This window comes from Zosterops lateralis (genome assembly GCF_965231275.1).
Source record: "Zosterops lateralis genome assembly, chromosome: 11".
Lineage (NCBI taxonomy): Eukaryota > Metazoa > Chordata > Aves > Passeriformes > Zosteropidae > Zosterops > Zosterops lateralis.
Window position 1 is genome coordinate 6,102,979 of NC_139771.1, and position 71,636 is coordinate 6,174,614.

Genomic DNA, 71,636 nt, shown 5'->3' on the forward strand with positions numbered 1-71,636 from the left:
CCATGAAACTCCTTTTAATACAAACTAAAATTCCTAAGGAAATTATCCCAGTCTGATCCTGAACCCTGCTTTTACAAGAAATTGGGATTTTTTTTCCCTCCCGTCTTTCTGAAGTAAAGCAGACAAAACTCAAACTGCAAACTCTTTTTCCCAGAGAGATTTACTGAGTGTTTTCAGCACTTCACAGCAGTGGGTGAAGTTTATAGGGACACTTTTCACCTGAAATATGACTTGTAAGGCACTCTGGAAGGCAAAGGGCACCACCAATAAACCAGTTTGTTACTCTGAGTTCTGTGATAAAGCTCAGGGAATCACTTTGCGGATGGTTGCTTCAGTTTGGGGTTTTTTTCCTGGCTGGAAAGAAGTAAAGACTCATCTGGAGACTCTTTTTTTTTTTTTTTCCTGGATGAGTGGAGGCTTATCTGCCAACCGCCAAGGTGCCCAAAGAGAAAATCCTCTCTTCTGCCAAGGTGCTGTTGGTATTTAACTCCGCCCTAAATTCCAGCCCCCTCTGCCTCCCGCAGGCCTGTTTGCCCAGAGGACCTGGGATGGAGGGAGGCAGCTGGTTAAAAACAAGGATCCCAGGAATAAAACCCAGCCTCCAGTGGTGGCCACAACAAGAGGGGCACTGTTTGGTGTTCTTCTCCTCCTCAGCTGTTTTTTAAAGGCCAGCAGAAGCCTAAGGAGACACTCAGACAGTCACAGCAGCACAAATCCCCATTATTGCACTGCTGCAGCCCGGCCTGGCTGCTGGAAATTTTGCATTCTGCATCTTTGTTGCCTTCTGTAAACGCTACAAATAGCAGGAAGGGCTGGATAAAACGACACAGATGCTTTAATTATGATTTGATTACAGAGCAACCAGAGGAGTCTATTCTGAGGAATATGCAATTAGAGAAAATTCTGAGGACTATCTAACCTTCCGAAATTAAAATTAACTGGGATTATTTGAGCGGGGTTTGAACATCTCTGAAAAAAGGATATCATTCCTCAAGGATCCTGCTGCTCTTGTGTGCTAGATCCTCTCTGGCTTAGCAGATGGGCTTCAGGGTAACACAATGTCATCTTCCTCAGCTGCATGGGCTGCTTCCTTCACCTCCCAATCCCATTTTATTCTCATTTTATTCCCATTTTATTTCCATTTTAGCATCCCTTGCTGGTCTTGTACAGGAGGGTGACAAGGAGCCTGGAAGTCACCAGCCACCCCTGGGCTGGAGCACACAAAAAGGGAAAGCAGTTTAAGCAAAAAGAGCAGTTTAAGCATTCCTGGGTCATCAGCAGAGTTTCTCCACCCCACGAGCAGGAGAAAAGGAGCCGTGCACGCTTTGTGATGCACGTTCCAAAGGGGAAAGTGTGGATGGAAAATTCCATGCCTTTTTCCTCTGGCAAATTATTCAATGGAAGGGAGCTGTATGATTAAATATGTTAAGCTTCTCTGTGGGCTTAAATGGTACAAATGGCCCGAATTTAATTCCATTGATTTCGCTGGCTGCTGAACATGAGCAAAATTCCAAACCTGTCCCAGGCTGAATTTTCCTTACCAAAATGGTGCTAAGTTTGATAAAACCAGAGTGTGTTTACTCTATGATATCTTCTCAAATGCCATTTTTCTGAAAAGTCTATTGACTTTGAGGGGATAAATACCAAAGTCATGTGAAAGACAGGGAACCTGGTGCTGCCGTTCCATGGAAAACCATCCAAATCACCAAATCCTCATCTTCCACTGAGCCCTCAGGTGACCCCTCCTGGCTGAACTCCTGTGACCCTGAGAGCTGCTGCTGATTGCTGGGCTGTGGTGAACAACATTCTGCAATTCCACCTGTCCACTACACTGAAACTGGGATTATAAAGCAGCGTGCCTTCAGCTCCAGTGCAAAACCACAGAGATCTGATGGCAGCTCCATACTGGCATGGGGATGATGGCTCTGTTTGCTGCCCTGAGCTGAGCCCAGCCAGCTCGACAGGCAGCACTGCCCTGGGGCTGGGCAGGCAGTGGGGCAGCCTGGCTGTAGCCCTGGTTCTGTGCCTGAGATGTTTTGGTTTTCTGAAATTCTTTTCCCAAGAAATTTTCTGTGAACAAGAGACATGTTTTTGTAGACTGTACTTTGTTTTCATTCCTTTTCCTGGGAGGGACTTCTTCTTGATGTCCCTCTGGTCTGACCAATGTGAGTGAAAAAGTTAATCTTTGTTTCACCAATTGAATTAGTCTGTGTAAAATAGTATAAAAGAGAGACACATCTCAAAAACAAAGACGTTATTTCAGCCTTCTGAAGCTCAGAGTCTGTGTCATTGTGGTGTAAAACATCACCTGGCCTCCAGCAGGGCATCGGGCTCTGAGGTTGTGCCCTGCACCAGACACGACCCCTGGCAGCAGCTGCAAACCACTTGTGTTGTGCTTTCCCTCAGTGCTTGACATATTCACCAGCCAGTGGTAAAAGGTTTTTTTTGGTTGGTTTTTTTTTTTTTTTTTTTTTTTTTTTTTTTTTTTTTTTGTTGTTGTTGTTTTTTTTTGTTGTTTTTGTTTTTTTTGTTTTTGGTTTTGGTTTTGGGTTTTTTTTGTGTGTGTGTTTTTTGTTTTGTTTTGTTTTGTTTTGTTTTTGTTTTGTTTGTTTGGGGTTTTTTGGGGTTTTTTTGGTTTTTTTTTGTTTTTTTGTTTTTGTTTTGGTTTGGTTTGGTTTTGTGGGGGGGAAGTTAGGTCTTGTTTTCTGGAGAAGTTTTCAGTGTTTATTGTTTCTGCTTGAAAATTGTGTTTGGAGCTCCTGGAGGAGCAGGACCTACCAGGACCCCTCCTGGGCTCTGCTGGGGGTAGAATGTTTGCTATTGGGGCTGGAGAGGAGGATGGCCCCCAGATCAGCCAGCCCTGTCCCTGCGCTGTTTGAATCTATGAGAAGGCAGGAGATGGGGCTTTGGTGCTGCCAGGATGCTCTGGGGAGGGATGGGGGTGGTGAGAGGGGCACAGCTGCTTCCCTCCACCTCCCTGCTCCCAGCGGGGATGGCTGAGCTTGGCTTTGACCTTGCTCCTCTCCAGGAGAGCCCAGAGCTGCCCTGACAAGGAATGTGGCTCCCAGAGATGCCGCTCAGCACACTCAGAGAATTCCTGCTCTTCCCAACAGGTGCTGAGCATGTTTAAGCTCAGCTTAATCCAGCAGCCTGTCAGTCTCCTTTGTCACTTGTAAGGACATTTGCTGGCGTAGTGCCTCATTTATTTATTTCAACAACTCTTTCTAGCTCTCCAACTCTTTCAAACCCTCCAACTTCAAAGCATTTCTGTGTGTTCCTACTGACCCATGTGTATTTCCCAGGGATAAACCCCGGGCTGGCAACTTAGGGATGATTTGTCAAGGGTCGCTTTAATAATTGAGGTTATTTATTCTCTGCCTGAAATTCCCTGGTTGGTGACTAAGAGAAACTTTGTATTAAGCATAATGAGGTTTGCTGTACTGCTTTGATGTGGAAATGCCTAAATGCCAAAAAAAAAAAAAAAAAAAGAAATTATGTTATTGATGGAGCTTGCTTAAGGTATCTGGGGAGAGTTTATATCAAGCAAATATAGATTATACTATAAAGATTATAGAATTTTATAATAGCCCTTTAAAACTTTAATAGCAGACATCATGGAAAGGTCGAAATCAAATTGTTTTCCTGGAACATGGTACTGGTGCTTACAAGCTGAGCACTTTTTCAAAATAAAGACCAGTGTGATATCAATTATAGAGGCATTACTGTTACAATAGATGTGCAGGGAGATTTTTATTTCCTCACGCCTTTTCCAAAGCCGTTCCTGCTGAACAAAGTGCCTGAGCAGGCTGTTAAATTCGTGGAATTAAAAGGCTGGAGTGGATTTGCAGCACGTTAGTCTCGCCTGCTGAAGGTGGTTACATAAGAGTCCCTTCCCCTTAGCTGCTGGAACTGTCCTTCCCATGCCACTTCTTCCTTCCCATGTTGCTGATAGATTAAGAAAAAAAACCCAGACTTTGCTGCATTTTCTTCTTTTATTTCTTGTCTCTGTTCTCGAGGCTGATTAGCACAAAGTAGCTCTGAGCCATGGCTTGGGCACCAGAGATTCTGAGAGCCTCAAACAGCCGAAATAATGGAGTTGAATGAAGGATGCTGGTTGCCATGGGAACGGTGCATGTGCCACACAAGATAATGTGAGTGCTGTGGTGCAGGGATCTGTGCTGAATATTGATGGGAGATTTCCTGGATTCCTTGGAAGCGCTGGGCTTTGTGCCGGGTGTTCCACCTGGCAAGGCAAGAGCAGCTCCTCAGCTGGGCTGGGGCCAGGCAGTTTCCTCCTCTGAGCAGAGCTGCCTTTCTGCACGGGATGGGAGAAGAAGGGGCAGGAATTCCTGGGGGGAGTTATCAAGGTCACAGCTTTTCCTTGTGGAGCTCACAGAGTCCTGGGTGTTGGACTGGAGTTAATGAAGGGTTGGAACTGAGGTGCTCCAGGGGAGTGCCCTGATTTAAAGTGACAATAAAACACCCCAGGAAGCTGAACTTTCACCTGTGTAATGTTTCTTGTGGTGGTTGTCACCTGGACACCTGCAGAGTGTCACAATTCCCCTCCATGTCCCTTCATTGCTCCTCTTGGCAGCACTGAAAAGTTCATTTTTGTCTCAGCTTGTCAAGGACGAGTCTAATGAGTGGCAGAACTGTGCAAAATAGTGGGATTAAGAACATCAACTCATTGGTAGCTAAATATTATTAAGATGGCAGTGTTGGCCCTTTCCCCAAACTGGGGGAAGGTAAAGCATGAATGTTTTCATCTGGGGCAAGGTAAAATGTGAAAGTTTTAACTTGGGGGAAAGTAGAACATGAAGGTTTTCATTTGGGGGAAAGTAGAACATGAAGGGTTTAACTTGGGAGAAAGTAAAACATGAAGGTTTTAACTTGGGGGAAAGTAGAACATGAAGGTTTTCATTTGGGGAAAATAGAACATGAAGGTTTTAGTTTGGGGAAAGGTAAAACATGAAGGTTTTAACTTGGAGGAAAGTAAAACATGAAGGTTTTAACTTGGGGGAAAGTAGAACATGAAGGTTTTAGTTTGGGGCAAGGTAAAACATGAAGGTTTTAACTTGGAGGAGTTCTCTGTGAGCAGGATCACAATTGGTCCTGTTTTTAGGTGACATTGGGATTCTTCCATGAAAATGAACAAAGCAGGACTGGTTCTACTGTAATTTTGCAGCCTGAAGTTCTGGCTCCTGGAATGACAAAGAAATTCTAATTATTGCTCCTCTAGCCCAGATCCTCAGTGACAAAAACAGCACAACTTTCTCAGTGCTTTATCTACTTGCCAAGAGGCAGTTGGGGCCACTGTGGCTCGGGAGGATTGTGCAGATGAGGTAATGCAAATTAAATTCCTGTTCTTCTCATGTTTCCCCCCTGGGAAGGGTGATGCCACAAACTCTTGCTTGCCTTCAGCAGGATTGCTGGCAATTGGCCACTTGTTAGACAAAATGTTGTGTAATTATTGACCTTAGCAGGTTTGGGGGAATTATCTGTATTCTGTCATACCTGCCTTGTGCTGTTTGGACCTCCTGGTGTCTTCTGGATCAGCTTTAAAAGTACTGGACCTTCAGGAAATGTGAATTAGAGAGGTTTTCTGTGGCAGCTCTAATAAGTTGCTTTTCTTGAGGCAGAGATGGCGAACTTAAAAAGTATCTGAGGTGTTATTTGTCCGAAATGTGTCTGGGAGGACAGATTTAGAAATTCTGGGCTGTTGTGCCCTCTGGGCACGATTTGCAGGTTTGTGTGACTTTGTTCTTCAGCACAGGTCGTGTCCAATGTGGTGCTCTGAGAGCCATTCAGTTTATTCTCTCCTGCTGGTTTTGTGTTTAAATCCTGCCCCCACATCCCAGCAGAGCTCCCGGTTTTATTGCCAATTCCAAAACCTGATTGCACAGGATCAAATCCTCTGAACTTGTGGGGGTTTTGTACAGCCAGGACAAACTGAGATATCATTTAAGACATCTTTTTATAACCAGGTCACCTGCCCTGTAAATGTACAGGAAATTGTATTTTAGAGCACCTAAACACACCAGTGGACTTTGGTATGTTTAATTAAAGCCATTGGAAGAGTTTTTTGATTGGTTGGGATTTGGTTTGTTTTTTTTTTTGTAATCCTTTAATGTAATAATGTAATCCTTTTTTTGAGTTTATGTAATAATTTTGCGGGTGGAAATCTTAGTCTTTTTTAGAAACAAAACATTTTTTGGATCTAGGAAGTGAACTAATTCATGAACTTGGACATTGGGCATGGCTTTAGATATCAGTGAGACTTCTCTGCTGAGTGAAGCCTGGCTGGTGGTGGAGCAGTGCCTCACACGTCTGGTGATCCATCCCTCCCGCCGTGTGCAGCTGCTGTGCACAGCACGATTGGGATTTCTGCCAGCTGGCAGGGATCAGGGATTTGGACATTTGTAAATGAACAAATCCACACCCCACCACCGTTTGTGTGTGTGAAAACGTGTGCACTCCACATCCCCCCTTTTCCTGTGGCAGGGAGGCTCCTGCCCTCACCTGGCAGTGTTTGAGGTGATTTCTGGAGTGGTGAAGTTCTGCAGTTCAGGTTGAAGTGAACAGACTGAATGACAGCTGGGGTTTTTGCTCTGGCCTGTGCTGTGCACCCAGCTGGGAGTGGTTTGTCACCATAACGAGGTGACAGTGTCGTTCTGAGCCAACCTGCAGCAGTGGCACAGCCATCGACTGTCACTCCTTTGTCCTCGGGCCAGTCCTGGGCTGGCAGCATCTTAAAGAAGGCTCAGCTTTAAGTATGGGGACAAGCAGGAATGCCTATAACCACACACGGCAGCCTGGCTGTGTTCCTGTGGGGGTTTATGAGGTTTTATGGGGTTTTATGGTGTTGATGTCTATCAGCCTATACCTCTGCACCCAGGAATTTTTCATACCAAAATGGTGCTAAATTTGATAAAACCAGAGAGTGTGTTTATGATATCTTCTCAAATGCCATTTTTCTGAAAAAATAGACTTTGAGGGGATAAATACCAAAGCCAAAATACCAAATACCAAAACCAAAGCTATGTGAAAGACAAGGAAGCTGGTGCTGCCATTCCTTGGAAAACCATCCAAGCCACCAATTGCTCACTTTCCACCTGAGCCTTCAGGTGACCCCTCCTGGCTGAACTCCTGTGACCCTGAGAGCTGCTGCTGATTGCTGGGCTGTGGTGAACAACATTCTGCAATTCCACCTGTCCACTGCACTGAAACTGGGATTATAAACTAAATTATCTCCCTGTGGCTGGCTGAGTTTTAGGAGGGCAGGTGTGAGAATAAAACGTGGCTGCTGCCTCCCTCCCCGAACACACAAAAGCTCTGCTTGCTGGCTTGAACACAACGTTGTCCCAGTGATCAGCCCGTGGTGCTGAGAGGGGAATAAGAAGGAATATTTCTGGAGGGAATAAGAAGGAACATTTCTGGAGAAAACAGCAGGGAAAGGAGCCAAGTGTGTGTACCTTGGAAAGGGCAGGGGCTTGAATAGATCCACAGGAGTTTGTGAATGTGGCCCTGGCACCTTGGGCCCTCCCCTGAGGAGCACAGGGAGGGTTTGGCTGCATCTCAAACACCAGCAAAGGGGGCTGGCTGTGGATTATCACTCAGAATTCCCTTTGAAAGTGCTCACAGCAGCCTTCCAGAGGAGGCAGCTTTGCCTGCCAGTGCAGGGGCACATGGCGGGGTTTCATCTTCATGGCTGGCTGGAAGAGGAGATGATGGATGGCTGTTCTCCCCAGCCACCCTGGCAAGGCCCTGGGGAAGATCGTTCTCCCACATTTGCATTCAGCCACTCCGAGGATATCAATTTCCACTGAGCACAAGGATGATTTTGCTTCCACACCACGAAAGTTTTCCAAGGAGGCACTGGAGTGAAAAAAGCTGTTGCCAGGGGTCTCCAAGGCACTTGACAGGTTTATAGAGTGATGATAAACTGCTGGGGTAGTCCCAGTGGGAATTGGGTTTGATGGAAATAATAAAGAACTGGAGGTGCTCAAGGACATGGTTCAAAAGCAATTTGGAGAGGCTGTGGAAGATTTGGATTTGTCTCCGTGTGATTCCTCCCACAGAAGGGAGTTGAATGGTGACTGGTGGAATTTATTACAGCTTTAGACCTTTACATACTGGAAATTGAGCTTCAGCACCATAGCCTGCTCCTGTCTTTATGCAGATGGCATAAAAATAAATGAGTAGCTGATGGAGGTAATATCTTGGGGACTGGGAAGGTTCAAATGAAAATTCTCCAAGAATGGCTTTTATTTTACAGGAGCTTGTATATCTTAGCCAAAGTGGTTTAGCAATGGACAAATATGTACCTGGAAAATGCTTAGATGGGCCTTTAAATATATCCCCAAAATTTCCTAGATAGTTTTTTTAAGTCTATTTTTAAAAAGCCACACTCTCTATTATGTGCAGCTCACATCTGTGCCAGCACTGACAGTGGTAGAAAAGCAAATCCATTTAGTTTCTTTTGTTCTTTATAGAAGGACTTGCTGCCTTGTCAACACAAAAGCTGTTTTATTTCCAAGGAACACACACTTTCTGAGCAAACCCTTCAAGAGATTGTTTTTCCTGTCATGTAGGCCACTAAATTTCCCTTCGGCCATTATTTTTGAAGTTCTAGAAAACCTAAACAGAATTGCATTGGAAGGACAGAGCTGCTTGTGTTGGGATTTGCTTCAAGAGGTTAAAAAAAGGATTGCTGAGAGGTGCCTGAGGTGTGGCAGGTAAAAATGTGAGTACAAAAGAATGGTGGTTAAACCTGGTTTTAACCTGGTGGTTAAAATCCCGGTGTGTTGTGGCCACAGATGAATTATTTTCATTTATAGATGTGCTGATGTTAGAGGTGAGATGGAGAGGCAGAAATCTGCCTTTTTACAGGCAGTACAGATGTGAAACTCTTTCTGTTGAAATTGAAATTCTTTCTATTCAGGCTCCCTCCAAAGCTTGTGTGGCTTAATTTTGGCCACAACCTATTGTGAGGATTAATTGAGTTCATGTCAAAATGAGCTGCTTCCTCCATCCATGCAGACAATCTAAAAACCACATTGGTGATAATAAACAGACAGTAAAGCAAGCAGAATAAAAGTGGGCAGGTTTCTAGGCAGGCTTCCCCCTGGGGGTGACCCAGAGCTGAGGGAAAATTGCTGTGAGTGCCCAGAGAGGTGTCAGTGGGGACAGGAACACACAGAAATAATTAACTCTGCAAAGGAATGGCCGCAATGAGGGGAGTTCAGCATTATCCTCCTTGGGAAGCAGATGGGAACCATCAAGGCCACCCTCCCTGCCTGCCTTGGCTGACCACAGGAGGATTTGGCAGCCGTGGGAACAGCAGTGCAGAAATATTTGCTGCTTGGTCCTGAAGGAGTTGGGATGGTTTCTATATAGAGGGAAGGCAGCCTGTGGATTTGCCACATCCCCTTGTCTTTTCTGCTGGGTTGGGCTGGTTAAGATCACACTGCTTTGTCTGTCTGGTTTTTGGGGGTTTTTTTTAAGGCATTTGCTGTGTTTGTGTATGAGTTGATCACCAGGGGCTGTTCTGAGCTTTATTCTGAGCTGGAATGTTTGTTGTACAGCAGTTTTTTCTCCATGGTATTCCTGCTTTCAAGATGGAGGGTTTGCAAACAGCTGCTGGAAACGAGAGGAAGCTCTTGGAGGGGAATTTGGGCAGCTGGAAGAGAGAGAAATGGGGTCTTTGCAGAAAGCCATAGCTCCAGTGGCCTGGATACTCTTCCAGCAGTGGACAATGCAGTTCTGTGCTTTTAGATGGTGATGGGGAGCATAAAATGTGGACTGGGTGGCAGCTGGGCTGCTGTGACTTTTTGTGTGGGAGGGTCCTTATTTTCCCCAGGGAAGCTGAATTGGTTATTGTTCTCTCTGGAAGCTGGGAATCACAAAAGAATGCTGCTTCCATTTATTCTCCTTACAGTTTTAATTCAGTTCCAGCTCCTTAATGTCACCGCTGCTTCCATCAAATGTTTCCAGTTCTGGAGCAGCAAATTAAAATAACCTCCATCTAATTTAAAACAAGGCTCTATATTTTGTTTGTGTGAGGTGGCAGCTTCCTTAAAACCAGAGTGAAATCCCATCGCTGGAACCACTCAGAAATACCCAGAATGATTTGTGTGTGAGGGTGTCTAAGCTGCCTGGCAAATAAATGTCTCCAGCAGCACCACGGTTTATTTGTAGGAGCTTTGCTTAGCAGGAGCAGGAGTTCTCAGTGCCATGTAGCAGCCAGGATTCACAGCTTTCCTGCCAGCTCTACTACTCCAGCAATAAAGAGCTCCTTTGTTTACAGGAGAACAGGGGGGAGAGGCACCCTCCAGGCTGTTGTTTCTATCTCCTGCCATGTGATAGAACACGAGCGTGCTCTGCTCCTGGGAGCTGGGATTGGCATCTTCACAGGGGAGGGGGATCTTCAAGGGGAGCTGGGAGATGACACTTTGTCATCTCCGTGCTGTGATGAGCCCTAAAAAGAGCTGCTGAAAGCGCTGGAGGATGGATAATAGGGATGGAGTGCCAGGAGAGTTTGTATTCAGAGCTGAATTATGTGGAGCTCTGTCTTGTGGGAAGCATTGCAGGTAACAGGAATTTCTTGGCTAATAAAAGGTTTCAAGCTCTGGTCCGATGGATCTTCAAAAGGGTGTTGCTCTTTGTGGATGTGATGGCAGCTGTAACCCCTCTCCTGCCCCCATCCACATCTTTCCCTCCCTGGTCTGAGCCAGCCATTAGACCAAATCATAATTAAACCTGGTGTTCTGACCCAATCTGGCACCAATCAGTCAGCATGGGTTTTTTTAAATTTTTCTTAGGAGTCCAAGGAAGACAGACACCTCAATCCCACTGAAATGCTCACGTGTGTATTTTTGAAACATTCAGCCACGCTATTTAATATCATCCAATGGTGACCTTTTATCAACACATCCTGAATTACATATAAATATTTGCTATGTAATATTCCCATTGCCCATATAATGTTTCAAAATAATAATGCTCCCGCAGGGTTTTTTTTTTCTATTCAATTTTACCACTTAATGGTATTTGATTTTGATTGATCTCTTTATTATTTGATTGATATCTTTGATTGATATTTGATTTGATTTGATATCTCTCTATTTGATTTAATCACTATGACCCACAAGTGCTTCCATGGCTCAAGAGAACCCAACTTTCCTCAGCTTCCTCCTTGTCTCTCATTGAGGCAGGCAGTGAATTGCTGTGGATTGCACAAGTTTTCTTACCCTGAACAAACCTGAAGGACCAGGACACTGTAAAAATGTGCAAATAGCACTGGCTTTGCTGAAGTGTGACGAGGTTTTGCCTTCTTAAGCAACGTGTCAACTTTGCCTTGGGTGTTGTTCTCCCTTCAGGATTATTGGGAGAGTTTGATGTTTGTGTTGGTAACACAACATAAAAGGTCCTGTGGTTTGAAGATGAGAATGATGGAAGTGCAAAATTGGAAATATCTGAGTGCAGCCTCTCCTGGTGGGAGACACTTCAGCCAATGTTTACACCAGGAAGAAACAGTATATGGAGCCTATTTGTTCTATTAATAAATAAACAAATGAATAAATAAGTAAAGGTAGGAGGATTTATTCTGCCTTCCCTGATGGAAATCTTCATCCACAGCAGCTGCCTCCATGGGTCTGGCTTCCCCCAGGATCTCTGGACCACCTTTAGAGGTGATGGACATCTCCAAAACTCATGTCGCACCTCACAGGAAATTTGGAAAGAGCCTCTGGAGGTCATCAGGCCTATCCAGAAGCACTGTGTGAGCTGGGTTTGGCTGTTTGTCTGCATTTGACTGGCTTATAGACAAATGGCAATAAATCAACAAATTATGTGCTTCCTCTGCTTCTTCCAAGCACCCAAATATTTGTAGGGAGATGGAGGGGAGATGAAGATTGCTCTCCTTACTGTAATAATTTTATAACATTGTGTGCTGTGTGTTTGTTTAGGTTAAAATTCACTCCCTTTAGTGAAATTCCTTTTTCCTTCAAAGGGCCACGGGCTCCCAGTGGAGGCTGAGGATATTCAGTGCTTTCCAGAGCCAAGGCCCCTGTTTGCACAGTCCTTGCAGTCTGGCAGGATGTTTGGAGTAGCTCCATTGCTGCTTTAGACTGGCTTAGAGCTCAACCGCAGGGGAGAACTCTTCCCTCAATCTGTGCCATGCAGATAAGAACCGAGATTTTTCTGTGGAGAAATCCAACTTGTTTTGTTATTTTATTGCGCTCAGAGGGTATGGGATTAACTATAACGTGCATTATCCTTGAGGAGTCCCCATTGCCTGGTTAGTACCTGGAAGATGAAGCTCCAGAGGATCTGGGATGTGTTGTTCAAAGTCAATATTGTGCAATACAGAAAGATTTCTGTTCTTCTGGAGAGCCAAGGAATTGCTTATTGTCCAATGGGCAGAAACACATTTTTATTTTGATTTCTTTGGGGAAAATGCATTTTGGAAAGGAGGCAATTAGTAAAGAATAAAGAAATGTGGAGTAGTATTAAAGATAGTGTTATTATTTCAATCCAGGTTTTGTGGCGTTGGGCTCTGGTTAAAAAAAACCCCAACTTTGTGCCTTGGTATGAACAGGTGCAGCAATTGCTTTTGAAATGAGTCCAAGCAAGTAACATTAAGTGCTCATTTTACACCTCAGTGAATGCTGTGCAAAGAGCAGAACTTCCCAGCAGCATGAGCAGATATAATCCCATTGATGGCTTTGGCGCCAGGCCTGTTCACTTAAAGCAGCGGAGTAGTATCTGCTCACGCCTCAGCAAACAAAACCTGTTATATTATATAGGTCAGGATTTGTTTTGGGACAGTCCTCGGCCTTTTGGAACACTTCCCTGTCCAAGGTTAACGCTGGGTTCCCAAAAGGAGCTCCTGTTCCCCCAGCCGCGGCCCTGGAGGAACCACCGGCGGGTCGGCGCGGTCTCCCCTCGCCGGGACACTGTGAGGCCCCGAACAATGGCAGCAGTATTTGCCTTCCAACCCCTCGGAACTTCCCTCCCAGAGGGACGAGGGAAGGGCTCCCGGGATGGATGGGTGAATGCACTCCTGGGACCGGAGCCTGAGGAACACTTTCAGCTCCTTTAGAAAACACGGGACGGCTCCGTCAGGCCACCGTGTTCCCAGCCTGAAACCCAGGGACAAAAAGGGTCAGGGAACCTTCCAGAGCCGAGCACTGCTGAGGGAAACAGCTCTGCTGCTGCCTGGGAAGTGCACGAGCCCCTGGAGAATCGTCTTTAATTGGGGAATAGAGAGAGAATTTTGGAAAGGAGCCAGTGCAGGGGACTCGTGGTTGATGGGGCAGGGAGGTGGTTAGGTCTCAAAGTTGTGACAGACTCTTGTGAATGAGGAGTGCCTTGGGATTCTCTGTGCCAGGTAAGAAATACATCTACTTTATCTAATATATCTACTAGATCTACTATATCTACTACAGCTAATATAGTAGATATATATAATATATAATAATATTATATATAATAATACATAATATATACATATATACATAATAAAATAGTGTCCATTATATATATTATGTTATATATAAAAATAATCTATAGAATATATATGTGTGTGTATATATATATATATATATATAAAATTCTGCCTGCTCCCTACTTCTCTCCTTCCTCCTCTTCTCAACCAAGAGCCAGAGATAGTGGAGAGAGTGGAAGAGATTCTTCTCTATTCCCTGTTCCTGTAGCCCTCCTCCAGGAGATCTGCATGAGCAGGGCAATGCTGCTCAGTGGTCTCGGCACTTTTGTCAGAAATGTTGGTACTGAATATTATCTTTTTTGTTTTATTTTAAAAGTTCATCCAAGCAAGGTTGTATTTTGAATATTTCTCTCAGTGTTCCCAGTCACAGGACCCAGAGAAGTTCAGTGCTCACTGGGGTTCTCTCAGTTTCTGTAAAACCTTGAACCAGCTGGGAACATCTCAGCTTTTTTTATGTTTTGCTTTTTTTTAATGGAAGCATTTGTAGTTAGGCAAATAAAAAAGACATTTCCAACAATGGAACCATCTCCTCCCTGGCAGGTTTCTCATGGAATCATGGCTCAAAGTTTTCCTCCTGCTATTCTGTTGTGTTAAACTTCTGGGGTGTTAACTTAATTTCAAGCATCAGTCTCATGGGTTTAAAGCAAAACTGATCCATTTTAGTATAAAGAAAAAAAGGCACAGAGCTACATTTTAAAAAGGAAAGCACGTAATTCTCATCAAGTGTTGATTAAAGTCTTGAATAAAACACATTTTTCCTGTGCCATCACTGCTGTGGATTGTTAATAAAAAGCAAAGTCAAGCTCAGCTGTGCTCTCCTGGAGCTGGAGGAGGCAGCAGTTATTTGCTTCCCCTTAGGAAGGTGACATTCCCAGATAGATGGCCTAGAAAACGGCTTCCGGAGAGTGAGAAAAATTAGTTCAGGAGGGTTACTGAGCATCCACCTCTCTGCTTTGCAGCAAACTGCTGGGTACCTGGCAGCACATGGCACTGTGACAAGTGCTCAGCCTGGGGGGTGGTGGCAGGAGAGGAGATGCTCCAAACACCTTTTCTTTTTCACATTCTGGCTGAGCTGGCAGAGCTGGCCTGCAGAATTCCCATGTTTGGGGCTTTTTGTGGACTTTAATGAGCTCAGCAAGGATGTTCCATTGGTGGACAATAAATATGGTGCCTCATCATAACGCTGGGCTTGGGTTTCTGGTGGTTTTTTAAGTGCTTTTGATATGTGTTGTGCTCATTTTCAAATTTTATGAATGAAATAGACCCTAACACACAGGATGGAAAGATATTTGGTATTTGTGGGGATTTCTGTGGCTGCTTTCATGCATGGTGGGATTTTTTTCTTACCTAGAAGAAGCTGTTGTGCAATTGGCTTTTTGCAAATCAAAAAATTTTTTTGGTTTACTTTTGCCTCTAAATATGACAGCGCACCTTATAAAACCAAATAAATCTGAATTCATTATCCCAAAACACATTTCCCTCCCCTTCAGATCTGTTTGTCAGTATTTGGCACTGTCACCCATGTGGCTGTGGGACTCTCCCCCTTCAGCCAAGGCTTGGAAAGTTTTAAATGGGAAGTAACTGAACACTCCCAAGCTGCTGCTGCAGGGAGTGAGGGAAATGAGGTTTCGTGTGCCATTTGTATTCCCCCTGGGCTTCTGACCAGCATTTCAAAGAGAAAGTGAGGGAAGAGATTTCCTCCTGTGATTCCTATTGAGCCCAGCTATTGTGAAGGGATTGTGGGAGCTGAAAAGGAGCATAAAAATACCTGTAAGGACAGACCTAGGAGAAAAATAAGGCTTATAATTATGGTGCTCATTAGGAAGTTTGTTCTCTGATTTAACAGCTGAACCTGGGACTGACTCCCAGTCACATCTGGGGTGGGATTCATCAGCTGTTTGCTAGGAGAGAGCTACTACAGGCCCACAGAATGCAATTACAAAGCTGCCACTTTGCCAGGGCTCTGGATTTACTTTTCAGAGGGTGCCAAGACATCTTTCACAGTCACAGATCACGACTCCCACCTTTTGGATGGGACACGAGGCCGGTTTCATTGGGAAAATATGGTTGCAGAAATAATTTGCCTGGTGTATAAATAGCATCTGCATGTGGTTGTGTTCCTCAGGAGAAGAAGGAGAGCCAGCTGAGCTGCCAAGCAGCCCAGATAAATTGTATCTGGAAAAGAAAAGGATTGGTTGCAGGAGGACAGAGGTAATTGGGACCATATGTTGTTCCAAGCTTTTCCTCAACTGAGCAGTCATGTATTACAGGGCAAACAGCTGAATCTGTTCCACACTCATCTCTGAGTTATTTCGTAGGTTCAGTGATGGCCTTGAGTTCTTTGGGGCTGTGAAAATCCAAAAATCTTGGTTGTTCCCTCAGCAGGAGCCAGTGGCTGAGGTGGAGAAACCAGAGCCAGAGGTGAACTTGGCTGGTGAGGCACCAGGGAGCCAACAGTGCCTTGGGAATTGACATCAAATAGCTGGATAAGATTCAGGAGTGATGGAAAAAAGACATTTCCTTCAGTTCTATGGCAAGGAATGCTGTTCCTAGACCTCTGCAAAGGGGTAGTGTGGAATGGGAGTAGAGGCAGAAAACAGGAATGTGCCAGAGGTGGCACAGGAGTGTGTGTGCATGGAGGGACTCTCCAGCTGTGCTGCAGACAACACATTTGTTCCAGAGAGTTACTCGAGAAGGTTTTTAGCAGGAAGCAAGGGAATGTTCAAATATGAGCAAATATTCAGATTATTCCATGTAAATTTGACCTCTGGCTTCCTGAAGGCCAATGGAGCAGGACTTTGCAAGGCCCAGGAGGCACATTAGCAGTGAGCAGCATCCAAATGACATTTCAGACACTAAATACAGCAACTCCCTCTCCTCTTATATCCCATCCGTCATTGTTCTGTCTGGCTGGCTAATTTACTGGAGTCTTGTCATCTGACAGTTTATTTATCCTCATCACAGGCTTATTTCATGTCTCTAAGGTTTCCAGTTTGGCTGAGGAAAGGGACATTGCTGCAGTGCAAATTCTCCACTTGCCTGAGAGATAAGCTACCAAAATGTCCATGTGCTCCCCTGGAGCAGTGTGGTAGTACCCCAAATCAGCTCTTGACCCTGTGCCTTATCATCAAAAGCCACAAATCATCTGCCTTCCTGATTTGGGAACTGGGAGTCTGCTGCAGTGGAGGGTCAGTGTTGTCAGTGCTGCACCTGTCCTGATAAAATGTTGTTCTATAATGGTAATTGCACATGTGGTGCAAATTTACTTTTGCTCCCTTTCCTTACTTCTTTGTTGCTGCTGCTGTTGTCTCATCACTGCTTCTTGTACATTTTTCCTGCTTGGCTTCATAAAATGAGATTTACAAGGGGCTGGAATGATCCTTCCAGCCTGGAGAGCATGGCCAGGCTGGGAGCTGGCTGGGGAGAAGGAGCTGTTTGTGCTGCATTATCCACTTGGCAAAAAATGCAACAGATGCTGCTCCTCTTTGTCTGGAGATCTTCCCAAATCCAGCAAGAAACAGGGACAAGGCAGCACCTTTGGGGCAGAACCAGCAGGTGAATAATTCTCTTCAGGACTGGAAATCCATAATCCAAGAGATTTCCCACACCACAAAACACAAACTCTTAGTCCAGCATAAAGCCACCCCTGGCTGTGCTATCCCAGCACAAAGGAGATGTCTCTGGATGTGTCTCTGCTCCCCTTTTTCCATCATTTTCATTCTCCAACAGCAAGAGAGGTGAAAAATTGCCATCCCAGCTGTCCCAGGGAGTTCATCCTCCCCTCTGTGGTGTGTTTGAAATTGTGAAGTGCAAGCAGGGGAGAACAGGAGCAGAGTTTCAGCAATGAGTGTTCTGGAGATTTTTATCAGCAATGTGGGGATTTCTCTGCTGAGAGACCCCCCTTTCCCTCCCCCAGGCTGCTGGAACGTGACTGCCTGTGGGAGTCTTTTCATGCTGCTCTCCCTCAGCTGCTCTTTGTGCTTGTCTTCGCCAGGGTTTCTGAGGGGCTCTCTGATCTCTCACACAGGTCGAGTTTGCTGATGGAAACTCTGCCTGGGAGCCTTCAAAGTGTGGCTGGCAGTGGCAGTGTTTGTTATGATCTTTACACCATAAATAATGATCATTTCCCAGGATAAAGTTTGGGGAAAGTGGGTGGAGGTGAATTTTTTCATTGAGAGAAGGAACGTGTGTGGTTTTGGTTTTTTTGGTTTTTTTCCTCTTCTCTGCTTTTCCAGAGCACTGCACTGCCTAAGTGAAAGATATAATGGCTGTATGAATTGCTATTTAATCAGGGATGCTAATTAAGTCTTAGCTCTTTAATGCTTTCATGGGAGAGCTGTATATGATTTGCAGTGGCTGGAATTGCAGTTGCAGGCAATTAAGCTCCTCTTGCCTTTGTAGGATCTGAAAGTGAAATTTTCTGAGGGATATTAAGGGCTGGGAGAGTGATCCTGTCACCTTTAACACTTCCCTTGGACTGAAGGTAGAAGATGTTTAGAAAACGAAATATTCTTCAGCAGTGAGGCAATGAAATAATACAATCATTCCAGATTTTAAGCAGCCTTTTTTGAGTGTATAATTACAGGAGTACATCCACTTTTATGGCACAGTTAATATAATTGAAGGTTAAATATAAAGCCCATTCGGAAAAAGAAATTTCGCTTGTTTTTTTTACTTGTTTAGTTTTATACTGAAATGGAAAAGGGGTTTGGAGCTCAGGCTATCTGCTGCCTTATCAGATGACAGCAAAGAATTCCCAGTTCTGGATCTGAGCAATCCTTTCCAAACAAGTTGGTCCCACCAGCAAGTGAATGGACACATTTAAGGACTGGGACAAAAATCTTTGGAGTACTGGCTTCAGTTATGGAATATGGAATTTCACACTTGTGAAGTAGAGTCAAAACCAACCCAGGAGCTAAATTTTCAACAGAGAGCAAGCAGGTCTGTTTGTGACTAGGAACAGGCTGGGATTTTTAGGGTTTGAGGGGTTTTAGTCCCCCAAACATTGTATTTTGGTAGCTGAGATCAGTGACAGTGTGGTGGTCACCTTAATTCTTGATCCTCTGGGAGCTGGTTCAGTAATCATGTCAGAGCCTGGCATCCAAAAAGATGCCATTTCTGCATGGCAGAAGGGACAGAAGGGAGGAGAAAAATGAAGAAAATCATTCACATTTCTCTTTCTTGATTGGAATATTTCTTGGAAAGGCAGACTGCCCTTAGAAGAAGGGTAATTCAGAGACATTGCAAACACTTGAGGCCTGAGAAAGAGAGCACAAGATGGACTTTTAGATTAAAAGTGTGGTCCATAACCACAGCTCCTGAGCTTGGAGGGGTGTTTATTTGGCTTTGGCAGAGCCCCCTCTCTTTGCCCCTCTGTGCTGTGGCAGCCACTTGTCAGCAGAGCAGGTGGAGATGGAAAGGTGAGGAATGGCAGCAGCCACATCCCCCTGAGCAAGGCTTGGTCTCTGTCTGCTCCCTGCAGGTGGGGCATGTACCCTTCCCTTGGCCCAGTGTGTTCCTGCACTGCTCTGGCATTTCCCAGCTGGCTTGAACATTCCCCCACTGAATTCCTCCACACCACAGCCCTGTGTGATAACCTGGCAAACACCAACAGAGAGAACAGATCCCACAGACTGTGGCCGTGCAAGCCGGGCTGAAATTCCCTGTGCCAGCCCAGCCAAGCAAATCCCCCAGCTCAGCAAGTCAGCTGGGCCACTGGAAATGCTCCAGTGGGTAATTTGATGAGCTTTTTCAACAGAGCTGTGTGTGTGTGGCAGCTGAGCTGGCGTTTTCTGAGCCTTTTTAACCCCCTGGCTGCTGGAATGCTCTGCCTGGTGCTGATCTGGGATCTTCCCACCAGCACCCTGGGCTTGCTTTGTGAATGGTTTGAAGTGGTACCACCCTGCCTTCAGTCTACCCTGAAGTATTTTCAATCAAATACATAAAATAAAAGGCAGAAAAGCAGATGCTGCTCCTCTTTGTCTGAAGATCTTCCCAAATCCAGCAAGAAACAGGGACAAGGCAGCACCTTTGGGGCGGAACCAACAGGTGAATAAATCTCTTTAGGACTGGAAATCCTTAATCCAAGGGATTTCTCACACCACAAACTCTTGGTCCAACATTAAGCCACCCCTGGCTGTGCTATCTCAGCCCACAGGGGCTGTCTCTGGATGTGTCTCTGCCTCCCAGTATTGCTCCTGCTCCCCTTAATCACCTTTTTTATGGTGGTTGATAAAGGAAGGCTCTTTTTGCTTTGCATTTTCAACCTGTGTCGGAGCTGGGATCAGCCCTGCCCTTCCAGGTTTATTCTCTGCAAAGCTTTTCTATGCACTGGTTTGATTTTTTAGCTCATTTCCAGCCTGCCCTTCTTTTGATCCAACCCCAGAGGCGAAGAGGAAAGTTGTTTATGGCACAGACAGTCAGACTTCAGATGTTAAAACCTCCCCAAGGATCTGGATACCCAATTGCTGCTGAAATGCTCATTCCAAAACAAGAAGAATCCTTTGGATGCTGCAAATTGCTCTCTGATTTTGAGAGGGGGGGAGGACAGGCATGATGTCAGCTGCTCTTTTGAAGTTCATGGTGATCTTTGGAAAGTTGCACGTTCCCCTCCACAGCTCTGTGGGGGAGGAGTCTGCCCTTGGAGGGGTTTGCAGCCACTTGACCCTCCAGAACCTGTTGGATGGGGAAAACTTGGTGGAAATGTGGAAAACTTTGTGCTCTGGAGTCAGACCTGCTCTTCCTGAAGAGGACCAGGCTCTTGTTCCACTTTAATCAGCTCCTGTTAGATGGTTGTGGCCATTTCACCTTTCTTTTTGTTTTTTTGCCTCTGCTGTAAAACAGACAAATGTTCCTCCATTGATTTTTTTACCCTCTGAGAGCTGCTGTGTGTAACATCCTGGCAGGAAGGAATTGCTGCTGCTGAGAGAACTCACAGGCATCATGCAGGATCAATACCTGCCTCATTTGTTCCAGTGTGAAAACACATGTTTTTGTAAGATCTGCTTCATGAATTTGCCTGGAAATGTGCTGCTGCCTGGAAAGGTTGTCTGGGCAGTGCTGAGGTGCTGATGGGAGTGGAATGCATCGATCCCAAGGAGCCCCTGTGGTGGGATAAAGTGAAATCCATGAAGGGAAAAGCATGGATTAAAACATGTGTGTGGCAGCAAAGGAATTGTTGCTAATCCATCCTAAATATCACTGCATGCCTGCTGATAAATAACACTCCTCATGTATTACCCAAAAGCAGCTGAGAAGACGCATTCTCCTGATTGTCCAGAAAAATTACCCGTTTTTGGGCTGTTTCCTCCAATAAATTAATTTATTATTGCATCTGTGATGGCCCTGGGGCTCTCTTCTCACATCTCCACTGGAGGAACTCTGGCACAATAATCTAATTTGGACTCGGTGAGATTAGGGGTCATTTGCAACACCTGAATGGCAGGAGTGTGCTCTGTGGTCTGTTTGTACATTCCTTTTTTCCAGTGAGGATCCTCTCTGCCAGCTCAGGGTCACAGGCAGATTTTAGAGGTGGTTAAAGGTAGGATTTCCAGATGTGCTTCAGGAAACCAAATTTTTGCTGATTATCAGCCACAGATCTGGCCCAAAGCAAAGTCAGTAGAGAGAACTGAATGTTGCTGTTGGGTGACGTTGGGTTTTTTGTTTATTTTCATACATATGTCCTTTACTCTGAGTTGGGATTTAGGGAGCTTGAGGATTTTTAAGGAGAAGCACTAAGAAATGTCATTTCTTGGGTGAATCTGAAGCACTGATTGAGAACTAGGGGGTGCATTGCTCTTCCTGTTATGCTGCCTTAACCCAAAATCTGGTCCAGCTGGAGTTCTTGGAGAAGCCCAGCTGCGGAAGAAGGTTTAATCTGTGTTTTTATTGCTGCTAATTTCATTAATAACAGAGCTGCTGTCCAGGAAGAGACTGGATTCCTGAACCAGAAATGTGCTCAGGCTTTAAATGCTTTGGTTGCAAGGTGGTTTTGTTTACTTTGAGAATGTATTCCCCACCATAGCTGCTGCTTCAGATATTTTAATGTTGGTTTTATATGTGCTCACAGTCATTAGTTTGCAAATGATGATTGAATTAGCAAATTAGATTCCTTCACCCTTGGCAAGTGCCACAAACCTTGCAGTTGGAAGGCTGTGAAAGTCTGAGGGGGAGAAAAAGCAGTTCCCAAAAAAAGGGGGGATGGGGAGAGGGAAAAACCAGCAAACAAAACCAGCAAACCCAATTATTTGCTGCAGCAAATAAGGTTTTAGCTGATGTAACTAAATGCATATAGCTGGGTTGGGCTTTTTTTTCTTTTTTTTCTATAGAGTCAAATGAGATTAAAATGGTATCAGTATGAATGTTCAAATCCTCAAGTGTGGATGTGGAAAAATGTTTCCTGATGTGCTCTATCAGGGCAGGCAGATGAAAATAAAGCTGTCAGTCCTGCAGATTGCTGCAGACTCATCCATTTTGAGAGCAAGGCAAGTGCTGTGTGCACTCTTACCTGATGTGAAAACACATTTTTCCTCCTTAAACTTCTTGCTGATGAACTGTGTACCTTTGGGAAAAAAAGGCAAGCTTAACCTAATCTCCTCCAGGGGGAAAAAAAATCACACCTCCCATGTGTCATATATTTGCTCAAGTGGTTTATTATTCAAACAAATGGTGTGGGGGGAGGGTAACTCCCTCCCTTCCCTCCTCGAGGAAGGTGTTTGCCCCCTAAGGACTTATACTGAAAAATATGCCCCAGAGATCAAGGAAAATGTGTTTTGTCAAGGCTGAGAGTGAATAATTCAGTTTCTGCCTTCGAATGAGTATCTGTCCCCTTAGAACAGAGATGGTCAGTGGGCTCAAAGTGAGGATTTAACACTTTGGACAAGACCTTCCATGTCACCAGCCAGGCCCCCCAGGAACCTCTGCTGTCCTCAGAACATTTCCTGGCCCTTGTCAGGAGCACACCTGGCACTGACCTTACCCAAGGGACCTGTTCCATCTGGGACCTGCAGCTTTTCTCCTCCTGCTCACTGCTCTGGGCTCCTGAGCAATTATCCCAGTTAATTCTGCTCCAGTGTGGCCTCAGCCTCCCTGACAGAGGAGTTCCAGAACCCATAGCACTTCTTCTGGGGCACAGACCAAGGGGAAAAATGTCCCAGATATTGACAGTGGCTCTCAGGTTGTTGTGTTTTGTCTTCTTTTGCCAAGGTTGGGATTAGATGCTGGAGACTTTTATTTCTTGTTTGGACTCAGATGTCTATAAATTTTTATCTATGTTACAGTCTCACAAACCATGAGTTCTACAGCACTTTGAGCTAACAAACTAAAAATGGAGCCCCATCTCTCTCTACAAGGCTTTTTAAGGATAAACTGTCCATTTAAGAAATGACACCTAAATTATTTTTACTTTTAACCCAATAACCAACCACCCATGGCCGCAATGTGGATTTTTCTACCCAATTACAAAATCCCTCCCAGACCCATGAAGGAGAAGGTGAAAAGGAAGGACTAAACCTCCATCTTGCTTTATCTATATATTACTGTATTCTAAACCCTTAAACTCTGAGTTTTCCCCCTGTGATATCACACACTTCTATCCAAACTCCACCCCCACAATCCCAGTGCTGTCACTCAATTTTGGGAGCCTTTTCCACGGCCTCAGGTCAATGCAGTGTTTGCTTGGGGGGTCAGTGCCTGTCAGCACAGAGAGTCTGAAATTTCCAGTGCCCAGGGCTCCAACATCAGGTTGCAGACTTAACTTTTGCTTCCAGATTGTCTTTAGTTCTCCTTGAGGCCTTGATGTTCATCAGATGGTGCCTCAGCCTTGTGTTTGGTCAGAGCAGCAGCCTTTGGGCCATGACAGAAACCAGCATTTGGTGCTCTGTGACTTCCTGACCCTTTCAGGTTGAGCAATGTCACTGCTGGTGCTTGGATGTCTGCTGGTAAGTTTGCTGAAAATAATAAAAAAAACCCAACCACAAATCAATTTCTTCATAAGGCAGGGAATTGTTACTCAATTGTTAATTGTGTTTCAGCAAAGTGGATATTTTGGCTTACATTTGAAATGACTGGCTTGCTGTGAGAGGCAGACATTTGTAATGGTCCCAAGTGTGAGAAACAGTGCTCGCTGTTAAAAGATTTTTATAAAAGCTTAATAAGGGATAAAAGGGACAGTATCTAGTGCTGGGGTGCTTGGCAATCTGCCTAAAGCACCCCATTGGCTTAAAACAAATTTTTATATACTTTTCATTACATGGGTTGAATGCATAATAATGAGGGTTATACACATTCAAACCTTCCTGTGAGTTTACATGTTCCAGGAACTCTTTTGCTTTGTTTTAACCTTCAACTTGTCTGTAATAACTTGTAGATTAAAACAATATATTTTATTTCCTTTTGAGGTTCTATTCTGTTGTTCTGACACTTCTTGATAACTGGAGAGTCAGTAGTAAATTTTTCTCTTGGTGCCCTGGTTCTTGTCACTGTTATCATTTAGATAAGACAGTGCACGAATGTGAGAAACAGCACAGCTATTTCACACCATTATCTGAGTTAGTTACATGAATAAAAGCATGTTAACATTACATAGTCTCTATTTTAATATTATGCTAAGGCCTAAGCTATATTTATCACACTACTATTTATATAAGCTACATGGTGCATACATAAGCTGACAGATTATACTATACCAAAAAGCAGTTAGAAGGAATTACAAATTGTACCATATCCAAATCTTTGTGGTCAATAATAACTTGCAAAAGCCAATACCTAAATGAGAAAGCCAATATTATATTGTCACTTATAACACAAACAAGGGGAGTTGTTAGTGGATACTCAAGGCATGCCTGAGGAGATTGTTCAATATATTTATTTTGACCAAAGCAGCAAAGCTTTGAAGCTTCTTTGCAGCCAGAAAGCTCCAGAGAGGTAAAACCAAAATTCTGGTGATGGTTTTCAATGCGTGTCCTCCACGCTGGGAATCTTTCAATGATATCTCCACGTATTCCAAATAAAGCTGTTTAAACCATCCCTGTAGCCAGGTAAAAACCAACCCAGGTGCACTTTGACCCTTATAAATAAAATGCCCCAGCACAGGTATGAGTGCCCTGGAGCAAAGGATGCCTCCAGGAGGGGATCCCAAATCCCCTCACCCAGGGCTTGACATTCCAGGGAGATGCAGGGAAATGTGAGCAGGGGCTGCACCCAGCCTCAGGTGTCACCCAACAAATCCAAATCTGAGCCCCAAAGCCAAGCGGAGACTTCCTGAGGGGGTTTTATCTTCTTTTCTTCTGTTAGAGCCAGGAATCGCAGTTTGTGTTCGGACTCAGATGTTTTTTAATTCTTATCTATAGCACAGTCTCACGAGCTGTGAGTTCTAGCTAATGAGGTAGAAAATGGCTCTGTCTCTAACCCTTTCCAAGGTCTTTTAAGCATAAATTACCCAATTTTGAGATGACACCTAAATTAGTTTTACTTTTAACCCAATAACCATCCACCTGTGGCCCAAAATGTGGATTTTTCTACCCAATTACAAAATCCCACCCAGACCCATGAAGAAGAAGGTGAAAGAAGAAGGACCTATCCAACACCCTAACCCATGAAGAAGAAGGTGAAAGAAGAAGGACCTATCCAACACCCTAAATCCTCCATCTTGACAGATATATTACTATATTCTAACCCTTAAACTCTGAATTTTCCCCCTGTGATATCACACACTTCTATCCAAACTCCACCCCCACAATCCCAGTGCTGTCACTCAATTTTGGGAGCCTTTTCCACGGCCTCAGGTCAATGCAGTGTTTGCTTGGGGGTCAGTGCCTGTCAGCACAGAGAGTCTGGAATCCTCAGTGCCCAGGGCTCCAACAACTTCCTGCCATGAGCCTGTGAGAATTCAGGAGCAGGTTTGCATCTCCTAAAGGCCAATTAGTTCCAGGAAGTTGATCTGAGGTGCTGCTGAGTTGTTGTTCCGGGAATTAGGGCCGGGATTCACGGCTCTCAAATCCCCCCAAATGTGTTTGTGTTCCGTTCAGAGCGATGCCAGCGTTTTAGAACAGACTTTGAGCCCAAAGCTTGTCTTGGAGGGAGGCTGGAAATGCTGCGGGACAGGCGTGAAGCCTTGCCCTGCTGCCATTGTCGTGCAATTGAGCCATCAGCCAAAGCCAGCAAGGGCTGCTTTTCCTGCACTGACCAGCTGCAAAATGCTCCAATTTCTCTGAAGCTTTTTGCTTTTATTATTTTTATATTTCCTTTTTTTTTTTTTTTTTTCAACTGAAAAGAAAGTGAATTGTTCTATTTATCTTCTACCTTCAGAATGAGTGCCCTGATTGTTTGTCCTTATCACTTCGAGCCAGGAAGTTTTACAGATTTGCAAAGCACCTCGATATTGCAGCTTCAAATTCCTAATTTGGCAGGAGGGGTGAGGGGGGAAAGAATTTCTTGTTTCCATTTAAACTGCTTTTAGTTCAGACTGAAATCCCATTTAAACCTGAAGGTTCGGATTGAAGTTTGAGGATCAAAGAAAACAGAAGAGATAGAAAATGTGGCCTTAGCTTGGAGCTATATTTGAAAAGGGTAACCTCAGACTCAGGGCTTCTCTTCTCTCTGCTGCATCCCCTCCCAAATGCTCTGATTTTCCCAATTTCTCCTGCCAAGACTCTTAACTGCATTAACATGTGCATGTGCCTGCAGCCTTTTTTTGCTTGCTTTGCTCTGTATGATAACTGCATGTAAGAACCACAAATGTAAAGTCTTTTCTTATTCCGAAAGAGGGCCTATTTAAAAGGAGCCACGAGCTCAAACGTAGAGGAAGCCCCAAAATTAGAATCCCTCGGATTAGCAGTGCTGGCAGCTGCTGTTGCCAGTCGAGAGGCTTTGTGAACCAGGAAACAGCATCTGCCAGAGCTGCCTCCTCTCCACCGGCCTTGGGGAAGTGCAGCCCTTGAGCTGGGCTCAAGTTGGACAAGGAGCTTTGGGGGAGTTGTGCGGAAAAAACCCCAAAAAAATTACAATGAAATGATAGAAACTGAAAGAAGCTCGACTCTCACAAAGGTGGCACAGCCAGCCTCTAAAAACAGGAGGATAATTCTGTTTGTCAAAATGTGTTTCCAGCCCTCGCTCTGATGTTGGAGCTCTGTGGATCCTGCCTGGTGGGTGGGTCTGGGAGCTGCAGACAACTTTCCCCTCTGGATGTCACCCAAAGTGACTTGCCTAGTCACACGGACAAAATCTGATCTCAGCTGTGCCAGGATGTCATCCCCGGAACAGTAACTTGGGCCTGGCACTTTGAGGCAGTGTTTCCAGGTTTGAGAGAAACTCAAATATCCCCAAAATCTGCAGCACTCACTGGAGGTGGCAGGAGAAACACCAGAACAAAAATGTTGTATTTTTGTGGCCCAAATTCTGTTGGGTTTCTTAAATGATTTTGAAGCCCTGTTGAGTTTGAATTGCTCCTCAAAGCTCTAATTTTCCTTCAGCATCACTTTGCAGAAATTGTTTTTCTTCTCCTTGTGGATTCATTCTTAAGCATGAAATTGAAACTTGGGTAATATTTTTAAATCTAATAAAGATAATTGTAAAGACTGTTAAAATTTTATTTCTCATCCTCACCATGGTGAAGATGCCCCTTTTCAAGCATTTAGAGTCAACAGCCTTTTTAGATTAGAGATCCATTGTATGGCAGTCTCAGGTCTAAATTTGGCCTGATTTAGCATTGGGAACTATGTGGGGAATTAGAGGCTGAGGAACACCAAGCCTTTGGTGAAAATCTGGGTGTTTGGGTGAGAAGATTCTGTGAGTTTTGGCCTTGTAATCTTGGTCAAAGCATTCAGAGTTGCCTTGGCTGCTGCTCTCCATCAACACTGGGCTCTGGTGTGGGATGTGGGGCTGACACAGAACAGGAGCCTTCCACAGGCTGCTCATCCACAGTCAGTGTTTCCTTTAAACACCAGAAATCCAGGCTGGAATGATGTTCTTTCTGCTGCATTCTGACATGTGGTTCTACCTACTCTCACCCAAAACCCAAAACACTTAAAAAAAGAGACAGAGTGACAGATGGGAGCTGCCTGCAGTCCTCCAACAAACCAAAATCCCCGGGGACTGGAGCAGCACCCACAGAAGGCAGGCACAGTGTTTGATATCCTGTTTGCACATCGTGTTTTCACCAAAGGAAACATTTCACTTGGGGAAAGTGGCACCTCCATATAATTTAGGCAGTTTGTTGGTTCTCACAGGCTTCCAAAAGCACTGGTGGCCCCTTGTGCTGGGTGCCCTGGCCTGGCTCTGGCAGATTGAGGCACTGGCAGAGCAGATTCAGGGCACCAGCACCACCTTCTCCATCTCTCTTCCCTCATGGGTCACTGCCTGCTGGCAAATTTGGCTCTGGCATGCCAGAGAATTCTCTTCTTTGGGAAGAGAAATGGCACAAAGCTTAGAGACTGGTAAAAAATTAAATAACAAACGCCACCTCCAGTTATTTACACTGAGATTTTTTTTCCCCCTCTCAGAGTCCGTGATCCTTGCTGGAGCTTTTATGTGCTTTTATTTGCCTTTATTTGCTTCCACGAGGCAAAAAGTCTTTCATACTTAGTCATTTGTACATGCTGGAGATGAAAAGAGGCCGTCAGGAGAGGGGAGCAGCATTATTATTGAAGGTTAAGGGATTGCACTGGCACGCAAAGAAACTCTGCTCTAAATTCTGCTCCAGCCTCCTGCTCGGGCAAATTACTTTGCCTTTCTGAGCACTTGCTGCTCCCTTTTTCTGTGCTGGCTTCCTGCATTGGTGTGTCTCCAAGGACGGGCTTTGTGCAGCCCCCGGGGCCAGCGGGAGCTCAATGCCCCCGAGGCAGGAAGTCACAACTGCCCAACTCCTGCCCGCAGCAGCTCCCCGGGCCACAGACTCCAAAACCTCCCAAAAATAGAGGTGCACAACAGCAGGGGAAAGGGGTGGGTGGGCTCTTTGTCACCCCTGTCTCCTCCCGGGCTCGGGGGTGGGAGAAGGGCAGCAAATCTTGTGGCTGGTGGTACCTGGGAGTGAGAACCTTTAATTTCTGCAGTTCAGCACGGGGCAGTAAATCCATTAAAATTTGGATTTGATTTTGTTCCTGTGGCCAGGATGGACCAGGATTGTTGGGTTATTTCCTGGGTGTCAGCAGAGGGATAATGGACCCTGTTGTAGCATCAACCCCAATGCTGACTGGCACCAGTTGTGTCCTTTTTTGAGCCTGTCCCTGATCCCCAAATGCTGCATTTTCTAGGCACCAGTTGTGTCATTTTTTGAGCCTCTCTGTGTTACATCTTCTACCAGTTGTGTCCTTTTTTGAGCCTCTCCCTAATCCCCAAATGCTGCATTTTCTAGGTACCAGTTGTGTCCTTTTTTGAGCCTCTCTGTGTTGCATTTTCTACCCCACAAACCAGTGTGGGCTCTCCGGGAAAGCCTTGGGGTCTGCACAACAACAATTAGCACCAATTAGGGCTAAAGAATGACACCCAGTCAATGTAAGGAACAACGAACAAACCCATTTTGGTTTGGTTTGTTGGTTTTTTTTTGGTTAATGCAGCAGTGACTTGTATTATCACCCTGCTCCATTAAACTTCAGATGGATGGGAGAACAGCCAGGAGTCCAAATAAATATGGGAATGCTGTCCTTGCTTTTCTAAAGCACATCCTATTTACTGTGAGGGAGATAGAAGGGAATGTGTGGTTGCAGTTGATGGTGATTATTATATTTTATTATTCTTATTAACTTTTATGTTTATTTTTATTTATTCATTTATTATTGATTATATTTATTATATTTAATCAGTCTAGAAGCTAAAAATAGAAATTGTGACAAAGACTTCAGTGCAAAGGAACACAACAGTACAGGGAACACCATTCCAGAAGGTGGGAATCACCAAAGCAAGCAGGTACCCCCAGAGCCATTTGGTTCTGTAGTAAATTGCTAGAAATGTATCTGAAGTTGGGCCCAAAATGTTTTGGTGTGTAAATATAAAGTAGTAGGAGCAGATGGTGCTAATGTGGGCTGAGGAAAAATACACTCAAAAATAGTTTATGACCACCCCCGGCCTTAGCAGAGCTGCTGGGGTTGATTAGGAATTGGTGTTAATCACTGGGAAGTCTTTGGAAGGGACTGATTATCAATTAGTTTTGATATAATTCCATGATGAGTGGAAAAAAGCTTCTCCTTCCAGCATCTATTGTCTGTTTTAAACAAAAATCTTCCAAGGTCAGGAAGGGAATATCACTGCATGTTTAGAAGAAAATATTGTAGATTTTGCAAGGGGCCTCATGCAGACTCCCAAGATTGTCAGGATAATTTTGCACTTATGGTTTAAGTGTGTTCTGCTGCACCCTGACCCTGATGTTGACAAAAAGAACAAAACCCATTGTCTTTCAGAAATAACCTTGCTCTGGCCTATGTGGCCATCACTTCTCATGATTTTGCATCTTGCATTTCTTTTTTGTTTCTCTTTTCATTTACTGTGTTTTTTTCTTTAATTTTACTGTGCTTTTTCAGACTAATTACAGAATCCCTTGTCATTGCACAACTACGCATTTGCTAGTAAATTCTTAAGAAATATGAAACTTTGGGGTTTTTTTGAGGATTAAGTGATTAATATTTATTTAAGGATCTAACCAGGATATGTCCTGTACAAGAGACAAGCTCTCTCTGCAGGTTAGACCTTTGTATCTTTACATCAGGAATTTCATGCCAGGAGAGCTACAGAAAATTATAAATCTGATCATTTACTGGGGAGTAAATACCTGTTCTTTGGGCTCTAAATTGCACAGATGCCTCCTCAGGAATCTGTGTGTGCCTCAGAAATTCGGACAATTCCTGGTCACATTTTGTGGCTTTTGGGTTTCATCTTTATTTCTGGAGAGATGAGTTATCCTTTGCATGTGAAGATTGGAAAACTACAAAGCAGCTGCTTTTCCTTGCTGGTGGTGGTGGGGCTGTATCCAAGCCACAGTTAAATATGGCATCCTTATGATTCCTTTGGGTTCTTGTGGCAATTTGTGCATCCCATGAGAGACAGATAAGTGCTACAGGAAGGCTGGTACCCTTTAAGGAGAGGCAAGACAGGCTGTTTGTAGGAAACTGTATCCTTTCTTCCCTTCACATGCAGACTGTGCTGTGTGGCTAGAGAGGAAATTAGTGTCCTTAGGGGTGGCTAGAACTGGGAGACAGCAGATGAGATTTCATGATGTGTCTTAGAGCCTGAAGGGAACTTGTCTGGCAGGAAGGGACCTGTGTGTACCGGGACAGCAACTGGACACCAGCCCAGATGTGCCCAGGTGTGCTCAGGTGGCCCCTGGGCTGGGTCAGGAATGGAGAGGCCACAGGACCAGGGCAGGGATTGTCCCCTTTCCACAGGAATGGCCCCTGTGGCCACTGGTGTCCACATCAATGCAAAATTTATTTTAAATATAAATATTTGCTGGATCCAGCCTGGTTCTGCCATCCAGCTTGGACTGTGCCTAGACCTGCACAATCAGATCAAAGAAATTAAACAAGGAATTGATCTGGATCCTGAGCCAGCAGAAGCAGCAGGCAGTAGAAAAGGTTGTAATTTATATTGTCCAAGTTGGTCCAGTACCTCCTTTCTGGGCTGTGACATCGGCCTCAAACTGGAGCTTTTCCTGCTTTTAGTCTGTCTTGTGTGGAGAAGGGCAAAGATGCCTTGGAACTAATTGAGAATTGATTAAGAAGAGCTTTCTCTGCTGCTCAGACCATGGTGCTGCCTTCTCCTGATGAGTATTTGGCCACCAATCAGCAGCATTTTTGCCTGTGATCCTGAGCCCTCCCTCGAGCCTAGCCCTGACCTGCCCTGTTAGATTCCTTTCTGCAGGGCTTGGGGCACAGATATGCACAGGGATCTGATTTTGAGGTTTGGTGCCTTTTCTGTCAGCACAGCTGGATTAAAAAGCTGGGCCAGAAGAGAGAAGGTTTTCCTAGGTTTAACTCTGCAGTTCTGGCAGTTTCACAGATTTGTACTCTTTGGAGTCTGGTGAGGTGATGTTTTACAGGTGACTGAAAGCAATGTGCTGGCATTTCCAGAAGTGGGCACTCGGTCCCTGCCCTTCTGAAGTTTCAGGCATCCAAAATGGAGAATTCTGCTTTTCTCAATGCTGACATCTATATAGACATGTCAAAAATCAGTTTCCATGTCCTACTTTAGGCACCACAGTCTGGAGAGTGCAACTGATGCATTTCCCTCTACTGCCCCACTCCCTGGCCTAATCCTGGGCAGAAATATTTACACAGCTGCTCGTGCACAAATAGAGATTTCCCTGCTTTTTGCTGCCACCCGCAAGAAAACTCGTGAAAGATGACAGCAATATTGCTGTTCACTTCCATGAGCTCAACTCCTCCCACCCACTTTTTCTGTGGTCCAGGAGAGAGAAAAATGCTTTTGTGCCTTTGTTGCAGTTTCCCTGGTAGTGCCCATGCCCTTGGCTGCTATGTGAGCTTGGCTCTCCCAGGCCATTCTTCCCCAGCGTGGTGGTGCTGCGGGACAACCAGCTGGGATCCAACCCCTGATCCAGAGGGCTTTGCAGCCCTTGGCTCAGCAGCCCTAGTAACTGAAGTCAAGGAAGCCCTTTTGTGCCCTGAGGAATGTGGTGGGAAGCTGCTGTGCCCTCCCCAGCACACTCAGGGTTGGGGGAGCAAAGGCAGAGTTGTTTAATGGATTTCTCCATCTCCTTCACACAAAGCCAGCACTGGGGAGTGAGTGCTGTACCTGCTCTGCTGCCTGACAGCTGCAATTTGTATTTCCTCCTGCCCAGGCCAGCCCCAGGAGCTTACATAAGTGTCTTTCTGTCCCATTCCATGTCAGAGCAATTTGAAATTTAAATCCCAGTGCTGTGGGATAGTGCCTAATCTGATTAGAGAGCGTGTACCCGGGATCTTTGCTGCTGCACTGCCAGTTCTTCCAGGTTTTTGTAAGTCATAAAGCACTGTAGAGTGTAGATTGGAGGTTAGACTCCACTTCTGTTGTTGTCATTTATTATTGTTATTTCTTAGGCTTGGGAAAGAAAAGTAATTTTTCATAGTTTGTAAATTTTCAAAACTGTGGAATTGAAGTATTTGTTCATTGTCTGATGCTGTATGACTATAAATGCACAAATGTCCATGGAGGGATGCCAGTGCCAGTAAAACCTCCATTAATGGCACCAGCAGTGGTAGGGCAGCACAGAAGCAAACTGGTCAATCCCAACCTGCACCCTCTCATCCTTTCAAAAGGAGCCTCTGGGTTTGTTGCTGGCAAAGTTTAGGATGCTCGTGGTGTGTGCAGTGGTTGTGCTGTGTCATAAAGTGCAGCACATCCCCGGGTGATTGTTTGAACCACTGTTCTCAATATCTTTTTAATATAAATAGCCCCAGGCTGCCTGCCCGCCACCCCTCAGCCTTAACACAAATGTGCTGGGCACTCTTGGACAGTCTCAGCATTGCAGAGGTGCTGAAACAGGCCTGGGCTCCTTCCTCCAGGAGGTTCCTTGCTTTACTCCTGAAGATTTCCTAACTCACCCTCTGGTTTATCTTTGTCATGGAGTCTTGATGAGTTTCTCTCTGCATCCAGCAGAGGTCTGATCCCACCAGAGCTCTGCAGAGCCTGGGAGGGCTGGAGCAGCAGGACGGGCTCCATACCCAGCACTCACCTGCAGAGCCTGTTTGGACATCTGAGGGGCTGAGTCCCTGTTCCTCTTAATCCATGTTCCTCTCCATCCATGTTCCTCTTAATCCATGTTATTCTCAATCCCTGTTCCTCTCCATCCATGTTCCTCTCAATTCATGTTCCCCTCAATCCCTGTTCCTCTCCATCCCTGTTCCTCTTAATCCACATTACTCTCAATCCCTGCTCCTCTCCATCCCTGTTCCTCTCCATCCCTGTTCCTCCTGGCTTGGTTGCTCAGCTCTGACTCATCCCAGATCCCTGGGAGCAGGAATTTCTCCCTCATTATGAACCAAACATGAGATGCACATGTAGATCCTTCCATGCACTGTTGGGTTGTTGGAGGGGGATTTTATGTTGGTTTGGGGTTTTTTTTCCACTCATCCTCAACACATTCAGCCTCTTCCAGTACTTGGAAACTCTGCTGATGACAAAGCCAACACAAACACAAATTGCAACAACAACAAATCTAATGTAGTGCAGGACTGTAAAGTCCCAGGACACTCTCCCTGGTGTTTTTGGGGTTTTTTTTATCCAGGCTGTGCTGGCTGAAAAGAGCTACGCTCAGTTCTGGCTGTTGAGCAGCAGATGGAGCTGCCAAACTGCACATCTGGGGCTGCACCCTGCAGCTGGCTGCAGCCATCCACGCATGGCCCTGCAGCCGGGCAGGTCCCACAGCAGGAGCCCTCTTTTGCCACCAGGATGATCCCCATTTCCTCCTCCTGCATCGGGAAATGCATTTCCTGCAGTGCTGAGCACGGCCAGGAGCGGTGGGGTTTGGTGCAGGAAATAGGACGGGCTTGGGATGGGGAAAACTGGGTTTAAAAAAGGAAGATATCTGCACACAGGGATTGTCAGGATGGGGCAGAGATGGATTTTCCCTCTCTGAGCCCCATCCTGAAGTGGACTAGAGAGGAAGGAAGGTTACAAGCACCATCTTGTTCTCTCCTCACCCCAACCACACACACAACTGATTCTTCTACAGCTTCCAAACAAAAACTTTCCTTTTAATAGTTGGATGTGGCTTTATAATGATGCAGTGACCAGAAATGAGAATTCAAAAAAAAACCCCACCAGACTTTACATATTTTTTCAATGTTTCTTTTACCATAATTTGCAATGAGAAGTGAATGGCTAATAACCTCAATACTCCCTTACAAAACTCCATAAATAAAATTATTGTTGATCTCTGCCTGACCTCGTGCCCAGTGTTACCAGCACAAGGTGCAGCTTCTTTGCCCTGGCCCTCTGGTTTGAGCACATGTGGCAAAAGGAGTTACAGGAGAAAACAGACAATAAATTGGTTGTGGATGGGTCACAGAAGCCATGAAAAGTATTATTTCAGTGTGGTTTTTCCAGCTGAAGCAGAGCTGTGAGAATTTGTGGGAGTGACAAGCACTTCAGAGTTGACTAAAATACCCCAGGTCATTTTTTTAAAATTCATATTTGCTTCCTTGATTATTCTTTTATTTAGATTTAGGAAGTGCACCAATAAAAAAAAAAAAAAAAAAAAGGTCCATGAGTCCATGAATGGCTGGAAACAGAATGAGGAGTGATCACTCCAGGCTGTCATCTTACTGTGCTTATAATTTAAGATTCATGAAACATTTGTCTTACATTAACAGCTAATTATAACCACATGTAAAACTTGACATCATTACCCAGGATTAAGTCCCGTTGCTTGATCTGGTTTATTGTTTAATTCCTTTGGGAGCAGTTTAGGGAAAGGTGTTTTAGATAAGGGAACTTTCTAAATTCACTATGAATCCATTATTAATGGTGGCAACTGCTATTTCTTGATATACTTTTTTTGATTCTTTCTGCAGATTCATAAGAGATCTACAGGGATGAAATAGAATTCGTGGAGATTGTTTTGGTGAATAGTGAATATTCTAAATTTAGTATTGATCCACTCTTAAAGGTGGAAATTGCTATTACTTGGTTGGTATTTTTTTGAATTCTTTTTTGTGCAGACTCATAAGAGCTCTACAGGGAAAAAGGATAATAAATGCTCTTGAACATTGTTTTGGGTTAATTCTGAACTTTCTAAATTCATTAATAATCCATTATTAAATGTGGCAACTGCTATTACTTGATTTTTTTTTTTTTAATTCTTTCTCTAGACTCATAAGAAATCGATAGCAAAAATTATAATAAATGGGTCTTGGAGATTGTTTTGATTAATAGTGAACATTGTGATTCAGTATTAATCCACTATTAAAGATGGCAACTGCTATTAGTTGAAATTGCTTTTGAATTCTTTCTGTAGACTTGTAAGTGATCTATAGGGACAAAATGTAATCAGTGCGCCTTGGAGATTGTTTTGGATTAACAGTGAATGTTCTAAATTCAGTATTAATCCACTGTAAAAGGTGGTAACTGCTATTTCTTGAATTTCTTATAATTCTTTTCTCTGTAGACCAATAGGAGATCTATAGGAAAAAAAATAATAAGTGGGTCTTGGAGATTGTTTTGGTTAATAGTGAACACTCTAAATTCACTATTAATGATGGCATCTGCTATTCCTTGAATAATTTTTTAAATTCTTTCTGTAGACTTGTAAGTGATCTATAGAGAAAAAATGTAATAAGTGGGTCTCAGAGATTGTTTTGGATTAGTCATGAACGTTCTAAATTCAGTATTAATCTGCTATTAAAGGTGGCAGCTTTTTAAAGGTATTAAAGGTATTCCTTGGGGGTTTTTTAATTCTTTTTTCTGGAGATTCACAGGAGATCCATAGGAAAAAATAATAATAAGTGGGTCTTGGAGATAATTTTGCATTAATAGTGAACATTCTAAATTTAGTATTAACCCACTCTTAAAGGTGGTAACTGCTATTTCTTGGGTTTTGGGGTTTTTTTAATTCTTTCTGTAGACTTGTAAGTGATCTATGGGGATAAAATGTAATAAGCGGGTCTTGAGATTGTTTTGCATTAATAGTGAACAATCTAAATCTGCTATTAATGGTGGCAACCGCTATTCCTTGATTTTTTTTTTTTAATTCTTTCTGTAGACTCATAGGAGATCTATAGGGAAGAAAATAATAAGTGGATCTTGGAGATTGTTTTGGATTAATAGTGAATGTTCAAAACTCACTATTAATCCTCTATTAATGGTGGCAAATGCTATTTCATGATTTTTAAAAAAAATATCTTTCTGTAGACTTGTAAGTGATCTGTAGGGGCAAAATATAAGAAGTGTGTCTCAGAGATTGTTTTGGATTGATCATGAACGTTCTAAATTCACTATTAATTCGATGTTGAAGGTGGCAACTGGTATTCCTTGGGGATTTTTAAATTATTTTTTCTATGGACTGATAGGGGATCTATAGGGAAAAAAATAATATTATTTCCTGGGTCTTGGAAATAATAATAAGGATAATAATAATAACGAGATAAATAATAATAAGGAAATAAAAATATTAAGTGGGTCTTGGTTTTGCATTAATAGTGAACAATCTAAATCCACTATTAACGGTGGCAATCGCTAGTCCTTGATTTTTTTTTTTTTTTAATCCTTTCTGTAGACTCACAGGAGATCTATAGAAAAAAAAAATAAATGGGTCTTGGGGATGGTTTTGCATTAATGGCAAACAATCTAAATCTGTTATTAATGGTGGCAACCACTAGTCCTTGATTATTCTTTTTTTAATTCTTCATAAATGAAAAACTGTAATCTTAGAGCTTGTTTTGTGAGGATTCTCCCCTGCTTCCTGTTGAGTCCAGAACAAACCCCAGCCCTTCCATGAGGCCTGGGCTGTCCACGGGCGTGTCAGAGGTGTCCCCGTGTCGCGCAGGTGGCAGCGGAAGGCGGTGAGGCTCCGTGTCCTGGCTCTCCCGGCTGTCCCGGCTGTCCTGGCTGTCCCGGCTGTCCCTGCCCTCGCCGTCGCTCCCGGGTGGATCGCCACGAGCCGCAAAGCTGCTGTCCACGTGGACTGGTGCTGAAATCTCCCGCCCGGCTGCCGCCAGAGCCTCGCCAGCCAAGCCCAGAGACATGGCCACCAACGGCACCAAAGTGGCGGACGGACAGATCTCCACCGAGGTCGATGCCTCCATCACCAATGACAAGCCCAAAACCTTGGTAGTAAAAGTGCAGAAGAAGAAGACGGACCTTCCAGACCGAGACACTTGGAAAGGGAAATTTGACTTTCTTATGTCCTGTGTAGGTTATGCCATTGGCTTAGGGAATGTGTGGAGGTTTCCCTACCTGTGTGGCAAGAACGGTGGAGGTACGTTGGCCGTGTTTGTGTGTTAGGATCAAATTACCAAATTACCGTCAAACGACCAAATTACCATCAAATTACCAACAAATCAAAACCTGGTCTTAACAGATTTTTCATACATATAGTTGGTTTTGGTTGGGGATTTTTTTGTTGGTATTTTGAGGGGGGGTTGAAGAATTTCTTTTGAGGTTTTTTTGGTGTTGTTGTTTTATTGGGGTTTTTTTGTGGGCTGGTTGGTTTGGTTTATTGGGAGGACTGGGGCGGTTTTTTTGCTTTTTGTTTGTTTTCTGTGGGGGTTTTTGAGTTTTTTTGTTTTGTGTCTTTCAGGTTGTGTTGGTTTGGGGTTTAGGTGGTTTTTTTTGCTGTGGGGTCTTTTGGGGTTTATTTTGGTTTCTGCTTTGGACTTTTTGCATTTTGTTGTTGATTTGGTTTGGGGTTTTTGTTTTTTGTTTGTTTGTTGTGGGGGATTTGGGGGCTTTTTGGGGGGGTTGGTTTTGTTTTGGGTTTTTGGTTGTTTGGTTGTGTGCTGTGGTATTTTGGGGTGTGGGGTTTTTTGGTGTGGTTTTTTGTTTGTTGGGTTTTTTGTTTGGTTTTTTTGGGGGAGTTTTGGGTTCTGTTGTTGTTTTGGCTTGTTTTTTGGGGGTTTTGGATTTTATTGCTTTCCACTTTTCCAGGAGGTTCAGAGCCATTTTGGAGTGTGGAGCTCTGCTTTGAGCTCTGCCCTGAAGTTTATTCTAACTCTTAGCTGCCAGCTGCACTTAAAAGACCATAAAGTATCAGAGCAGAACAAAAGCACATTTCCCTCCACCCAACCCTGCAGATCCCTCTCTTTTGGGCTGAGTTTTGAGAGGATTTCATGGAGTTTTTAGCTGACTCTGAGCTCCCCATAAAAGATTGGAAAGCAGCCAGGGCTGGTTAAAGCCTTTGTGCTCTCCGTGAGAGGTGAAGTCAACAAAACCCAAAGGCTTTTGGATTTCAGCTTTTTACTTCAACAGAAAACATTTTAACAATGGGCAGTTACGTTTTTCCCTTTATTTTCACCTCTTGAGGTGCTGGTTCAGAAGTGCACGTGTGATTTCCACTAACATTTTTGAAAAGTTACATCTGAGAGGAAAAAAACCCTGTGGGCTTCTTTTCACATACAACAGGGATGGAAACTGGAATTCAGTTGTGTTTTTCCCCACTGTAACTGACTTTTTTTTTTTTTTTTTTTTTTTAAATTTCTTTTAAGGTGCATTCCTGATTCCCTATTTCCTTACTTTAATTTTTGCTGGAGTGCCACTGTTCCTTTTGGAGTGTTCTCTTGGTCAGTATACATCTATAGGAGGCCTTGGAGTGTGGAAGCTTGCTCCAATGTTCAAAGGTACAGTATGGATTATTTCTCATTTCTCAATTATTTCTAATTTCTTTCCAAATGGCAGAAGTTTCCCAAAGTGCAAGGGCAAGGATGTTTCTTGGTGCCTTTCATTTCTATTTAAACCATGAGTTTTCTAGAAGAAAACACTGATTTTCTGAGGTGTAACTGATGATTTTGAAACATGCCGAGCTATATTTTTTGTTCTCCATTAAAAATAGCAAGATTAAGGCATTAGAATCACAACAAACTTATATCTGAACTTCAAAAACTCTTGGGGTTTCTTGTAGGAATGCAGAAAAAGTGTTAAAAATAGCATATCCAGCAGCAGTTGTCTGAGCAGGTTTGGAACTGTTCACAGCAATTTGGTGAACTTGGGTAATTTTTTCTGAGCTCACAGAGATTGGCAGCACCTGTTCTTTTAGATTGAAATTCAAAAGCCAGACACTTCTGGCAATTTCATGCTGAATTCCTTAAGACAAACTCACTCCACACTTTGAGTTTGAGGTTTGATTGCAAGAACCCCAGGAGTTTAATCCTGATTCTGCACAGACCCACAAACCTCTCAAATGATGGTTTTCACCCTTCTAATCCCAAATCCTTTGATATTCCCTCCTGAGCTGAGTTCTGGCCCAGCAGAGCTGCACGTGGTGTTACAAATTACCTCACCCAGTAGGACTGACAATTAGCACAGGGGGAGCTGAAAGTTTGTTGAGATTGGATTTTGCTCTGGGAGATTTTGCGTCGGGAAAACGCAGAGAGATGAAATTGTTCCTCACAGAGAAGTGTTTTTGCTCGAGTCGCTGCTGTTGGTAGGAGTTGGTACAACCTTGCTCTGCATTTTCCTGATTATTGTGAGCACTTCCTGCTGCTCAGGGTGGTGGAGCAGCTGTCCTGAATTGTTTAGAGCACCCCTGGAGTGTCCATGTGGAGCAGAAGACATCCTCGTGGTGGAACCCCAACATTTCTTTATTCAGCCCTGTGCTGAGCACCAGGCACTCTGGTCCATGTCCTGAGTGCCCTGGAACATGTTCTCACTGTGTGTGCATCTGCCACCAGGTCCTGTGGTGCTGCTGTTCTAGAGAATGAGCTGATTTAGCTCTTTTTTCTGGGAGTAAAACATGCCAGGGAACTCTCAGCAGCAGCAGCAGCAGGGACTGCACCACAGAGAGAGCTGAAGGCTGGCAGTGAATTCATGGATGGCTGAGCCATCCCCCAAATAATGACCTCTGTAATGACCTCTGTAATGGCACTCCTGAAATTCTCACTTCTGCAACATTGCCCAAGTGGTGCCTGCCCCGTGTGATGTGTTTGCCCTGAACTGCAGCTCTTCAGCTGAAAGTTCCCTTTATTTATTTCTCTTTGTTTTCCTTACAGGTGTGGGACTGGCTGCTGCAGTCCTGTCCTTTTGGCTAAATATTTACTACATTGTGATTATCTCGTGGGCCATATACTACCTGTACAATTCCTTCACCACTGTAAGTGTGTGTCAGAGGGGATGGGGAATTTTTTCTTGGATGTAAAGCCAAGTAAAATATGAATACATCACTAATCTGCCTCAGTGTAAATGTGTGAGGTTAACACAGCATGCACAGTAATCTGTAGGATAATCCATTCTTACTGGGAAAAAACCCCTATTTTGTAAAAACCCCTTTAATTTTATTTTTTTTCTCCACAAGAAATTTAGAGCAGAAAACTGAGTTTACAGGCCAGTCACTCGCCCAAGAAAAATTCTAGTGTACAACTAATTATTTTATTTCTTCAGCAGCAGCCACACGAACATGGGTTCTTTGGGAAATAGTATCATTGCAACGTGGTTTAATGATGGAGGGGTTTATTAAAGAAACCCCCATGGAATGGAAGGTCTGTGATTTGATTAGCTCTGAACTTCCATTCATTGTTGTTATTTTTTGCTTTGTTTTCTTTCCTGTTTACTTTATTTTTAGCTGCCTTTTTTTCCCCCTCAAGGGTGATTCATCAGCTGAGTAAGTCTTGTCTGATTTGTGGGGTTTGGCCATCTGAGGAAGCATTCTTACATAAGTTCTATATAATTAATGCATCATTGTTCAATTGTCTCTTCTCTAAATTTTGCTCATGCTTCCTTGTTCTTGGCTTTAAAGAATTTTGCCTTAACCAAATTTGCATTAATTACTGTCTAGGAGTGACATGCCCATTTCTGCTTTGTTGTCCTCAGAATTGTTATTGATGTGAAAGGTCAGGCAGAGTCTGGAAGTGTTTCTTGTGGGCCATGTTAAATGAATATTGACTTCTCATTCCCTTGAAGCCTCTTATCCTTGTGTATAAAGCACACAGTGCCCTGATACAACCATTCTGTGAGAGGATTTCCCAACAATTGCCATCAGAAGAATCTGGAAATTATATGTAAATTATATGTAAATGAGGCTCGTTCTAATGGATGCCATGAGAAACAGGTTCTGCACCTGAGAGCTTCTGAAAGGTGGGATGGACATATGCAGAACACACGTGTAATAAATAGAAATTTTATCTGTTTCTAATTATCCCCTGACCTGAGGGGAAAATGAAAATCTCTGATCAATAACCATCATAACTTTACCATCTCTTGTCCAACAAGAGGTACCAGGACCTCCAGGAGGTCCTTGCTGCTGCTTCAATGTACCCTCATGGTGAGAGTACTGAATGCAGGGAGTTTGGGCTGCTGTGTTAAAGAGAAGAAGGAATATTTCCACACTGACCTTCCACAACTGATAGGAATTTAAATAACTTTTCACCCCAGGGAGATCAATGTCTGCAGAGCTCCAGGTGCTTTAGCTCTACACTCAGCTGTCAGTTCTAGCAAAGGAAGAGACACTTGAGGCAATCCTTGCTTTAAAAGTGTTTGACTCCAGGTCATTTGTTCTCTTCCTCCACCAGACCCTTCCCTGGAAACACTGTGAGAACCCCTGGAACACCGACCGCTGCTTCTCCAACTACACCTTGGCCAACACCACCAACATGACAAGCGCCGTGGTGGAGTTCTGGGAGTAAGCTCAGCATTTCCCTCCCTCCTTGCCATGCACGTTCAGGGATCACCTTGTTGTCCTTCCCCTTTTATCTCCTGAATCCTTTGCCAAAAGCCCCATCCTGTTGGTTTGTTCCAGGCGCAACATGCACCAAATGACGGACGGTTTGGAAAAGCCCGGGCAGATCCGATGGCCACTGGCAATCACCCTGGCTATTGCCTGGATTCTGGTCTATTTTTGTATCTGGAAGGGGGTAGGCTGGACTGGAAAGGTAAGATTAAAAAGTACTGTGAATACTTTTCAGTTTAAAAAAATGCCCGTTTTGCTCAAATATTCTGAGAGTTCTTGAGGTAAGAGGCATTGGGGGCAGTTTGGCTGTCAGAGCTCTGTGAGGTGTTTGTGTTTTCTTGGATTGGTACAGCCCTGTGTTTTAGAAAGAGCTGGCTCCTCTGTAGCTGAGTCAGACCACAGCCTCAGATGCTTCACTTACAGGCCTCCTGGCTTGGCCAGGTATAAAATCAGCTCACATTATTCGTGCTTGTTCCTGGGATGAATATTCCAGCTGGTGTGCACAGCAATGGAGTGAGGATGGAGTGGTTTGGTTTTAGCAAGAATTGTGCATTCATTGCACAGCTCTTGCTGGACCTGGAGATGTAAGGAGGTGTTGGGAAGAGCTGCTCTTACCTTCCCTCATGAGAATGAGAAATATTTGAGGTCCTTCCACAAGATTTCATGCTGTACTTCTTGGGGTCTGCCTGGCTGTGAGCAGAAATTAGGATTTACTAATCAGTTAAAGGAAATTATATTATTGAGAGACTTTTCTGAATAAAAGGGGCAGTAACATCTGACATTGGCTTGTGCCTTTCCCTGTTGGAAGAAATCCTAGGGAAATGAAAAGCCACAGCAATGGGGTTTGGTGTCAGCTGAAAGGTTGGGTTAGAAGACCTCAGGTCTGGTGCAGAGGACGGGATTTATTCACACTGAAGGAATGGGTTGTTGGCTTTTGGCAGGAGGTTATAACCATGACCCACACTGAACTGCGTGTTGAACAGGGCTTAGCTGAGCTCAGAGCAAATTATTTCCTTTGTCCTGTCCCCAAAGCACAAAGAAGGCAAAAAGAGGGCTGAGTCTGGCTTCAGAAAGGGTTTTTTATAGCACCTCTGAAAAGCCAAGAAACAGGAGCCTGTAAGATAGAGGAGGAGAGTGTGGGAGAGATAAACTGCCAGATGTTTTACCAGCAGGATCCTGGTGCCGTGATCCTTGTGCTTTTGGGACTTCCCTGTGTTAAATTCCAAAAAGAAGTGTGAAAATACCCTAGTCCACTCTGTTCTCTTTGCAGAAAAATAGGCAACAGCCACCTGCCTTTAGAGCTGGATTTCAGGGCATTTTGCTGTAGGCACTTCCCAAGCTTTTTCATTCAGAAATGCCTCAATTCAAAGAGCCATCCCCAGTTGCTGCTAGAGTATTTTCAGGGAGCAAATATCTTTGATCATTCTTCCTCTCACACTTACACTGTCTTGTTTCTTCACATCAGGTGGTATATTTCTCTGCTACTTATCCCTATGTTATGCTGCTTATCTTGTTCTTCCGTGGTGTAACACTGCCTGGAGCAAAAGAAGGCATTTTATTCTATATAACTCCCAACTTCAGTAAGCTTTCAGACTCTGAGGTAAATATTCCTTCCTGGTAAACAAAAGTTTCACTCGTCACTGTTCCCCTTTCAGACATATGACCTGCTCCTCAAGTGCAGAAACAGATTTTTTAAAAAATTGTTTCCTGCAATCAGGTTTGGCTGGATGCTGCCACACAGATTTTCTTCTCCTACGGTTTGGGTCTTGGTTCACTGATTGCCCTTGGGAGTTACAACCCTTTCCACAATAATGTTTACAGGTAAGCAGATGACTGCACATATTGCAGTGGCACTTGCCTGTCTCAGCTGGAGCTGAGTTCTGTCTCTGTGTTCAGATAATTGAAATAAAGTTTAGTGTTGAATATTAACTGTTCTGTCTGGCTGGGGGTGAGAGGTGTAACTGTGTTTACACCAATGGGAGAGACCTCCCCAGCATGAGGTGGAACTCAAACTGTGAAATCCTAAATCATGAAATCCTAAATCATGAAATCTTTCCAAAAGGAAAGGACAAACAAACAAACAAACAAACAAAACCCACCAAAAAAAAACCAAAACCAAAAACAAAACCAAAAAGGATGAACATTTGCTTTCCCTGCTGCTTACAGCTGCTTCCCTTTGTTTCAGGGATTCCATCATAGTGTGCTGCATAAACTCATGCACGAGCATGTTTGCTGGCTTTGTCATCTTCTCCATTGTGGGATTCATGGCCAATGTCACAAAGAGGCCAATTGCAGATGTTGCTGCATCAGGTACCCGATGTCTTTTCCTCTAAGCTGTGCATCAGTTTTGTTCTTTGCTTGTAGGTTGTTCCTGCAGCTGCTCCAAGTCCCTCCTCACAGCTCTTCAGCTCCCTGTCCCCTCAGTGCCCTGATGGCATGAGGAAAAGGGTTGTCCCAACCCACTGCAGGCAGAGCAGGAGGAATGCTGGTCATTATGGGGTGGTTCTAATCAAATATTTTCCAATTCAGTTGGATTTTAATCCCTTTTCTCATTTCTTGAGGTTAAGCCCTTTAAGGCAGATCCATTTCTCACCTGTCCAGTCCTACACCTATTTCATGTGACTGTATCATGAATGACATTTTATTTAGGGCAGGGAGATGTCCATGGGAGGCTCCTGTCTCTCTTTGCAGTTATTTCTTGTCTGTCTTCCAGCTGAAAAAGCTGAAAGCAGCAGAGCAGATGGCTGCCCTAACCCAGCTGGTGCACCAGATACTCACTTAGCAGTTCTGGCCACAGGGAGGGATCTCATAACTCAAAGCTTGGTTGGAACTCACTGGTGGACAAAATCTGGATGGCTGCATTAGCAAACACAAACCCACTGAAACATCTCCTCAGTTAGAAAAGGAGAGAATTTAAGCCCTAAAAATAATCTTCAATAAATTACACATACAAAGAGATTAGGTGCAAAATGATGATGGCAGGCACTGTTATTAAAAGCTGCTCTGGAAAGGCAGTGGTGTGTGAAATAAGCTTTTTGGATTTATGTCTTTGACACAGATTGAGTTATATAAAGGCTACACCTGCAAACACAACAATATTTTTACATCATATTAAGTACATTTGATAACAGACCTCTGAAAGATGCCCATGACCACTAATTGCAAAGGATTTTTTGAAAAATTGACCCTTTATTTAAGAATTCTATTTCTCCTAGTAAGGTGAGAGTCTGGTGCCAGATTTTACCACCATGAGAGGTTGTTTTGCCATCTTTTATATACAGCCTTGTAAAACAAATAATATTATTAAAAGGTGTAGCTGCATTTCTGTGGAGTGCAAAAGAGAGCAAAATGAGCATATTTATCTGAAGTTTATTTTGCTTTTAGCACGGCTATTTGGAATGCTTTCTGAGCTGCTTTCCAATCATATCTGCTCTTGTTAGCAATTAATTGCTTCAAAATCCTCATTAGGCTTTGACAATCCAGGTGTTGATGCCACCCTTGCTCCACTGGTCTGGGAGCTGTGACCAAGCACTTGTCGCTGACAGACTTTTAATGGAAACTGAAAAATCAGAGACACTCCTTAGGTGAAGCACACGAGCTTTATTTTTATCTTTATTAAATTTCCTGACACCCAGCTATGCCATGAGAACAAAGAAAACTCCTTTTAAAAAGGAACTTATAGTCTCCTTCCAACACTCAGTTAGCAAGAAGAAAAGCTAAAAAGTTTGGTTGTCCACAGCTACAGAGTTTATTAAAATAGTGTATTTTGAGAGAGTGAGTGGAATGGAACAGCAGATGGGAATACTGGTAATGCTGGAAAGTGTCTTCTCCATTTCTGAGCTGTCTCTGTTTCTCTTCTGGACGGTGCAAAGCAGGAGATTGCAGCTGCCAAAAACTGCTTGAGGGGAGAGAGAGCTGAGCTGTGCCTGAAGATGTGACCCCAGCCAAGGATAACAGTCCTGCCTTGGCTGTGCCAGGGGGTCTCTCAGGAGCAGCTTTGAACTGCATTCAGTATTCTGGTTGGTTGGATCTGGGGGGAATTTGGGGTTTTGGGTTTTTTTTTTTTTTTTTTTGCTTTTGGCTGGTTCATTTTTCAAAACCAGATCCTTGCAGTGCCCCCATGACCAGCAAACACTGAACAGCTGAAATTTCTGCTCAGGGGCTGCATCCAGAGGCAAAAAAAGCAGAGAATCCCCAGCCCAGCCCTGCCCAGTGATATTTTGTCTCCTGTTTCTCCCTGCAGGCCCTGGACTGGCATTTCTGGCTTACCCAGAGGCAGTGACACAGTTGCCCATCTCCCCTCTGTGGGCAATACTCTTCTTCTCCATGCTGCTCATGCTTGGCATTGACAGTCAGGTAAAACTGGGCTGAAAACAAAATAAAACCACAGATTTTTCTGCCAGTGGGGGGGATGAGGTTGGGCTCTCTCTGTGCTCCTGGAGGTGGAGCAGGATGGTCCCTGGAATAATCAGGTAAAGAATGGGAGGCACTGAGGAGAGACTGAGTGAAGAACTGACACTTAAACACTTCTGCTCTTTTATGAACTGTTGGAAGCCCATGAAAAATGGACAGAAAATTTATTCTGCAGGCAAAAAGGAGCTTACCTTTGAAATAGCCCCTGTTAAATCACAATATTAAAAATGCCTGTTCAACGTTCAGCTGTGTAGGAGACACTGGGATATGTTTTACAGGATTTAGAAGCCACAGGGATCTCTAAAAGGCAGCTCCAGGACTCACCACTGGAGCACACATTTCATTTTAACATCTGGAGTTAATTCATTGGGCAATGGGATGGTTACGGAGGGTATTCTGTGTTTTGATGTGTTCTGAAATCACTTCCCAAGGGAAAGGACCACAGATTTATTGGTTCAGGCCTTACCTAAGCTCTGGGTGGTGTCTGACAGCTGGAAATGAATGAGGAAGGGTTTTGCAAATCCAAGCTATTCTCCATCTAGATTAAACTATTAAATAATTAGGACATGGAATCATTAGAAATATTGATTGTGACATAAATAAAAAAGCACACAGCACAAGAGAAAACCCTTTAGAAATAACTACACCCAACAAAACCTTTTGTTAATCAGTGCTAATTTTACTACAGAAAACAACCCCAGTGGCAGCACTCAGGAGAGCACCCTGCCTCATTTTACAAAGAATAAACACTTGGAGGACTTGGTCAGGGAAGTCTCCCCTGGCTGCTGAACTGTTGGATCATTTTTATAAAACCAATCCTAGGCAGATGTGTTAATTCACTTGCAGACAGCTGCAGCTGGCAGAGCAGCCCTCCCAGCATGTAAGGGAATATGGGATTTACTGCCTTAGCACTGCACCAGCCTTTCAGGAGAGAAAATCCCTCATTTTCCATAAATCCAAGCTGCCTTCAGCCTGTGAACATAAAAAAAAAAATCAAGAGGGCATTTTATCCCGGGAGATGAAAGAAAGTTAAAAATTTACACTTTTTATTTCTTTGTTTTTTCAGGGAGCTTCAGGCTTGACATTAAAACCCATTGCTCAGTCTAGGGGGGAAACTGCTGTGAAATTAATTGGGTCAAAAATATTCTTGAAAGCACTTGTCTCTAGGCAACTAACAGCTGAGGAAGGTGGTCTAATATTATTAAAAAGAATATATATCTACAGGCTGTCATGCTTTCTGCATTTTCTGTCTGTCATTGAAACACTTCAGACACTGCAATTTACAGGAGCTGTAACCATTGGTTGAATTCTACTTGCTCTGCTGAAAATTAATAAAACTTTATTCACCTCCTGGTTTTCACTATTTCAGCCATCATCATGATAAAATTTATCTGAATATACACACAGAGAAGGATCCTGGAGTGTGGCCATGGTTCCCATTTGGAGGCCTCAACAAAAATGTTTCCTGGGGACACAAAGAATATTTGATTTATTACATATGAAAATCATATGAGAATCTTTAATCTTCTGCACAAAGCACCAGTCTGGTTAGACTTTCTCTGTGTGTTGCCTTTCTTGTATGTGAGTAAATCACACAAAAAACAAGTTTATTTTGTGGGATTGAAGGCCCAAAACCCTCAACTGTAGGTTTATCATCTTTATTACAAAAAAAAGAGCAGCTCCTGTTCACAGAGCGAAAGCAACAGTTCATAGCTTAGAATTTCGAGTGTTCCTTGAGCTGGAAATCTTTTTGCACAGATCTCTTTAGACAGAAACAGGGATATTCAGGAGCAGAGCCTCCACTGCCGTCAAGTGAATTTTCACTTCTCCTTGGATGGCTGCAGCCTCAGGGCCAGAGAAGGGTCCAATTACAAACTGCTCCCCAAAATTCCACCCAGCCATAGCAGGGCTCTGGACTGTTGTAGGTTTTTATCTTCTTTCTTGTGTTAGAGCCAGGATTAAATGCTCAAGAGTCACAGTTTGTGTTTGGACTCAGATGTTTGTTAATTCTTATCTATAGCACAGTCTCTCAAGCTGTGAGCTCTGGCTAACAAAGTGAAAAATGCCTCTGTCTCTAACTCTTTCCAAGGTATTTTAAGCATAAGTTGTCCAATTATGAGATGACACTTGTATTAATTTTACTTTTAACCCAATAACCAACCACCCATGGCCGCAATGAAGATTTTTCTATCCAATTACAAAATCCTACCCAAACCATGAAGAACAAGGTGACGAAGAAGGACTGGCCTCTGCCCTAAATCCTCCATCTTGCTTTATATATATATTACTGTATTCTAAACCCTTAAACTCTGAGTTTTTCCCCCTGTGATATCACACACTTCTATCCAAACTCCACCCCCACAATCCCAGTGCTGTCACTCAATTTTGGGAGCCTTTTCCATGGCCAATGCAGTGTTTGTCTGAAACTCTCATCTCCCAGGGTTCCAACAGCCTGTGTTTGTTTTGTGTGCCCTGTCCCTTGCAGTTCTGCACCGTGGAAGGATTCATCACAGCCCTGGTGGACGAGTTCCCCAAACTGCTGCGCAACCGCCGCGAGCTCTTCATCGCCGTGGTGTGCATCGTGTCCTACGTGATAGGGCTGTCCAACATCACTCAGGTACTGCTGGCTTGGGGCATCTGCATCAGCATCAGCATTGTCCCTTCCCCAGTCCAGCCAGGAATCACTGCCGGACACTGAAGTGTCAGGGATTGACGCTACTCAGGGTTTATGGTGGTTTAAGTGTAGAACGTTCTGTGGTCCCTGTGATGCCTTAGGGTTTTAGCTTTGATATTTTTTAATTTATATTTTATTTATTTATATTAGGGTTATTTGTTTTATATTAGGATTTCAGCTTTTAGATATATATATATTTATTATTATTATTATTTGTACTCCTGCAGTTCTTTAGTGTAGAGCTCTAAACTCCACACACAGTGTGAGCTGCTGCTTCCCCATTCTGGGCAGACACAACAATTCCTCTCCAGGCCTGGCAATCAAGGACCCCTCACTGCCTCAGGCCCCAGAGATGGGAACAAAAGTGACTTGGGGGCAGCAAACTTGGGCTCAATGACTTAATGAAGTCATTAAGCCCAACCTGGAGCTGGAATTGGAAGATGAACCCCCAATGTGCAAATGGACCAAACTGATCAAAGTGTGAAACCTGTGAGCTGTTGTCCATTTTTGGGTGCAGCCCCTGGGGGGCTTTGTCTGCCCTAAATGTCCCTGAAGGCCCTTCAATAAACAGAACAGCTTTTTATTCCCTTAATTCTGTCTGGCTTGTGGTTTAGGTAGCCCCAAAAAGTCATCACCTGGATGTCTCCTGCAGGCCTCAGGAGACAGAAAAATGCACATCTCCACACTCTTGTAGTCCAAAAAGTGGCAGCTGGAGATGTTGACTTTGCAAATTATTTGAGGGAAATGATTAAATTATGATTAAATTATCAAGCAAAGAGCAAAAAGTGAAATTAAACTCTTCAGTCTAAACAGCAGCAATCTCAATTTTGCCAGGACTGACTTCAAGCCTTAAAAGAATTTAACCTGTTTAATTGACACTAATAGGCCCCTAACCTATCCACATTTATATCTTACATTTCGAAGCTGGAGGCCTTGCTCTGTTATTAATACTTCCTTTTCTATTCCAGGGTGGCATCTATGTGTTTAAGCTTTTTGACTACTACTCTGCCAGTGGAATGAGTCTCTTGTTCCTTGTATTCTTTGAGTGCATCTCGATATCCTGGTGCTATGGTAAACAGCCTGGTTGTACTTTTCCCCTGAGCTTTACTCACCCCCAGGATAATTCACCCTCTGATCTGTGGTTGAACCTGCATGTGCTGGGGGTGGAACTGAAAGTGCCCTTGGTTTCTGTGGATATAATTCAAAGCTGGCTTTGTGGAAGGTGCTGCTGCCTTTTAAACACCTTACCTAGAGGCCTGAGAGCTGTGAAGTGTTCCAGGAATATTTAAAAGGTGGTATTTCATCTCTTTTCCTGTCCCACTCCCTTGGAAAGACTGGATCTTCAGAGGTGTTGGGTACATATTGCCTCAGGGCTCTTGGGATTTGTAATATTTCATTTTTGCAGGAATTCTCTCACTCCAGGGTCCTGCAGTCAGTTAGGGAATAATCACCTTGAAATATCCAGGAGCCTGGGCTGGCAGTCTCTGGAAGGATTAATGGCTCTGTGGGATTTTGTCACCAAGGATTTTTGACCTCTGGGCTGTGTCAGCTGTTCTGAGGAGCTGCTCCCATCATCACCCAGGCACTCCAGCTGCTCCAGAGCTGGAAAACTGGAGAATTCCTGCTGGATTTTAGTGGGCCTGAGGGCCTGAGGGGATGGAACAGCATTTAACGGGGGAGAGGCACTGCTGGTGAACCCAGCACATGGAAAAGTATCCCAAAATAATCCCAGAAATCACAGAATATTCTGAGCTGGAAAGGACCCAACAAGGAGCTTAAGTGGATGGTCCATACAGGGCTTGAACCACACCTTGGAATTATCAGCTCCAGGCTCTGACCATGAAGAAACCAAAGCCATAAATATGTGACAAACAGAACTTTGGGAAGCTGCTGGAGAGCAGCAGCAGGAGGGACTCTGATTTCAGCCCCACTCCTGCCCATACATGGTGTGCACTGAAGCTGGTTAATGCTGGGATGGGTTGGGGGGTTTTATAATTGTAAAATACACCCTGAATTTCTCATTCTGTTATGACCTAGAGTTGAAATCAGTCAAGGGGGTTTCTTGCATCTGGCCTTGCCAGGTACAATTTCCTCATTTTGCATGGGAATAAGTTTGCTGGTCTTTATTGAATAAATTATGATGTGAAAGAATGAGAACAGGTGATTTTTCGTGCTGCTGAGCCTGCACACATTTTTCCCCCATCCAGACAGAGGAAAAGTTATCTTGAGATCTTTGTGGGGCTTCCAAATATAATAATAATTTATGACAATATCTCTCAGGACCACTGGGCTTCCAGTCAGCTCCATTACCTGATGTGTTTCTGTGCTGTTTCTTATTTCTGAATCCAGGTGTTAATAGATTTTATGACAACATCCAAGAGATGGTGGGATACAGACCCTGCATCTGGTGGAAACTCTGCTGGTCCTTTTTTACTCCTATCATTGTGGCAGTAAGGAACAAACTTTTATTCTCTGGTTGAAAGGATGTAAATGAGGTTGCCCGGGTGCTGCAGCCTTGTCATTTCCACACCCCCCAGGATCATATTAGTTCTGCCCTCGCTTCTTTTTTAAGGATTTGAGCAATCCTGTTGAAGGCAATAAGCAAAAAGCAGTGTTATTAGAGGAAGCTTGTGCCCCAAAAGGGGAAGCCAAAAATTTTATTAGACCTCAAGAGGTTGGTTGGCAGAGTTAGAAAACTGTAAGGAACAAATTTTGGCATTTTTTTCTTTTTGGTATTCTAAAATAGAATTTAGCCATCTAAAAACTACATTTTCCACATACACAAAAATTCTAACATTCCGTAAACTGAATTCTTCCACAGGCACTTCTGGTGACAGAGCAGGGTTCTGAACTTATGTTCCTCTCTCATGGGATTCTGTGGTATATATTAATCATTTTACACTACATTGCTGTGGGTTTCCTGGCAAACTCTGCAAGGAACCTGTCCTGGAAACCACAGGACAGCCTTTTCCTGATTCTAAACTTTACCCAGTTAATCCCATTCAGTACCTTTTGAAGTAACAGGCAAAGAAATGTAAATTTGCTGCCCATACACTGAACCCAGATGCAATGTAACAAGCTGATCACACAGCCACTATTACACAAGAGCCAGCATTTAACCAGAGAAAAGCAAGTGAGGAGCACTAAAGACACACAGAAATGTGTTCAGGCTGAAGGTTCCTCGAGTCATCCCTTCCCAGATCAAGGCAGATTTCATTTCATTTGTAAAAACAAGAGTTCAGGAAGGCCTATGAAATACATTTTATTTTAGTGGCACAGGAGGAAGATGACAAATACTGTAAAACTTGCCAGATTTGTCAAGTCCTCAGCAGAATGTCCTGCCCAGCCCAGCTCAGAGCAGGGAAAAAAAATCTGCCTCTGCATCCTCCTCTGGGATTCTGTCCCTCACAAGGCCTCAGCCTGGGATCAGAGCCAGCCTCCCTCTCTCCTGGTTCACTTTAGCAGCTTTTCCTGGCTGGTTTAGACGTTTGAGACTGGCCAGGCCAGGAATTTTTCCTGAGAACAGCCTATGGAATGCCATGTGTGCAGGGCATCAATGGAGAACATCCCAAAAGCAAGGTGTGAGGGCTGCTGTTCAATGGCACCATGTACACATCCACAGGTATTCCCAGGATCCCTGTTTCCCCCAGCAGCCCCCTTCCCTCTGGTTCTGTGCAGGTTATCCAAGGATTTTACTGGCACCAGCAGCACACCTGGATTATCTGGGGTGCAGGTTTATGTGTGAAAATACAGTCTTAACCTGAAACACTCATTTGGGTAAGGGGCATCTTGGGAAGCTCCAGAAAAAACTCCTGAAGCCAGAACACTCTGGGAATCTCACCCCAAACCCTCCCCTTCTGTTTTTGCAGGGAGTGTTCCTCTTCAGTGCAGTGCAGATGACCCCGCTGACCATGGGGAGTTACGTGTTCCCAAAGTGGGGCCAGGGGGTTGGCTGGTTCATGGCCCTGTCCTCTATGGTGCTGATCCCTGGCTACATGGCATACATGTTCCTAACCCTGAAAGGCTCCCTAAAACAGGTAAGTGTCACTGTAGGACACGAAAGACTCCAAATATTTCAGAAGGCAAAGAGCATAGAAAAAGCAGACTTTATTTTTTAATTTTTACTGCCTTGTATAAGGTGTTCTGATAGAGACTGAACATGGTTGGTGAATAGGAACAACACCTCTCTGATCCGATGGGTTAAACCAGAGAAACAGCAAAACACCACCTGGAGAAAGATTGTTTTGAGAAAGGAGAGTTGTTTGCCAAGATTGTTTTGAGAAGAAACTTTCTCGAGATTTTTTTTCCTTGGAAATAAGTCAGCAGCTGCCAGGAGGCTGAAATCTCTCAGACCCAGAAATATCACATAAGTCTGCCTGTCCTGACCCCCTTGGCACCTGTGCAAGCAAAGGTTGCTGATCACTTTTTTCTGCCATCCATTTCCCCCTCAGTAATTTAGCTTTGAGCTAAAAATCCCACAAAAAGCACCAACGGAAAGACAAGGGAGTGTCTGAGCCATCTATTGCTGAACACAATTCTTCACGTTCCACAAGGTCCTTATCTCTGCTCTGGCAGCTGCAGACATTTGGCACCCCAGCTCCTCACACCTAGAAAACAGAGGAGCACTTTGCAGGATATGGAAATTTGTCCTGATTAACACCAGACACGCGGCTGTGGATCAAGGCAGGGGATGCTCTGGGGAGCTGGAATCAAAATCAGAGACTAATCCACACAACTCTGGGTTTTCATACTTAGTGACCCTGTTCTGCATCTCCCTGATGGCCCCCAAGGCTTGAGCTCCTGCATTTCTCCTCCTCTGGGTCACACCTGCCCTGCTCTGCTGCAGCTGGGAGGGAGGACATGGAATATCTTGGGACCACTTCTCTTTAGCTTTAATTTACAGGATTTCTGTGAGCAGTCACTTCATGAAGAACATTAGGGGCTTTTTTCTCATAGCTCTCAGCCTCTCCCTGGTTGCTCATCCCATTTTTTAAAAGGAGGTAACACTTCTCATAGAAGAGAATTAAAGGTGGGGTTTTTTTCGGTCAGTTTTTATTTCAGTCAGGTTTTATTTCAGTCAGTCAGGTTTTATGTTTTATTTCAGTCAGTCAGGTTTTATGTTTTATTTCAGTCAGGTTTTATTTCAGTTCTGAGGTCCTCAGAGGTGTGCTGCTAAAGGATTGGGAAATATTGACCATGTTAGTGCCCCACACACTGTTCAGGAAGCACCTACGATCACCACACCTCATTTATTTAATCTGGGTGGATCCTGAGTTTTGCCTCTCCAGCTCCTGTACATCAGAGCCAGTTCTCCAGCCCAAGCACTGAAAGACTCTGCGACTGAGGGAACAAAAGACTGTCATAAAGAATTTGTCAGAACCTCTGGAATATTCTAAAATCAGCTGACAGAGCCATCTTTGCAAAGGGCTGGGTGATCTTAAGCAGAATTGACGAGTGATGCCTCATGAAATGTGCTTATCTTGATCCAAATATTTGTCTTCAGCAAATTTTGAAGGACTCAGTGAGGCTTCAAAGAAGTCTGAAAAAAAAATCTGGGTTTTTATTATTTTGTTTCCTCTCCCCTGCCTGTTCTTAGCTCTCCTACATTTTGAATAGATTTCCCTTGGTCTTATAGAAACTTTTAGGTGCAAAACTAAGGAGAAATGTTGCCCAAAAATGCAGCTGCTGTTTGGGCAGGGTAGTGTGAGACCACAGTAAAAGTTCCTCATCTCAGCCTTGTTGTGGATTAAGGTCTCCTTTTTGAAAGCATTGACGAATTATTAAATGATGGCTCTGAGGAGCCAAACTGGGATTTGAGATATAAATGTGAGCTGGGCACAGAAGCTGAAGGAACAGAGGACAAACAGATGAGGAAAGACGTGATAGGAATAAAACACTCTAAAATGCATGTTCCACCTGTTTTATCCTTGGAGGAGCTCTCAGCTCTCCTGGAGAGATGCCCATCACCCTGGTGCCCAGCCCTGCAGCCCCAGTGCTGGACCCCGGGCTCACAGCAGAGCCTCTCCTCATTTCTTTTCCCCGGGAAAGCTCCTTGTTGGCATCCAGCATTTGTTTTTCAGCTCCTCCTGTCACGTTCAGGCCAGAGCTGGAATTCTGTTTAATGGGAGTGGCTCACTGCTGTTCCCTGGGCAGATAGGCAGCTGTAAAGAATTGCCTTTAAATGTAAAAAAAAAAAAAAAAAAAAAAAAAAAAGAGAGAGAGAGATTAGAAAGAGGTTTTTTGGCTGCCTCACATTTATTGTTGTCCTTTGAACAGCGCATCCAAGTGATGATTCAGCCAAGTGAAGACATCACCCACCCTGAGAACGGGCCAGACCAGGCCCAACAGAGCAACTCTGCCAACAAAGAAGCCTACATCTAAACTCCTCTCCTGTCCCAGTACCGCTCCTCCTCCAGAAAAACAAAAAATATGGTTGAATATGACCACAAATTCACGTCTGAGAATATAATTACCTACCTCTAGTGGCAAAAAAAAAAAAATAAAAAAAAATTAAAAAAATTACATATTAAAAAAAAAAAAAGGAAAAAAAAAAGAGGAAAAAAAAGGAAAAAAAGCAACAAGGTCATCTCCACTCCGAGGGAATTCGCCATGGGTTCGATCCAGCCGAGCTCAGATGTTTGACAGTGTTTTTGTGTTCTCCGGCAATCCACAGACTGTTAATGTTTTTATCCTTTCACAATGGTAGTTGCATACCTTGGAATTTGTAAATTGATGTGCCAAGACCTTTTTATTCTACCTTTTAGCACGACTATTTGAAGTTTTGTGCTGCTGATTTTTAGTAGGTGATCACTATTTCTTACCACTGAATCCCAAGACTGTTATTTCTGACTTTGCGGGGGTAAAATTGAGTTTGGAGTTGTTTTGTACAAAAAAAGAACGGAGTATTTTGTAAACAAGTGATTTCCAGTGCTAAAATCTGCCCTTAAAATTTGTTCCAGCTGAGGTTGTTTGAGGGGGGAGAGGCTCTTCCTTCAATTAACAGCAGGCACAGCCTTTATAAACATTTCTAGTGCAAAAATTGAGTTGTCTGTGGCAGAGCAGCCCAGGCCAAACTCACTGGCTGTGCTCAGCCATTCAGGGTGACTTTCAAACAAGGTCATAAATTCCTTTAAAAACAAATGTCTTGCTTCTTATAAAAAGAAGATATCTTTGTGAATCAATGTTAGCAGAGGCACGAGTATGACTTTTAACTTTTTTAGCAAAGCGATAGCCAAGAGCTCCTAAAGATTCCCAGGAGTAAAACACAAAGTATTTGCCATTCAAGCTCAGATTCCCTGAGCTTTTGTCATGCTGTTACCACTCCACTATTATTGCATTGCCACTGAAACAGAAACGAAAACAACGGTTTAAAAGATCTCAGCTTCTCCTCATGAGTTCCAATTTAGGGCTCGATTGGACAGAAGTTCCCCAGTTCCCAACCCCAAACTCCATGTGGTCAGCACTTTGAGGGCAGTGAGTTCCCATTTCCAGGGGCTGGGTGGTGCTGAGAGCTCTTGGATCCCGATGCAATCCCGCTCTGGGCTCTGTCCTGCGTTTGCCACACGGCCAGAGAGCCCCTGGAAGTTTTCCCTGTGTGGGGAATTCAGTGGGAGCCTGGTTGGCATTTCTCGTTTGGCAGCTATAAGACAGGCACAGAGGTTTTGTTTTTTTTTTTTTTTTTTTTTTGGGGGGGGGGTTGTTTTTTTGGGTTTTTCTTTTTTTTTTTTTTTTTTTTTTTTTTTTTTTTTTTTTTTTTTTTTTTTTGTTGGTTTTTTTGGGTTTTTTTGGGAGGGTGATGTTTGATTGTAAATGACTGTGACAGAACTGTGCAATGAAAACATGCTTTTCAGCAGAACTTTTTTTTTTTGTGCACCGTACGATGTTAGATAGCACAATTTATGTAGAACTACAACGTGGAAAAAAAAAAAAAAATCATGTTACCTGTGAATGTTGGGTTTTTTGTTGTTCTCGTCTGAAGGTGACAAACATGTTCTTGCAATAAGGTATTATTCTCAGAATGTCAAGCACATTATGTAGAAATAATATATATATATATAATACACATGTATTTCAAACTACATCCTAAACTCTTCAGAGTATGTCGGGTAGGTTCTAAACTGTTTCATACCTAGGTCAAATGTAAAATACTACGAGATCTAAGCTCCATCCTAAACGGCAATAGCTGAGATGCAAACGTCCTGTTAAGTCTTTGGGATTTAGAGGAACCCCTACATCCTACACAGGCATCACATATGATACATCATACTTGTGAATTTCATTAGACTAAGGATAAAAAACTCCAACTTTCTCTTTATTGTTTAATGTAACCGAGTCCCATGTTGTTCTAAGAAAAATGCAGTATTTAATGTTTGATTGTAAACAATTATGACAGATGTTTGACAGACCTGCTCTTTAGCAAAAAGCTGTACAAACGTTATCACATAGCACAAGCTAGTGTTGTAGAACTACTGTGTGTAAACTGTGAATAGCTGTATCTTTTTTGTAGTACTTGCCCTGAAAAAGAAAGATTATTGTATGATCATATATGCTTTTTGCAATAAGGAAATATCCAACACCAAGCAAATCTATCTCTATATAAAAAAAATATATATGTAATATATACATATTCAAAAATATATACAGAGCCTGTTTAAAAGAGTACAGTATTATTTAGTAAATTGCAACCTGTTCTATGGACCAAATGTAAAATATTTATAAATTAAGATGCATTTTAAATGTCTATAAACGGTGTCATAATTAAAGCACGATTGTTATGTAAGTTTCCAAGAGTTTAGAGGAAAAAGAATAAAGGTTATATTATACATTAAATTCGGAATTTTGCAGTCTTTCATTGGACAAACCCAGTCTGTGCTATTTCCAAGTTCCAAATGTGTCATTTCTATAAAAATACCCTTTAAATACCAAAACCGCTGTTCTCCCACTTGTGATGTGTATAATTAATCCGTGCTATTCCTACGATGTAATTAGTATGTGCATACATTATACAGGGAGCTTGAGGGGTGACAGTTAATAGCCCTTCCTGGCGTCCTGCTGCTTAAATTCTCCTGCGGGAAGATGGCAGAGCGAGCTCTGGGAGAAGGAAAAAATAAAAAAACGGATTTTGGAATGGTTTGGACAGCTCCTCCTTGCTGCTGCTTTGGGGTGTGAGCTGCAGCACCTCCCTGACATTGGAGCCATCCCAGTGCTGGATATTCCACAGGCAGATGATCCGTGGCTCCAACAGCTCCTGTCCCAGCTGCCCTGGAAGGGCGGGAAAGATGCGGAGGAGAAGTCGTGGCGCAGCTGCAACGCCGCTCCTGGGCTCGGGATTTAATTATCCGCCCGCAAAATTGGAGCAGGACTTCATGCTGGGGAAGAGCCTGAGCAATTTAGAGGACCTGATTAGGATGGAAAATGCTCCTGAGAGAGGCGTCTGGAATCACAGGCTTCGACCGCCAAGTGCTGACATTAGGGAGAAGCGCGCGGCGAGGGCACGGCGGGGAAGGGAGGTCCCAGATTGTTCTGGAAAAGGGGGAAGCAGCAATTCTGGGAATGCAGAGGGAAATGAGAGGGAAAGGAAGAGGCTGAGGGCTGTCCTTGCTGGCTGGGGGTGGTGGGAGGGCAGAGGGGCAGCAGGGGCTTGAGGAGCAGGAAGCTACTTGGAGGATATTGCGTTAGTGCTGTGATATTTCCATGTTCTCCTGGAGGAATTTGCTCTTGCCGTGCTGCAGAAATCCCAACAGCAATTCAACAAGAAAAATGCAAATAAGGTCACTTCTCCCCTACAGGACTGCAGGATGCCCTAGGAGAAATCCATGTCCTTGCTCGTCTATTAGTTCAGCTACATGTGCTTTTATTCCAAAATAACACTGTGTTGCTTTTGGGGGTTTTTTGTTTGTTTTAAGCCTGATTATTTCTGTTTTGTCCTGCTTAGGCCACAATGGCATTACAATTAACTGTTAGAACTGCTCAGCCCCCACTGCTGGCTGATTCCCGAGGGCTGGGACCCAAAGGCAGAGTGATCCCACGGCACAGGGCAGCAGCTCCTGCTGCCGACACCCCTCCGTGGGCACAGCCATCATAAAGGGGCAGCACTAAAGCATTTGGACACGGACCTCTTGATCTCTTTCCCTCCAGGATGGATTTGCTCCACTCCCAGGAAAAGGAGCCCATGAGATGTTGCACAGCACGGACAGACACCCACAGACAGACATGACAATGCCAAATCCTCCCTCCCAGCACCCTGAAGGGATCAGCCCAAAGCTGCAGCAGCTGCCAGCCCCTGTCTGACTCTGCCAAAGCACCACAATTACCCAATTTCACTGCTCAGGAAGGAAGGCACCAGCCTTTACATCCTAAAGGCTCTTTTTACTCCCCACTTCTTTCCCAGCTTCTCACCCTGCTCGGGGTGTTTAAAATAAGCCCAGGAAAAATGAAGTGGGAGGAAGGGATTTACCCAAATACCATTTTTGTCTGCAATCTAAATTACTTCCTCCCTTCCTCCTGTGAAGTTAAAAAAATTAAAAAAAAAAAAAAAATTAAAAAAAGATTAAAGCACAAATGGAGTAAATTGAAACAAAATATTCATCCCTCCACACAGCTTGGTACTCTTAAGAAGCTGATCCAAGTATTGCCACTTCTCATTCCTGCCTTTACAATTTGAGGCCAGTCAATAATTACATCACTGTTTTCCTGCTGACAATTGATGGAGAATGGGCAAATTTCCTCTGTTTTCACAGAAATCCCGTTCACTTTTAGAGTTGTATTGTTGTGGTTTGTTCTTCCTCCTGACCACACACTACACCAGCACTCTCATTCAGGATTTATCATTATTTTTGAAACTTAGGGGTTGGTGGGAGAGAATTTTTAGTCTATTTACAAGAGCCTGGAGTGACAGGACACAGGGAATGACACTGGCTGGGTTAGGTGGGATATTGGGAAGGAATTCCAGCCCTGGCACAGGGTGCCCAGAGAGGCTGTGGCTGCCCCTGGATGTTCCCAAGGCCAGGCTGGGGCTTGGAGCAGCCTGGGACAGTGGAAGGTATCCCTGCCCATGGGACCATCTTTAAGATCCTTTCCAACATAAACCATCCAGTGATTCCACAGTTCCATGATTTCACAACTTCCTATCTGATCACTTTTCCCCCCAGGTTTGTGAACGGTCTCACATTGAACTCAGTGGCAAATCCTGAGTGATTATTTTGGAATCTCAAGCAGGCTGAAGTAATCCTGTGAGTTATTTGGTGAGTCATAAGAACATGCTGGTGCTAAATGTGTCCAGCAGTGCCTAAGAGAAGGACAGGACGGATCAGGCACTGTCACCAGGACAAAAATTAATGTGGTTTGCCAGCAGTGGTGCTTTAGTCAGGCTGCAAGAGCTGCCTGCAGTGCCTTTGGGCATCAGCAGCTGAGAGGTGGCCACAAACAAAGTAACAGAGGGTAGAAAATAGCCCAAATGTCCATGTTCAACTGGAGTCTGGAGTTTCCTCTGCACTTTTACCAAACTGCAAACCCACGTTGTGCTGGAAGGGGAATAAAACTGAGTGGAACCACTTGCTGCCTCATTCCCTCACATCACACAGTTCCTGTTCCTTCTAATTATTCTAAAGCAACCTGGGAATGTCTTATAATGTTTAACATAAGAAAAGAAGCCTCGGAGGCTGGGTTTAGTCTAGGAAAAGGTTTTCCAGGCCCCACTGGCACTATCATTTGCTGGCCACAGCCCGTGCAGACACGGAGCTGCTGCTGCATCCCAGTGCTCCCAGTGGGTGGAAAGTCACTAAAAGTTAACTCCAGCTGCTGCAGGGCAGTGACTCTGGTAAAACACTAAACAGATCTCACAGACAGCAGTTTCCCCACCCCTGGCTGTGCCTGAGGAGCTGCTGTTCCAGGCCTGATTCGCAAAAATCAGCTGCAGCTCCTGCTGCCAGGGCTCAACCCCTGGGCAGGTCCCACAGGGCTCCTCCAAAGCTCCACGGGCAGAAATTCTGTCTCAACACACGAGCAGGGAGCCACTGAGCATCACCTGCAGGGTATAAAAGCTGTTTGGTCCTGCAGGAATGGCACCAGCTTCCCTGGGATGACTGAAGAGAGCTCTGATGAAGATCCCCCCTGAGCAAAACAATAAATCTCTCTGTGAATATAAGCCAGAGCGTCAGGTTGTGTTAGGGAATTATTTCTAGGTCATTTCAGTTCACTGCACTGCACTGCAAACACTTTGCTGAATGAATGACCAAAATAATTAATCAAAACACTGGAGAGAAACACCAACTCACACTGCAGGCAACAAACTTTGCCCAAAAGTGACAGAGCTCAGCGCTTTTTAACCTGCTCTGTCCCAGCTGTCACACAGCAGCAGCCTTGACCTTTCCTGCTGCTTTCCCCAGCTTCTCCTCCCTCTGAGGGGCTGAGGGTGACCTTTCCCAGCCTGGTTCCTCCTGCTTTGAGCCCCCTGTGTGGTGGCAGAGCTTGCCTGTCAGGGTCTGCTTCAAACCCACAGATTTAGGCTTGGATGTGCAATGGAAACCATCCTGCCTCACTCCTCCCGTGGTGCTGCGGGGAAATGAGTTCCAGTCCACCTCCCACTGAGCTCCCAGCAGCTGCTCCCAGCCTTCCACCAGCTCCTCCAGCCCAGCTGGGAGAAGAAAATGCAACTTGCTCAACTCAATCTTCACTGTTGTAACTTTCTGTGGAGAAATTCCTCCTGATGTCCAGCCTGGCACAAACTGAGTCCATTCCCTCTCCTCCTGGAGCCCCCCTGGCTGCTCCCTCTGGTTGTGCAGAGCCAGGAATTCCCCCTGAGCCTCCTTTTCTCCAGGCTGAGCCCTTTCCCCAGCTCCCTCAGCCCCTCACAGGACTGGCTCTCATCACTGGCTCTCTTTACACACTATTTTATTGGGCTGTGGTTGGGCTTTTGAGGAGGAAAAAAGTACGTAGATTTGAATTAAATCTATGCAATTGAATTATAAAATTAACTAATAAAATGCCAGCTTATAAGCAAATGGCACAAAAAACCAAGTCTGGAGAACATGAAGGAACGGAGCCACTGCCTTTTGCTGGTGGAGAAGGGGAATTTTGCTTGGCTCCATCACTCAAAGACATTCAAGTGTCAGCATAAAACATTTTGTGTGTCACTTTTGAGTCACTTTCACAGAAAGCTCACCTAAATATGCTCAGGAAAGTTTTTTTCTTTGTTCTTTACATGCTCTGTGTTCTTCACTATCCAGTATTTCATTATCTCTTGTGGGTTTGGCTCATCTTTTTCCTTTGTAAGCCACACTCCTCTCCAGGGGTTTGTGGCACTCTTGTTTTGTACTTCCACATTCTGCTTTGATATTTCTTTATCTCATGAACCTTGATTCTCCAAGATTATGAAACTGGGACTGGTGGATGGCGCTTATTTTTATTTACTGCTGGCTTTTCAGGAAATGTTTCATTCCAAATTCTCCAAGAGAAGTCACTGCTGTATGCAAATAAGAGAACAGCAAAAATGCAAAAATGCAAATAAGACAACAGCACCATCACACCGCTGTCCAAGTGCTAGAAATCCCTGACACTGTTTCACACCACAACCACACAGACTCCAAGATTCAGAAGGCTGAAAATGACTCCTTTATTTTTGGGATGTGTCTCCCTTTTATACCATTTCACACAGACCAATTGGATTGGTGACACAAAGACAAACCTCTTCACTCCCATTGGTCAGAGCAGAGGGGCAGCAAGGAGAAGTCCCTCCTAGGAAAAGGAATAAAAACCAAAGTTACAGTTACAAAAACGTTTCTCCTGTTTACAGAAAATTCCCTGGGAAAAGAATTTCAGAAAACCAAAACACCTCAGGCACAAAACCAGGGCTACAAATCCCCATTTTTCCCAAGGAACACTCCCTGCTCCAACTTTTTCATTTTCTCTTTTCTTAAACATTTTACCACTCCTGCAAAGGCCACTTTCCCTTCTCCATCCCTGTGCAGATTCCCCCTGGCAAAGGGGAGGGGCGGCTCAGAAAAATCCTATTCCCATTCCCATTCCCACTGGGTGACCCCAGCTGCCAGGATCCATGCCAGGGTGGGTGTTCCAGCACCTCCTGGGCCCTGGGGTCAGCACAGGGGGGCAGGGAGCAGGCCAGAGCCCACGGTACATTAACCAGGAAAGTTTGGGAGTGTAAAACTCACTGGGCTGTCAGAACGATGTTCCCGCGCCGCTCTGCTCAGCCCCAGCTTTTTTGTCAGGGCAAGTACAAATGCCACAACTGCCTAAGCCTTCAAAGCAGGCAGGGACATCCTTTCAGGGACTGAGGGGAGCCAGGGGAGGCAAAAGAGGAGGCAAATTCATCTCCCCTGAAGCCCCTGGTGAGTCCATATGCTGAGAGCCGGGTGCCAGCAGGCTGTGCCTCCCCTGCTGCATCCCAGGGATGAGCAGCCTCAGCTGGGACAGAGGGGACAACATTCCCCAGTTAAAGTCACCTCATCCACCCCTCCTGGCCATACACTGCCCTCACAGTGCCCTGGGGACATCCTGATGGGTTTTAAAGGGTGGTAGATTGCAGGTTGTGTGATCACATCAGAGCTCAGTCAGTTGCATTTTAACTTCGCCACCACCTGTGAGGTCGTTGTCTCTGTCTGCTCAAGGACTTATTTCCTTATTTCCATAGTCCCTTGACTTATTTCCATATCTCCTTTAATTATTTCCTTATTTCCATGACTTATTCCCATTACTTATTTCCTCATTTCCCTATTTTCCTATTTCCTTATTTCCTAATTTCCTTGACTTATTTCCTTGTTTCCTTGTTTCCTTATTTCCTTATTTCTTTGACTTATTTCCTTATCTCCTTATATCCTTGACTTATTTCATCATTTCCCACTGGCACTGGAGCAGCCCAGGGGTCTTGGCTAAGCCCAGCTCTCATTCCTTCATCACTGCCCAAACTCAAAGCCACGAGCAGGACTTTGTGTTCCACCTGGGCTTTCCAGGCAGGGCAGGAGATTCCCTCCCCAAGCTCTGTGTGTCTGTGAATAACAAATCCAAGTTCTGCACTCCCATGGCAGGGGGACATCCCAGGCTGGGTGAGGACAGGGGCAGGTGACATTGGGATGTCCATTTCCATCCCAATGGACAAAAAAAGAGACGCCTCAACACAGAAGGTGCTTGGCATCTTTTAAAAATTAAATCCCACCAGGTCCAGCTTCCAGTCCTCTTTTTCACAGGGATCTTCTCCAGAGCTTTGAATCTTGTTGTTTCAGACAAGAAATCATCTTCACACACATCCCTCCAGGAAATTTGGTGAAATCCACAGGATTTATGCCACCTGTGTGTGGCAAATACTCAATATTGCTGCACACCTCCCACGTTCAAGGGAATGTCCTTCCCACAGACATCACTGGTGGCTGTGATGGCTCAAACCAGCTCCTTTTCCCTTCCATCACTCTGAAAGGAGCTTCAGGTTTTTCTGCAAAAGCAGCTGTTTACCCACTCAGACTTCCCAGGAGACTTCAGCAAAAAGGCACTGATGCCTCAGGATTTCAGCTTTTATTTATATTATTATTATTATTATTATTATTATTATTATTATTATTTGTACTCCTGCAGTTCTTTAGTGTAGAGCTCTAAACTCCACACACAGTGTGAGCTGCTGCTTCCCCATTCTGGGCAGACACAACAATTCCTCTCCAGGCCTGGCAATCAAGGACCCTTCACTGCCTCAGGCCCCAGAGATGGGAACAAAAGTGACTTGGGGGCAGCAAACTTGGGCTCAATGACTCCATTACCTGGAGCTGGAATTGGAAGATGAACCCCCAATGTGCAAATGGACCAAACTGATCAAAGTGTGAAACCTGTGAGCTGTTGTCCATTTTTGGGTGCAGCCCCTGGGGGGCTTTTTCTGCCCAAAATGTCCCTGAAGGTCCTTCAATAAATACAACAGCTTTTTGTCTGTCTGGCTTCTGGTTTTAGGCAGGATGCCCAAAAAACAGCAGCACCAACACCTGGCCCCTAAAATCAGCAATGAATTGTGACTGTGCAGCCTGATTATTTCACACACATGCAAAATAAATCTGCTTTAGAATCTGCTGGGTTGATTTTTAACCTGGAGGCACCTGCTGGACTTCAGGGGCTGCAATGAGCTGATCTAAGAGCAATAAGCATTTCCTAATGACACACGAATGAGACAGATCTTTATGATTCTGTTTCCCAAGGCTCTCCAGAGCCACATTTGCCACAGAAGGCAAAGCAGCAACGCCAAAAGCTCCAGAAGAAGTGTGGCTGTGTTTGTGGGATGAGGTTCTCAACACCTTTCCCACCATGGGTGGAAAAGTTTGGGTCTGGCCTTTGAGAAAAAGAACAAAGGAGTGACCTGTTTTCCTTCTCCCAGGGCTGAGCACATCCCCTGGGCAGCTCGATGGAAATTGTAATTATTGCAGAGCTAAGAATGGCAGCATTTATGATTAAAAACGAAAGCCAGTTTGATGCAGAAGAATGGGTATTAGATCACTTTGTACTTCTCACTAATTATTACATCATGAATGGCTGATTTTATTTTTTAAAGGAGTCAAAACTACAAAGATTGCCTTATGCAAATATTTCCTCACACTTTAGAAATTAATTAGAACAAAAATATTTTGAATAAATTATTGCAGATGACATACTTTTTAAAAGATTTATTCATGGCTGAAAAGAACCTTTACTTCCTTTTCCCTTGAAGAATCACAGATAAATATGCTTTTGATACACATGTCCTCATTTCAAAGTTAAAACTGACTTCCATAAAATCAAATTTTTTAGGTATTTATTAAGATGGGAGGTGGTGGAGTCACCATCCCTGGAAATGTAAAAAAATTAAGTATATGGGGCACTTTGCACCATGGTGGTGTTGATTTGAAGGTTCTTGGAGATCTTTTTCAACCTTAATGGTTTTCTGATTTTCCTCTCTGCTTAGTAATGAGGAGAACTATGAAAATGTTAATTCAAAAAGTATATTTTTAACCCCAAGAACTTTCTAACAGAACACAATGTACTGCTGGGATACAAAACATCTCAGAGGAAAAATGCAGCTACAGAGTGCAGAGAGGGAGGCAGGGCTGAATTTAGGGGCTTGCAAATAAACAAACTTTTCTCTCGAGGCTGGAAATTTTCACCTGTGCTAAACAGGGAGCAGGAATTCCAGTGGGCCTCCATCCAGCAATTCCCCCTCCCAGGGTGAGGGTGTTTTCTGTGCTAAGGCAGAGGATCTGCTGTGTGGGCAGGTGATGACAGCAGGATCCAAACACTGAATCCAAACCAGCCCTTCCAGAGAAACAGAAAATCAGGGGAGGAGGAGGGAAGTCTGCTCCAGGATCCTCCTGGCTGGTGGAAACTCTGAACAAATGTTACCCATTCCTATAAACAAAAGAAACAATCTCCTTTTACTTGAGACCAGGAGATGTGGTTTGGGGTTCTTTGGGTTGGTTTGTGAATAATTAAAGATTTCCTTGAATGTTTTCTCAACCCATGTGCAGATTTTCCTTCCCTTGTGCAGCCTTTTCACAAGGTTTGCCTCTAAGGATTTCAGTTTGGGAATCTTTAGGAGTTGGGAATTCCTTGTTAGAAAACCTACACTGATGTTGTCCAAGAGGTAATGATGCCTTGGGCAGGCTGAGCTGAAACAGAAGCTGGACAGAGCTGGAGAATAAAGTAGAGATTTATTGAAAGTCCTTTAGGATCCACCTTGGGCAGGACAAGAGCCCGACCAGGGCTACACCCAAGGTGCACCCAAAATGGTCACAAAATGGACCCAAAATGGTCACAAAATGGACCCAAAATGGCTGACTGGTCACCAGGTCTCACATTTTTATAAGTTTTGGTCCATTTGCATATTGGGGTTTAATTATCCAGTTCCAGCTCCAGGCTGTGAGGTCCCATCCTTCTTGTTCCTCCCTCCAGCCCACCCTTGTTTGTGCTTTTGGGGCTGAAAGTTGTCCTTGGTGTGCAGCAGGAAAAGGATTTGTTTTGTGTCCCTGCTCTGTGCAGAGCTGAGTGACACTGACTGTGAGCTCAGAACTCACCCCTGGGCAGCACAGAACCTGAAACACATGAAAGATAAAACTTACGGCATCATTTCCCCCCTTTAGAGGGGGAAAACATCACCCCTAAAAACACCTGCACAGAAGAGGGCTGTGTGCAGGCAAACTCTGTGTGGCCAAAAAAACTGGATTTAAAAGGAAATTGGGACAACACACTGGAAGTTCTTCAGTGTAAAACATGATCATCTCCACCAGCAGGAAGAGGCCTTAGGAACTGGATTTTTTTGGCATTTTCTGCGTTAGTAACAAGCCATCAGTTCCATGCAGGGTTTGCAGAACCTCGGGGCTGCTCAGTCTGAACTTCTCCTGACCTGCCCACAGCTTTGCTTTTCTTGGTTCAGCTGTGACAGCAATTCCTCTAAATGACCCGTTATCTATGGATAATCTGGTTTATTTTTTGCTATCTTGGTGTGCTACAAACATAGTTCTGTAGTCACAGCAGTAATTCTATGTGAAAAGGGCTTTTTAACGACTGTAATGCAAAGATAGAACACAGAGAAACACGGGCCTGGCGCAGCAGTGAGAGCTGGAGCCACAGGAGGAGGAACACACACGTGGGATGGCAAAATCTGGGGCACAAGAGACCTCCAAGGCAATAAACAGCTCATCAATATTGAGAAATGCAGACCTAGAGAGGGACAAAACAGGAACAACAACAAAAAGAGTGTTATTTAAAATACGTGAAAGGCAACACGTATAGTAAATTCAGATGAATTGTGGAGCTGCAGTTCAGGGAAGAAGGAAAATAAAAATGTAAAAGCAGGTTGGTAAACATGAAAAATGACCACAAATTAATCCTAGAGTGAGGTAGAGGAAATCAGCACCTCCATCTAGGCTGCTCATGACCCTTGGATGAGATCCTTGGGGTTTCAGCTGTACCAACAGCGCACTCTGGGCTGGATATTCAGGGGATGGATCCTCCATCACTGCCCTCCCATCCCTGTGCAGCTGCAGACCAAGGCCAACACTCCAGAGCTGTTGAATTCCCTGGGGAATTCTGCTTTAGGTCACCCCAACACGTCCCTGCCTGAAGGACACCTGGGAAAAATCCCTTTCCTCAAAATGCAGTGAGCAAAGGGCCAGAATATTCCTTCCTCATGCAAAATAAAAGGTGCCTGGAACAACTTCTTTCAAAATGTATCATGGCTCCAAACAGGATTAAAGTTCAGAATTAATCTGGGGGGGGTAGGAATTTAGAAAAATTGAGAATTTTTTTTCCCATATATTCTGCAGAAGCTGAGTGAATCCATTACCCACAGAGTGTGTTTGACTGGCCCCTGCAGCAGCACAATTGACTTCATTAGTCTGTCTCAGAGCCTTCTTGTTTTGCCTACCAATTAAGATAATCACCCTGTCATATGAGCTTTGCAGCTGGGACAAATTGGAGGTCTTGAGAAGCAGCTGGAGATGAAAACCAAACCCCACAAAAGCCTCCTTGGAGCCTGTGCCTCCATCACTTCTGTCCTGCAGTTAAAAATGAGTCCAAAAGGTGAATAATTTCCATTTTCTCCTGATTTCACCTTGCTATGGGCAGTTGCACTCATCTCCAGCTCTTCAGAGGAACAGAGAATTGTGCTTTGACCATCAGATATTTTGTGGGACATTCAGATATTTTCTCTGTCAGTCCTGTATCAGCCCCCCCAGCCCTTGAGGAGCTGAGGAACCTCAACTGCTGAGGCAGGTCCTGGAATCAGCCCCAGCAGCACCTCTGGAGTTTGGGATTTGAGAGGTTTCAAGGCATTTCCCACAGGATTTTTTGGGCAGCTTTTCTCAGATGCACAAGATGAAAGTCACGATCTGTGTGGAGAGCAGAGAGAGAAACAGAAAACACCTTTTCCTCTCACAGAAAACACTTTTTTTTCTATAAACCTGTTCAATAGTATTTTTGTAGTGACAAGGGCTTCACTGCTGACACTGTTGATGTGATAAATTCCATTAATTTCCCTCCATCTGTAATAAATCTTGGCTTGAAATTCCCATTCATACACGGGAAGGCACAGATTGCTTCAAAATGTTCATAAACTCCGTGAAAATCTGAAAAAATTTAAACTCCTGATAAAACACAAACCAAGCAAGGGAAGTCTAAGATTCCTCTGGTTCTCTTGTGCTGTTTCCTGTAACTTGCAGTAATTTCCTGTGGAAAATCTCTGGTTTTGGTGACCTGATGTCAGGGCACAGGAGGGAAACCACGGGACTCTTCAGACTTTGCTCAAATTCCACTGGTTTTATACTTAATTTTCATTTACCTCACAACTATTTCCCTATGTTTGGAAATATTTGCCCATGCCAAGGTGCATTTCCACTGCAGCCAGTGGAAACCAGACTGTGGAACAAAATTCATGGAAAATAACTTCACAAAGCATCATCTGGCACCTGCAGCTCAGCTCCCAGGGCCTGTTGGAAAGGACTCTTCCCTTTCCCCACATCAGACAGGCTGTGTTGGTTTATCCAGGGCAGCAAAAGTGGGAGAAAAACCCATTTATTTTCTGCTCAGGTTGCTGCTCTGCAAAGCCGCAGCACCAGAATTTGGCCTCACTGTCATCTCTGGGCTTGCCCTTGATGAGGCAACTCCACAGAGTTCAGCACAAATTCAGGTTTCCTCATCACCAGAATTTGTCTCATTTGGATGAGGAAAGGAAAATAATCTGGTTGTTTCACAGGAGCTCAGCAGAACTGAGACCATGGAGACAAATATTTAATAGCACAACCCTTTAAACTGTTGTGAAATTTCCTAAGATGTTCCCAGAAAGCTCCAGGAGGACATGGACACTGCTCATCTAACCCCAAGGGATGATGAATTCTGGGGTGCTGGGATCAGGCAGCCACACGTGAAATTTATAAAGCCTCCTGATCTCCAGCCTGTGCTCATGTCTTTGATTTTAAACCAAATTGTTCTATTTTTCCTGGCAACCCTTTTGTTTTAGGTAGAAACCTTAATATGGCAATGTGACATGTATTTAAAAGAAATAAATGGCAGATTTATTTAATCCAAGAGAGGTTTATGAACTGAGCAGATCACATTTTTTAGCTCCTATTATTTGATCAGCCAACTTAATCTCAAAGAACAACACTTGCAGCTTCTTACTGCATCTCCTTTCATCTTTCTTTTTTTATTATTATTTTTAATCACAAGCCTTTTGTGTTTTATAACCTTTCCTGCTAAGCAAATCATAAATACTTTGAAGAGTAATTTCAGATATTTCCTCACAATCTTTTCTCCCCCTGTTCCCATTTTGCTGCTGATTTCCTCCCTCACAAAATCCAAAACCCAGCGAGGGGAAATTTTTTTTGTTGTTGTCACGAAAGAATATTTTTTCAGAAAGCCTTTCAGAGGAAAATCTAAGTGTTCTTCACCTTCCAAGCCTTCTGGCGTGGAGCTGCCATCACATACAGGAGGTTCTTCACTCAGACGAGCCCCCAAGCAATCCAGCAGCGTCGCCAGCAAAGATTAAGGACACACCAAGGTCAAAAGAAAGGAAAGAAAACCCAAATAAAATAGGACCAGCCAGGCTCGCTCTGTTAAAGTGTTTAAATGCAGACAAACAATCCCAAAACCTGGAGAAAAATAAGATATATCTGCATAGTCTCAGATTGAGGATGCCCTCCGAGAAAAAGTTTTTGGTGCTTAATTATTTCAACTGCAAAAGGCAGTTTAGATAAAGCAGAGTATGACATCACTCAGCTAAATCTTTTAATGATATCAACTTTACAACAGCTGTATTTAACAGAGCACCCTGGGGATTAAAGTGATTTACTGGAGTTATTTCTGAAAAGACACGGCTTGAGTTTAAATCTAAATTGTTTATATGTAAATCTGGTGGGAAAAAAAATCTTTACAAGCGAGGTTTGCAACTTGAGACATGAATGAAATAGGATGTCATGTCACAGCTTTTAATGGCCCAGAGTTAATGGCCCTGTGCCCTTCTGCAGGTGCTGCTGCCTGACCCCATGTTGGGATAAAGGGATGGGAACAGGAATCTCTCAGATGGCAAAGAGAAACACCCAGGTAAAGCCCTCCAGGAGTGGCAGCTGGGTACAAACAGCCTTTGCTCCATTTGGTGCCTTAGGATTTTAGCTTTTATATATTTGAGATCCTGTGCTGCTCTAGTGTCTAACTCTGACACTCCAGAGCCTCTCAGCTGCTGTTCTCCTGTTTTATTCGGGCAAAACAATTGCTCTCCAGGCCTGGAACTCAAGGACACCTCACTGCCTCAGGACTCAAAAAATACAAATAGAAATGAATTGGGGAGGAGCAAACTGAGGGTCAATGACTTCATCACCTGAAGCTGTAATGGGAGGATTAACCCCTGATATATAAATGGACCAAACTGATAATTGTCTGAAAACCTCGTGCCCATTGTCCATGCTGGGTGCAGCCTCTGACTGCCCAAGGTGAGCCTGTTGGAGGCCTTTAATTAATCCCTTTAATAAATATTATTAATAAAAAAATACCTTAAATAAATAAGAGCATAAATACTTTATTCTCTGAACCTTGCCCAGCCTGTGTTCCAGGGAGCCCCTCCAAGGCACCCCACTTTGCAATCACATCCTTGTTTCCCAAAACTCCAACCCTGCCCGAGCTCAGGGCTCCAAGGCAGGCAGTGAACCCAGAGTGCCGACCCAAAGTCTGGGAAGTTCCTGTCCTCATCCACCTCCCTCTCCTCTGCCCTCTCTCCCTCACAAATATCTGTTTGG

The 71,636-nt window shown here is 44.1% G+C and overlaps 1 protein-coding gene across 2 annotated transcripts; it reads left to right on the forward strand.

Moving 5' to 3' along the window:
• Positions 1-37,171: 37,171 nt before the first annotated feature.
• SLC6A1 (solute carrier family 6 member 1) lies at positions 37,172-57,489 on the forward strand (the record flags this gene model as incomplete). 2 transcript variants are annotated; one of them, XM_083869138.1, is made up of 15 exons in its annotated part: positions 37,254-37,258; positions 37,344-37,406; positions 38,632-38,763; positions 40,132-40,232; positions 41,647-41,756; positions 41,874-42,006; positions 43,270-43,404; positions 43,522-43,625; positions 43,990-44,114; positions 46,048-46,160; positions 48,703-48,834; positions 49,860-49,962; positions 51,241-51,341; positions 52,761-52,928; positions 55,168-57,489. In XM_083869138.1, the coding sequence occupies 13 exons, from the start codon at positions 38,754-38,756 to the stop codon at positions 55,270-55,272; spliced, it is 1,440 nt and encodes a 479-aa protein (XP_083725264.1). In that variant the 3' UTR covers positions 55,273-57,489. The 2 variants fall into 2 exon arrangements, with proteins under 2 accessions (XP_083725263.1, XP_083725264.1); XM_083869137.1 differs by having other exon boundaries at positions 37,172-37,406.
• Positions 57,490-71,636: the final 14,147 nt, after the last annotated feature.